Source organism: Pseudochaenichthys georgianus, unplaced genomic scaffold (assembly GCF_902827115.2).
Source record: "Pseudochaenichthys georgianus unplaced genomic scaffold, fPseGeo1.2 scaffold_735_arrow_ctg1, whole genome shotgun sequence".
NCBI lineage: Eukaryota > Metazoa > Chordata > Actinopteri > Perciformes > Channichthyidae > Pseudochaenichthys > Pseudochaenichthys georgianus.
The window spans coordinates 5,594-77,682 of record NW_027263288.1 but is presented as its reverse complement, the minus strand read 5'-3'; the positions used below and the strand labels follow the sequence as shown (position 1 = coordinate 77,682).

Sequence of the window (72,089 nt, the reverse complement as noted above, 5' to 3'; positions counted from 1 at the left end):
CTGGACTACCTATGTTGCAAATGTATTATCTTTTCAATTTACACACGGCATCTATTGCACGTCTGTCCGTCCTGGGAGAGGGATCCCTCCTCTGCTGCTCTCCCTGAGGTTTCTCCCATTTTTCCCTTTAAACTGGGTTTTCTTTGGAAGTTTTTCCTTGTACGATGTGAGGGTCTAAGGACAGAGGGTCTAAGGACAGAGGGTGTCGTATTGTCATACTGATATTCTGTACACACTGTGAAGACCACTGAGACAAATGTAACATTTGTGATATTGGGCTATATAAATAAACATTGATTGATTGATTGATTGAGGTGTGCCAACCGGATTGCCAGGGTTGTACGCCGGAGGAGGGAAGGATACCCAGTCGAGGAGAGGTCATTCAGGCCTGCAATGGAAGGACACAGAGATGTCTGGGGTTTACATGTCTTTTGGAAATAATGTATTTCTTTTCTTCACATTCATCTTCAACCTTAATATTTTATTTAATGCCCAAGGCCAACTGCCTTTTTTTTACTCCCCAGTATTATAAACACTTTCTGTGAGTGTCCAGTTTTCTATAAGTCTTTTACTTTAACTTTATTTTTATTTTTTTACCCTTCATTCCATCTTCATGTTCTTGTAATTTATTCTTTTAAGGTTCTTGATTTTTAATTTACTCAAAAAACCTCCCTTAGGAAATCCGAACATTTCCATCCATATATTTAATTTAGACAGACTGTCTTCACCATATTTTGCTCGCATGACATCCATAATCGGACCCTCAGGAGAATGTACAAATCCCCTATGCTTTGCTCCCATAACAAAGTCTTTAAGTGTTACCAAAACAACCTTGTTACCAAAACACTATTTTTTCATCCGTCGATGATACAGATATCCCAAATATCCTACTTTCGAGCAGTCCCTCTCATAAATGTCATGTCGAGTTTAATTACGTTTAACTTTAAACAATGTAGACTTTGCACATCTCACCCAGTATTGAAAGCCCTTTGAGTTCGTTGGATCTCGTGAAGTCAATCGGTTCCACCCCGGCGCTGGTCCTCTCGTTCCGTACGGTTTCTGTCGAGGTAGAGGAGGATCCGAGGATCCTGGAGCGACCACCAGCGTCCGGAGGTGTCTCCAATCTAACTTGCAGAGATCCTGCCGACAACGCCATTTGTTATGGAAATCTAGGACCCAATACAGCTGGAGAGTACAAGTCAAAGTGGTCAAAACAAATAAATGGTGAATCAGACAGAGCTTGTCTTTTGGGTTATTTATTTGAAGCTTCAAATACATGATACAGATATAATATAGACACAGATCTGACAGAGCATAGAATAGTCTGCCAGAGTGTGCGCCATACAATGAAAAAGCAGAGGTTATATAGGAAATGAGTGGGAATGTGAGAAATCTGTCTTCACACAGTCACATTGTTATTAGACACCTGGCCTTGAGCGGTAGATAGCATAACGGTTCTCAGAGTAGGGAAGTTCTTGTGTGACTGTGTGAGTCTCCCAGTAGCCAAAGCAGCTGTGTGGCCTTGGAGCGCCTGGGAATAAACCCAAAGTAGAGAAGAAGAAGAAGAAGAAGAAGAAGAAGAAGAAGAAGAAGAAGAAGAAAACAGCACATGACATTTACAAGAACCATTTGGTTTAAGCATATAAGGATATAATAAAAATGTCCACTACACCAGTCCCTCTTTACATACAGGGATACAAACCGGAGGAGCCAGGCATGGGGGGAGGTGGCAGAGACAGTGGGGGAAACTGATAGGTTTTCGCTTGTTTGGGGAGTTTATATCCAGTGAACTTCGTTTGAATGGACAGCTAGCAAGCATAGACAGTATATTTAGCCAGCATGGATGTAGCATGAATGCTTTGCTTTGTATGTCCGGGGCGGGACATTCATGTGATTGGTTGTTGGTCGTGTTGCTCGCGTTGACTCCCCAAGCTCAAGACACGCCCACCGCCAAGCGGCAACGCACGCCGCCGTGTGTAGGGGCCGTTACAGGAGCTACGGCTGGGGCGGCGAGTGGGGAATTTGTACAGACATCATGTGTAAGTGTAGCATTGTGGAAACAAAAGACATTTACACTTGGATACAGATCAACCCTTTCTTTATTTTTAAAAGTTCTCAAAGGAATCTGTGCATCAAATAGGGAGGAGGCGGAATCCGCCCTTGCGTCCGGGACAAAGAGCCCCTGAGGGGCGGCTGCCTGAGGGGTGATCAGGGAGACGCCCAACACGCCGAGATTATTCGCTGCAGCCGCCATCTGCGTACCGAGCTTGAACATCTTGTCCAGATATTCCAGAGTGTCTCGGTCCCGGGGCAGCAGGGGCAGGGGGCGTTTACCCTCCGCCCAACCAGCCGCCCGCGGAAGCAGATAGGCCGCCAGGCTCTCATCAAGGGGGGGCACACCCGAACACGTTGTGTCCGAGTGGCCCTCCACCTTGATGATGCCTGCCATAGCGGCTACTGGGGCCTTCGTTTTAAATGGCTGCTGCCATGTCGCCTCCATACACCGCCATATATCAGGCAGCTGGGGCGAAACGAAGGTCGGCTGCGCTGGATGCACCGGGCCGTAAAACCCCTGTTTCAGGCGGCTTACAGGCCTCGGTGGCAGCGGTGGGGGGAGCGGTAGGCCTACGCGTGGAGTCACTTCCGCTGCTGAAGAGAAAAGGATGATAGTCAGGAGGCGAGGCCTCCTTTTATACGGTGTGATGCACGCTCATTCAGGTAGGCCCGCCCAAGGCCGGCTACGTCTATAGAAGTCTCAGTGGGAGAATGCTCGCAGGGTAAGGTAGTACCCATAGAGTCCAGTAGAGGGCGGAGCCTGTGAGAGATATAACCAAGATGGTGACAGTCCAAAAATGATTTTGTTTAAATGGCTAGTTTGTATTATTCTTTATTGTCACCTCTATGTCAGATTCCCCTCAGGGGTTTGAGTGTTAGTAAGACTGAAGCGGGAAGACTGAAACATATGGAGGAGCATTTATTTTAATGAGGTCTTGATCATAGTGCTAACAGTTTGGGTAAAACATAACGGCAGAGGCAGAGGCATTAAAAACGCCTCGCCCTTTGGCTATGATTCAAATACACAGTGTTACATAATGTTTGACTGCCTTCCAGACTCCATTATGAGCTCATGAGCAGCATCTGCCTGGAAAATAATTTCATTTGTGCTGAAGACCTGGAAAAAATGACACGAAAAGACGACAAAGAGACATTAAAAAACCACGAATAAACAAATACATGAAAAATTAACTCTTAATCTCTATTAAGAGACACACACAGAGTACAAAGAGACACAAAGCAATCACAAATATATTTAAGCAATAGCTCACGGCCTGAAGTGAGCTATTGCTTTTATAAAACGGTTACCAAGTGTGGCAATATGAAAGAAAAATACACACTCTAATTTAAATAGTTTTTATTAGTAAATAATGATGTTCAAAATAAAATAGTCCCTTCGTTGCCTTCTACACGAAACATAGTGCGAGGTGGTTGCTATGCAACAACACTAACAGCTTGCGAACATATTACACAGAGAGCGTTGATCCATTATTTGGCTATTTATTTACATTCATGTGTATGTTGCCGTTTATTGTGCAGCCACTGAAAACCTGTCCAGCAGGCTTACGAGGTTACTTGTATAGGTTGAGGCAGAGCCATATAATAGAAGAGTTACGACATCTCCGTTCACTCCAATGGACCAGGGAGTTAAATATTAGATAAATATAACTTTGGTGCGTGTAAGAGTGAGTGTTTTTAGCAGAGCCATATTGTGTCCTTGTGATTATGTTGATTATTACCTGTCTGTATAATGTTGCAGCTCAGCTGATTTTGGATTGATGGCAAAGGGAGAGGGACTTAAGTGAGTGAAAACACAAGGTAAGTTTAATACTACTGTTTTATATAAGTAAACACCTTATCTCCCCAAGGCATTTCCCATCCAATAGGTGTGCTGTGTGTGTATAACCCTTTCTCCTGTCTGTTACTCCCTCTTTCAGCACAAGAACCAGAGGGGGGTTCAGTGGAGCCTGAATACCTGCACTGAGACCCTCACCCTGCACCTTGAGTCTCAACTCTCAGTGTTTTTCAAGCCTTTCCCGGTTTTTTGTATTAAACAAAACATGAAGCTTTCCCAATGGTGTGGTTTTCGTTTTGTGAAAAAGTGCAAATGCAGTATTTGTATATAATTACATCACATATTTTGTTGCTGTTGGTCGTGAAATTGCTCCTGCTGACTTGAGCCAGCCATTTTGTCCTCCGCTCTGTGTCAGTGGGGAAGCCGTACATTCGTACTCCTTTCTCGGAGCGATTGGAGCATCCCCAGGCAGCACAGCAAACCATGGTGGTGACTAGGAGGCAGCACAGCAAACCATGGTGGCGACTAGGAGGCAGCACAGCAAACCAGGACAACACGGAGGAAAAGGCACCGACAAACTGCATGATATGCTATTCAATGTTTATTGAATTCCATGTATTTGCAATGGATGTTCCTAAAACAACACATTTAACATCATCATCATCATCATCATCATCATCATCATCATCATCATCATCATCATCATCATCATGCTGCTGCTGCTAGTCCTTTGATAGTCACCTGTCGGTCTCCTGTCCTTTCTGAAAGCCATAAAGATGACATTAGTCATTTAGATAACTTGTGTCCTCTGTTACCATGGGGATTACTGAAACTACCATGAATTTAAGAAAATGGTAGAAATTAATCTAATCTGAATTTTAAAGCATTACTTTAGATCCCCTCCCTCTAAATATATCAATACACATTAGAAAGTGATGCTCCTGACTACCATACAAGTAGATAATATTGGTTTGAAAGAATTCAAAGCTATAAATAAACAGCAACAGGCTCTTTAACCAAGGCACTGTTAGTAACATGTAAACTAGCTGTTCACACTAATCCTAATATTATCACTTAATATTAGCAAATTCGATTTTATTTTTTAAAACATATTGATGTAAATACATACACATATCGATTTGTTGTATAAATATTGCAAATCAAAACCTTTATTCACTAATTATTAACAAAAATCGTAGTTCTATCTCCTGTTATCAATGCATTCACATTGCCCGCCATGAACTTCCGGGGAACGATCCTCGTCTACATGAACCACGTGACGATAACCGTTTTTGGACTTCCGTTGTCGTAACTCTTCTATCTATATGGCGCTGGGTTGAGGTTGTTCTCGGCTGTTGCTCGGCGTGGTGAGAATATTGCTCCACTTTCTCCGGTCCCCGAGACTCGGCTTCCCGCAGCTCTGGAGAGAGCTTTCGCACCTGTGGCCACTAACGGTCATAATTTCTCTGCTTTGTTTCAAGACCCGGGTCAGAAAGCTTTTGAATGGAGGTCCTTCTCCAGCTGGTCTGCCTGCTCTTCACGGAGCTCTGCATGTCGTCGTTTAGGTGCTTTCCCCCCCTGGAGATAGGCACTCAATCCACATAGTAAGACCCCCCCGGAGGTCGAAGTTAATCTTAAATGTTTCCATCTTATGCTTTGTAAGTTTGTTTCGTAACGGAAGAAATGTAAATATATTTATAAAACTGACAAGTCAAATCAAGCAATCTGATTGGTCGATAGCGTTTGTGCGGACCTTTTTGATTACAGATTTGAAAACATCGTTGCTTGCTTTAAAAGTAGCACAATTCATTATGTCAAACCTTGGAAAGTATCTAGATATCCTGCCCTAATGCCAAAGGAACTGCACACTGAATATGTTTTGCCGTTTGATGTCTATGTCTGGACCGCTGCGTAAAGAGGAGGGTCTGCCCCGTTACTTCTCCGCTGCTTTCTTGTTCAAGTATGGAGGCAGTTTGCTTTTCAGCCCAACGGTATACTGTTTTTCTCAGACGCGGAGGGATACTGACTTGTTGTGAAAAGTAACTTACAATTCTACTCGTGGTATACGCTCAGTATATCACGGCTAAGAACCAATCAGATTGCTTGATTTGACTTGTCCGTTTTATAAATATATATATATTTATTTAAAAAGGAATAATGGTGCGTTTACCCAAAAGTGGGACACAATAATGGATTTCCATTTCCTGATGATCACGTTCTGAGTGTAATGGCAGTATGTCCACTAGTGTTGCACGGTGTACCGATACTTGAAAGGTACCGCGATACCCTGCCGTTAAAAACTGTACGATTCCTCCGTTTCATTAGTATCGGTACTTTAAGAATGACGGGGGAAAGTACTCCGGTGAAAAAGCGCCGTTTTAATAAGAGCCGTGTGTGTTCAGCGCTCTGTTTCCACTCCCTGCACTGCAGCGTGCCTGCAGTCCCGCTGCTCTCAAGCACGTTCTAAGTCCCTCCCCTCTCTCGTGCACGCGGCCACGCGCTAGCTGCCAGAGCATGTGAGAAAACGAGAAGCATGGCTGCAAGTGGGAGTGCAACTGCCGCTGCGCCTCGGCTTGTTGACAAAAAAGACGCCAGAAGTCTGTGAACGGGCCGTTCAGGTGTTCAGAGCAGAGCTCCCTGTCGGAGCGGCAGAGCGTGATGTGCACTAAAAAGTGTTTCTGTCGCAATATTATCGTTGAGCTAACTTAACTAGCAAACTAGCATCACTATCTGCTAACGTTAGCTTTAGCCTTCGTTTTCTATTAGTTTTTTTCATAGGCTATAAACGGAGGTGGTATAAGTATATATCTTGTACTTGAGTAAAAGTAGAAGTACCCAGGTCTTGTACTTGAGTTAAAGTAGAAGTACCAGAATGTAGGAACAATCCTGCAATCAAAATGTTCCTCAAATAAAAGTACAAAAGTATTATCATCAAAATATAGTTAAAGTAGCGACAGTAAAAGTAGAAGTACTCAGGTCTTGTACTAGAAGCACCAGAGTGTAGAATACTCTGTTACAGTAAAAGTACTGCATTCAAAATGTTCCTCAAGTAAAAGTATTAAAGTAGCGACAGTAAAAGTAGTCCTTGTGCAGATTGGTCCATTTCAGAATAATATATATGATGTGTTTTATAATGATTGATCATGAAAGTGTTCTCAAAGCTGATGAAGGTGCAGCTAGTCTGAAGTACTTTGTAGACTGCAGGGTAGCTGGTGGATTCACTCCAGGTGGAACTAAAGTCTGATTTAACACTTGATTATATTTCACATCATTCATCCACATCTGTGAAGTAACTAAAGGGATTAATACATGTAGTGGAGTAAAAGTACACCATGTACCTCTGAACTGTAGTGGATTAGAAGAACAAAGTAGCAAAAGAAACATTGAAATACTTAAATAAAGTACAAGTATCTCAAAATTGTACCCAAGTAGTACTTGAGTTTATGAACTTAGTTACTTTACACCAGTGGCTATACAGATAGAAAGACTAAGCCTTGCACAGAGGCATGAAAATACATTTTCAAAATGCTCAACAGTGCTGCCAAAATGTTAAACTCACTGCTACACAATTAAAATAAATGCTTTTATATATATTTATATTAGATGTGACTCTTTGGTGTTTCTGTTCTTAGTAACACTGCTGCTTTAGTTGTTCTGACTGCTAAAATCATCTGTTATTCCTAATTTTAAAGCCGATATTCCGTGTTTCCCTTTTTTAAAGAAAAGTATCGAAAAAGAATCGGAATCGCAATTCTTGACTTGGTATCGGTATCGAAACCAAAATGTTGGTATCGTGACAACACTAATGTCCACTTGGTAAAGGGATTACATTCAACTCGCTGCAGCCGCACATCGGAGGCATTTCCATAACGGCTGTCATACAAATCCATTATTCCCCCGGAAACAAGCTCATAATTCACGAGCTCTTGTGCCTGCATGCCTTTGTGCAACTTCCTGATCAGGATTGGCCCAGTTTCTGAGAGTCGAGAACAGAAGTGTTTAATTCCTCAACCTTCTGCTGCTGGGGAGAGCTAAGCTTTTCCACAACCTGATCTCACCAGAATGCGTGACTCCACCATGACTCCTTAACACCGCAATGCGTGGTGGAGTCACGAACTTTGTTACATTTACGTGTCTGCACCACGCGAATAACCCCAATGTAAAGTGAATGAGGCTCCTTTGTCGTGGTGCACACACGCATTTCTACAACGTCCCGCAGTGAGCTTTTATTCTATACAACGTTTTTAAAATCGACTTTATAGCTTGTAGTAACTCACGGGAGGCTTCTTTTATTTTATTTGTATTCATAATTATTTGTATTTTTCGTCAGAATGTAAAAATTACATTAATTACGAATTTGTGTTCTCAAAAAACAGTGCATTGTGGGTAATGCAACTGTGATTTTTATTAAATTAGTTAGTTTGTAAGGAAGGCCAGAGCTTCAGCTGTGTCAAATAGATTGTTCCCTTTAGTTAACGTTATTTAAAAGATAATGATCATGTCCCCTGTATTGTATTACGAGCGTCCATTCCCATTGGATAACGGAGCATTTTACACCTGGAAGTAAGTAGCCTATTCTCCTTACTGTCGATTGATTTTACAGTGATATCTGCACTACTCATCGACTAAAAAACACCAGATTATCCTTGTTAATTACACAACATTGATTGGTTTGAATTGTGTACAATGCTTTTGTATTTCCCCCTTCGATTCGGAGAAACAAATATTTTTTCGGAGTTTTTGGATGGCAGAAGACACTACACTACCCTACAACTGTCCTCCTGCCTTGACCAACTTGCACCCATAAAAACCAAAACAGTTTCCTTCACCCGCTCTGCTCCCTGGTTCCCCCCGAACTCCGCCTGATGAAACCCGAGCCCGGCAACTTGAAAGACTCCGCAATAAAACAGGTCTCACAATTCATTCTCAAACCTACAAAGACCACCTACAGCCAGTGTTGGGAAAGTTCACTTTCTACATGAACTAGTTCAGTTCACAGTTCACACATTTTAAAATGAACTAGTTCAGTTCATAGTTCATAATTCAAAATGTTGAACTAAAGTTCATGGTTTCAAAAATGAACTAATTTATAGTTCATAGTTCTTTTTTCAATACGTTGCTGCGAGCTATTATTTGTCTCCTGTACGATGTTAATGGGCCATTTCAATTTTTACAATATCCTCAGAGGGCCGTACAAGTTATTGACCTCTGCTTAAAAAAACTAAAATCACAGCCCATTCATTTCATGCTGTGCAAAGAAAAAGCAGCCTCTTCATCCAGATATCTCACCATGACTCGCGTATGCATGCACGTGCAGGGTGTGGCGTGACCACCAACACAGAAAGATAATTTATGGACACAAGATGTGTGCAAATGTATTTAGTTTCCTATCCATGTGAACATGGTTTAAGTGGGGGGGACCTATCCTCCTCTAGAGGGGTCCGGGGGGCATGCTCCCCTGGGAAGATTTGTTGCACTTTGAGAGCAACATTAGGAGATCTATGGACACATCTCTCAACACCCAAACACAACTGTAAGCAGATTTTCTTTTAATTTATGGATATTTGACAAATCACTCCCCTTTCAAACTGTATTCTTCTTATTAATAACTGTCATATAGTATGTTATACCTGTTTACTTTATTCTCTTGTTTTTTTTATAACTATAATGATCATATAAAGATGTGCCTTTACCTCACTGGTTGTAGACAAAGCTTCTTATATTCGTTAGCATAGCTAGCTAACCAGATGCTAATGATAACAACACAGTTATTGACTGTATGACAGATGAGCAGATCGCCACTGGGCTTTCAACTAAAGACACAGACACGCAGAAACTGCAGCATGTGTATGGACTTATCGGTAATGCAATTTCTGAAGTGCTGGAGTGGCGTTCTGGTGCTCTCCGTCAGAACTGCACCCTGTCAGTCGAGACATATACCACGTGATGACACGTTAGGCTCGTGTTGTGTTCAAGGACCCTGACCTTGGCCAGGAAAAACAGGCACTCGCTTGTTTAATTTTTTTGCGGTCTAGATTTCTTTCATTTTTTTATTTTTTTGCGTGTGTTTATAAATTACCTCGAGGGCCGTACCAAATTGTCTCGCGGGCCGTATACGGCCGGAGGCCGGAGGTTCCCCACCCCTGCCGTAGAGTCTCACTCTGAGCGAGTGCTGCTGCAGCTGCTCTCGGCTTCGTCCATACTAATTAATTAATTAATTCAATGCTCGCCGGTTCCGCGGTTCCACATTGTTTGTTGTGAGGAGTCTGATATATTTAGTATATTTATATTTTAGTGCGACAGCCAGGGGGTGACAGGCGCGTACGCGTCACAGGCAGCTTGCTGTTGCCAGATTGGGTGGTTTTCCGCATTATTTTGAAGCCTGTTTACGGTGTGTTTTAACTGGGTTTTCGGCTGAAAGGCATATGAAATCTGGCACACTTTTGAACGCCGTTATAATACAGTGCTGAGAATGAACGCACTTTTGAACGCCGTTATACAGCGCTGAGAATGAACGCGTTCTCAATTACGTTCATCTAGCGGAAATACAGTACGTTCAGTTCACGTTCGCCCAAAATATGAACGCGTTCATGAACGATCGTTCATTGAACGCGTTCAGGTACATCACTGCCTACAGCAATATAAAGATGCCCGCTCCACCTACTACTCTCAGTTAATCCACTCTGGCTCCGGAAACCCCAAAACACTCTTCTCCACAATAAACAAACTCCTCAGCCCCCTGGACACGCCCACTCAGTCATTCACAGTCGACGAATGCAGCTCTTTTCTCCACATTTTTCAAGGCAAAAAAACAACATTTACAGCAGCTTAACCACCGCCACACCAGCTCTCCCTCAAGCCACCTGCCCCCCCTTATCCTGCCAACCCCTGTCCCAGTTCTCCCCTGTCTCCCCTACTGACCTCTCTGATCTCCTCACAGAGATGAAAACTAAACTGCCACCTGCCCCCTGGACCCCATTCCCTCCAGCTTTAAGGCCTGCCTTCCTACTCTCTCTTCACTCATCACTAAAACAATCAACTCCTCCCTGTCTTCTGGCACCGTCCCACCGTCCCTCAAAATAGCTGGCTATCACCCCTATTCTGAAAAACCCGGACTAAACCCTAACAACCCTAATAACTTCAGACCAATCTCGAATCTACCCTTTCGTCAAAAGTTCTGGAACGCGCTGTAGCGTCACAACTCAAGCATCATCTTTCTGCTAATAACCTCTTTGAAACTTTTCAATCCGGATTCCGCTCAAACCACGGTACCGAAACCGCACTCCTCAAAATTACAAATGACCTTCTCCTCTCCTCCGACGCCGGTAACCTCAACATCCTCATCCTCCTTGACCTCAGCGCTGCCCTTCGACACCAATCCAGTCACTCTCCATCCTCCTCACGCCGTCTTGAAACCACCTTCAACATCACCGGCACTTGCCCTGTCTTGGTTCACTTCATACCTCTCTGACAGAAACCAGTTCATCTTACATCAATAATACTGCAAATCCCCACCGCTCCCTCTCCCCCAAGTGTCCCCTCAAGGTTCAGTTCTCGGCCCCCTCCTCTTCATCCTGTTACCTGCTTCCCCTTGGTCACATAATCCGCCGTCATGGACTTCAATTCCACTGCTTTGCCGACGACATCCAGCTTCTCATCTCCAACAAGTCCATCTCCACTGCTACCCACTCCATCCTGACAAAACTGCATCACTGAAATAAAAATCACTGGCTCCAACTTAACTACCTGAAACTCAACTGCGATAAATCTGAAATAATAATCATTGGACAAAACAAAGCTCACCACACCTATCACTACCTTCACCCTCAAACATAGACGGCTTCCCAGTTAAAACCTCCCCTCACAATCCGGAACCTAGGCATCCTATTTGACCAAACGCTCTCCTACAACAAATACATCAAACAGATCACAAAAACAGCCTTCTTCCACCTCAAAAACATCGCCGTCTACGTCCATCCCTCTCCCACGGCTGCCGAAACCCTCATCAGCGCCTCAGAACCTCCCGTCTGGACTATTGCAACAGCCTCCTCTACGGTTCACCTGCAAAAATTCTCAAAAACTTCAATATATCCAGAACTCTCCGCCGCCCGTCTACTCACCCACACCCGAATCCGTGAACCACATTACCCCCGTCCTCATCAAGCTCCACTTGCTCCCCATCCCCCAGAGAATTCAGTACAGAATCCTCCGTATGACGTACAAAGCCCTCCATAACCTGGCCCCATCCTACCTGACTGACCTCCTCCACAGACACACTCCCACTCGCTCCCTCCGCTCTGCTCCTGCCAACCTCCTGTCCCTCCCCACCCAGACCAACCTCGAGTCCTGGGGCGGCAGAGCCTTCCTCCGTTGCTCCACCCCACCCTCTGGAACTCACTACCTACCACCCCAATCCATCAGAGACTCTTCCTCCCTCACAGCATTCAAAACCCACCTGTTCAACACTGCATTCAACCACTGACCCCCCCCCCCTCCCCCCTATTTCCTGTTCTGTTTATCTCTTTTTTGTATTCTTTGTTATCTATTTTTTTTCTTCTCTCGTCTCTTTTTCTCCTCTTAATTCTCTGTCAAGCGTCTTTGAGTTTCATGAAAAGCGCTATAAAAGTCCCATGTATTATTATTATTATTATTATTACTCAGATCTTGTTCTTGAGTAAAAGTAGAAGTACTAGGATTAGGAGGGAACGTAACAAATGGGGGGCTCGTCCGATCTTTGAGACAAAGAGTGAGTATTTGTTTGTTGTGTGGTGTTGATATTGTGTGTGGTGGTGAGCAGTGGTGTATAATAAGTGTAGCATTGGCTGTGAAGTCTCTTCCTGTTGAACAGCTTCCTCAGTTAGACAGGGGAGTGTCTAGCTGGGCTGAATCAGTCCTTCCTTCAGGCACTCATTTATTATTTTGCGGTTTTTATGTTGGGGGTAATCCTGGGTGGGGATTTGTTCCCTGTTGGGGGCAGGCGATTCAGGGTTTCGGGCCGCTGATGTTGCCTTTAAAGTCGGCCCTCGAGCCCGGCACGCTTCAGAAGATAGGAGGTAAGTTGTGGTAGGCAGGATCTGGGGAAGTTCGTTATTTGGAAGACTGACGTCAATGTTTGTGAGGCATTAGTGGTAGGATTTTTTTAAATCTTGTAATTAGCTGTGGGTTCAGGGATGGCTTTTGTTTTGGAGCAGTTTTGTGGCCAATCCTACTGTTGTATCAGCTAGACTGCTGTAGGAAAGGTTGATTTTGCGGTTCATTGCTGATCACTATAATGTTTTTGTCTCCACTGCTCTCACTAAAAGTGATCTCAAGGCTACTTTGGTATATGGGCTAGTTGAGCAGGGGGGTTTGAGTCTGCCTGATTCGTGGAATCTCCTGGCACGGTGGCCGGGGCTGTTGCATCAGTAACCTCCTAGTGAAGGCCACGTTGATGCTCCTGCTTTCGGAGTGCTAGTGCACAGGAAAAGCCCTTTACCATGCCTCACTTTGACCCGCTTTCTGCCCAGTCCCTCTCTTACAGGCTCTAGGTTAGATGCCAGAGATGAAAGTACGTGTTGGCCCGTCTCCAGTGGAGAAGGAGGAGCGTGAGGCTCAAGTTGGGAAGGCTAAACTACTAAATTAAATGGTTTCGTTTATTAACGCGACAACATAGCGTATTGTGAGGCGGTTTGTCCGTGGTTACAACGTGTACAATGTGGGCCATTGATAATGACAATAGATCTGACCCTTAATGTCTACCCCTCCCTGTGCCGTATAAGCTTTTTATTTGATTGTTTCTCAGTAGAGGTTTGCTGCTTTATTCCTTGTATCTGTCCAACACTTGTTTAAACATAAACAGTGTCAATATCAATACTTGGCAGCTCATAACATTGTCCTACCTTAATGCAGAAATATGCGATGCTTCGCCGTGGCATCATAGGCGTCAATAATGTCCTCGCTTTGATTTTCTCTGTGAGGTTGCTCTCAATGTGAAGCAGACTCAGTGTTGCCAACCTCCTCCTGATGCATCCGTTTGTCTGAGCCAGTTTGGCTGCGAACGATCTCTCACACGTTTGCTGTGCCAACGGGTAACGAGAGAGGGCCAGCAAAACAGCTTTTTGAAGTTAGGATAATGTCCAGCGGCCAAGTTCCTTTTTATGTTTGCAAATAATCAGACTCACGCAGTGATCTGCCTTCTCACAGCATTTAACAAACCAGACGCCTCAGGGCTTGATAGTGTATTTTACAACAGACACGTTTTTCCCCCTATAGTCCACCTTGTGTCGCTCAGTGCTGTAAACTCCGCTTTAACACCAAGCTCATTTTGACGCCGTTTGTATGCATGATGAGTTCCCGGTTGGGCGAAGAAGGGGTACAGACTCTCAAGGGTGAGAAAAAACCCCATTGCTGTACGATTAGAGAAAAAGATGGTTGCGATTAGAAAAAGATGAGAGGCCTGTAATCTTGCCTCCTAGGTAGCACTTCAACTATGCTCTCATAGTTGACGGGGGGAAAGAATCCATGAAATCACATTGTAGGATTTTTTATGAATTAATTGGTACATTCCTCGGTAAAAATAAGTATTTGGTCACCGACAAACAAACAAGATGTCTGGCTCTCAGCAGCCTGTAGCTTCTTCTCTCAGAGCCTTCCTCTGTCCTCCACTCGTTAACTGTATTATGGCACCTGTTTGAAACTCGTTATCAGTATAAAGACACCTGTCCACAACCTCAAACAGTCCACTCCAAACTCCACTATGGCCAAGACCAAAGAGCTGTCAAAGGACACCAGAAAACACAATGGTAGACCTGCACCTAGGCTGGGAAGACTGCATCTGCATAGGTAGCAGTCTTGGTGTGAAGAAATCCACTGTGGGAGCAATTATTAGAAAAATGGAAGACATACAAGACCACTGATATCTCCCTCGATCTGGGGCTCCACGCAAGACCTCACCACCCGTGGGTTCAAAATGATCACAAAGAACGGTGAGCAAAGATCCAGAACCACGCGGGGGACCGAGTCAATGACCTGCAGAGAGCTGGGGACCAAAGTAACAAAGCTTCCATCATACACCTACGCCGCCAGGGACTCAAATCCTGCAGTGGCCAGACGTGTCCCCCTGCTTAAGCCAGGTACATGTCCAGGCCCGTCTGAAGTCTGCTAGAGAGCATTTAGATGATCCAGAAGAGGATTGGGAGAATGTCATATGGTCAGATGAAAACGCAAAATAGAACTGTTTGGTAAAAACTCAACTAGACGTGTTTGGAGGAGAAGAATGCTGAGTTGCATCCAAAGAACACCTACTGTGAACCATGGGGGTGGAAACATCAATGCTTTGGGGGCTGTGTTTCTGCAAAGGGACCAGGACAACTGATCCATGTAAAGGAAAGAATGGGGCCATGTATCGTGAGATTTTGAGTGACAAACCTCCTTCCATTAGCAAGGGCATTGAAGATGAAACGTGGCTGGGTCTTTCAGCATGACAATGATCCCAAACACACCGCCCGGGCACGAAGGAGTGGTATTTCAAGGTCCTGGAGTGGCCTAGCCAGTCTCCAGATCTCAACCCCATAGAAAATCTTTGGAGGGAGTTGAAAGTCTGTGGTTGCCCAGCGACAGCCCCAAACATCACTGCTCTGGAGGAGATCTGCATGGAGGAATGGGCCAAATACCAGCAACAGTGTGTGATTTTCTGGATTCTTTTCTCATTTTGTCTCTCATAGTTGAAGTGTACCTAGGATGAAAATTACAGGCCTCTCTCATCTTTTAAGTGGGAGAACATGGCACAATTGGTGGCTGACTAAATACTTTTTTGCCCCACTGTATATATATTGCACAATAGTTGGTATTTAACAATAAGGGGTGTTATTGTTAAATTACTAGCCATATCTCACACCTTGCTGTTTTGAATCATTAATATGTGGATGACAGTTGAAACTGGATGATGTAACATGTATGCCATCTGCTGGGAAAGAAGAGGTATCACTCTGTTGGGCGTTGTTAGACAACAAAGACAGAGTGAAAGCCCTCTCATTTCATAAACAATCTTTGAGTACAGACACCGTCCTGCAGAGAGGCAACACAACCCAACAGCACGTTGTTGGTCCCAGTAACACTTTATAAAAACGTTGCATTAAGACACACTAAGACTAGCTGGGTCCCTTGCAAAGGTGAGTCCACCTTAAATGAGCAGTGGGTAAGTAAGTAAAACTTTATTTATATAGCACCCTTCTCAACACGGACGTACAAAGTGCTTTACAGTACAGTACACAGGACACAATTCACAGTACAACTATAAAATGTAGAATAAAGGCATAAAAACGGCAGCAGGTAAACACATAGGATAAAACATACGACAAAACACCCAATAATAAAAAAAGAAAAAAAGAAGACAGCCACTAACTCACCTCCTCCGACGAACCAAAGGCCTGTCGGAAGAGGTGGGTCTTTAAACCGCTCCTTAAAAATCTCTATTGAGGCCGAGGTTTTCATTATTTGGGGGAGTTTGTTCCAAAGCCTTGGGGCCAACCGCCTCAAAGGCACGGTCACCCTTAGTCTTTAGCCTGGTTCGGGGCACCCTTAGGAGGCTTTGCTCAGAGGACCTCAGGGCCCGGGTTGTGATGTGCGGGTGGATCTAGGGTGACCAGATCCCAACAAACCAAATGTGGGACAAGGAGTATGGTTGTGTGGGACAATGTGGGACAATGTGGGACACCCTCTCAACAGCACCCGAACAGAAGGTGAGACAATTGATAAACCAAGGATTAAATGTGTCTCAGGTGCGACGGTCTGAGTTCTCCCAAGTGCACGGGTGGTTGCAGACATGGGATCGGCTGGAACTTTGTGACGGAATCTTGGGGCGCTGCATTCAGGAACCCCCGTAAAAAAAAACGTAACAAATATATAACAGAGCAGAAAGTGAAGTCAAAATGCAATTTTTTAATAAAGAAAAGTAAACTAAGGCAGCAGGCATTATTCACTTCAAGTGTTTAGAAATGCATCTTCTTAATTCAACAATTAATAGATAAAATGAAACCAACACTGGCCAGGAGGGAACAGAAACATAATAATACATACAAATAAAATAGCTTTCAGTTTTGTCCATCACAGCAACAGAAGGTGGGCCACCACATATTTTGTCACCTAGAACCACTGGTGTCTTTGACTCTGTCAAACAACTCTCCACAGAGGCAGGGGCAAGCACATCTGTTATTATGGACGCTGCTTTTGTACGACCACATGACATTTTCTTTACTACCTCAGAGTCTGGAAAAATGGTCGGCGCTAGCTAGCTGTGTTACCACAGTCATTTGACCGGTATGAATAGGAGTGTTGCACTGTATGGTAAACACTGGTTATGTCTGCTGCTGTTTCCTTGTCTGAGTGGCCATCATTTTTTGGTTTAAGTAGGAATGTCTCCATAGAGTGGGATGTCTCTTTTTGAGCGACACGTTTCTTGTGAGAATCGCATTCTCTGTGTCTTTTGACGTCGTATTCACTGCCATGTGAAATTTAAAAATTACTCTTGCAAAGATTGCAAAAAACTCTCTGAGAGTCGCCCTGCACTGGCTGCACCCACGGGTAAGTGTCTTCCCAGTCTTTGTTGTATGTGTATCTTCTTTTCTTCTTAGCTGTAGTTTCAATTTCCTCCATTTTCCATAACCTGCTGCGTCGCCTGCGTTCGTTGTTGTTGTTTGGCGCGGGGGGGGGGGTGAAATCAGGCTTAGGGAGTAACGTATTACATGTAACGGCATTAGGTCATCAGGACACAAAATAGACAAATGTATTCCCTTACAGTTACAGAAGCAGCTGACGACCAACACACTTGTGTCTTTTGAAACGATTATGCCATTTTAATCTTTTGTCACAAACATTGCAGCTCTATTTTTCCTCTCCTGTGTGGACTCTCATGTGTTTCTTTAAACTTCCCCTCAATGTAAAAGCTTTCTTACAGACTGAGCAGCTGAATGGTTTATCTCCTGTGTGGACTCTCATGTGTGACTTTAAACTTCCACTCTGTGCAAAAGCTTTCTTACAGACTGAGCAGCTGAATGGTTTCTCTCCTGTGTGGAGTTTCATGTGTGACTTTAAACTTCCACTCTCTGTAAAAGCTTTCTTACAGACTGAGCAGCTGAATGGTTTCTCTCCTGTGTGGCCTCTCATGTGTTTCTTTAAACTTCCACTATGTGCAAAAGCTTTCTTACAGACTGAGCAGCTGAATGGTTTCTCTCCGGTGTGGAGTCTCATGTGTGACTTTAAACTTCCACTCAATGTAAAAGCTTTCTTACAGACTGAGCAGCTGAATGGTTTCTCTCCTGTGTGGAGTTTCATGTGTGACTTTAAACTTCCACTCATTGTAAAAACTTTCTTACAGACTGAGCAGCTGAATGGTTTCTCTCCTGTGTGGAGTTTCATGTGTAACTTTAAACTTCCACTCATTGTAAAAACTTTCTTACAGACTGAGCAGCTGAATGGTTTCTCTCCTGTGTGGAGTCTCATGTGTGACTTTAAACTTCCACTCTGTGCAAAAGCTTTCTTACAGACTGAGCAGCTGAATGGTTTCTCTCCTGTGTGGAGTCTCATGTGTGACTTTATACTTCCACTAAATGTAAAAGCTTTCTTACAGACTGAGCAGCTGAATGGTTTCTCTCCTGTGTGGACTCTCATGTGTTTCTTTATACTTTCACTATGTGAAAAAGCTTTCTTACAGACTGAGCAGCTGAATGGTTTCTCTCCTGTGTGGACTCTCATGTGTTGCTTTAAACTACGAGTCTGTGAAAAAGCTTTCTTACACACTGAGCAGCTGTGTGGTTTCTCTCCTGTGTGGCGTTTCATGTGTGACTTTAAACTTCCACTCATTGAAAAAGCTTTCTTACAGACTGAGCAGCTGAATGGTTTCTCTCCTGTGTGGCTTCTCATGTGTTTCTTTAAACTTCCACTATGTGCAAAAGCTTTCTTACAGACTGAGCAGCTGAATGGTTTCTCTCCGGTGTGGAGTCTCATGTGTGCCTTTAAACTTCCACTCAATGTAAAAGCTTTCTTACAGACTGAGCAGCTGAATGGTTTCTCTCCTGTGTGGAGTTTCATGTGTGACTTTAAACTTCCATTCATTGTAAAAGCTTTCTTACAGACTGAGCAGCTGAATGGTTTCTCTCCTGTGTGGAGTCTCATGTGTGACTTTAAACTTTCACTCTGTGCAAAAGCTTTCTTACAGACTGAGCAGCTGAATGGTTTCTCTCCTGTGTGGACACTCATGTGTTTCTTTAAACTACCACTATGTGAAAAAGCTTTCTTACAGACTGAGCAGCTGAATGGTTTCTCTCCTGTGTGGACTCTCATGTGTGTCTTTAAACTTCCACTATGTGCAAAAGCTTTCTTACAGACTGAGCAGCTGAATGGTTTATTTCCAGCACTACGTCGTGGATCACTGAGAGATTCATGTCTATTTTTCAATGAGTTTGAGCCTGATGCAGGTTCTCTGGTCTCCTTCCAATCGGCACTGTCTTCAGTGTCAGGTTCAGAAGAGTTTTCAGTGTCAGGTTCAGAAGAGTCTCCAGTGTGGTCCTCAGTCTTTGGTTGTAAACTGCTCTCTGGATCTGAGTTCCTCGCTGGTTCTGGTCCTCCACAGTCATCTCCATCAGCTTCTGTTTCCAGGTGTTCAGTTTGTCTTTGATGAGGCTGAGAGGACAGAGGTTTCTCTTCATCATCTTCACTCTTCACAGGGTCAGGAGTGAAGATGAACTCAATGATATCAGCCTCCTCCAGCCCTTGAAGCTGCTCTCCCTCCTCCTGTTCCTGCTTAATGTGTGGGGGGGGCTCTGGGTCCTCCTGGTCCAGACTGGAGCTCCACTCCTGCTGGTCCGGGAGAAGCTCTTCTTTAACCACCACCAGCTGCTGGACGTCTGCAGGAAACAGGAAACACACAGTCAGAACAAACTGCTAGCATTTAAAAAATCTCATCACCATTACAATGGGAGACATTTTGCAGCCCTAATTAATGCCTTTGTTTTTATAAGTTCAAATTATCTTTCTTAGTCACACCTATTGTGTATTTCTGTTGGCTCAAGTCACCTCATGTAGCCCAGCCCCTTTCCACTTCCAGTTAAAAATGAAAAAGGTTTTTTTCTTCTGGCGTAGCTGCAATGTAAACAAGGAATTGTATTTGGGTTCGTTCACAGATACACTAAGCCTACAGTATAGAATTACAAAACTCCGTTACAAATTAAAATCCTGCATTCAAACCTCATTTAAGTAAAAGTATGCAAGTATCATCAGAACATTGTACGGCACCTTCTTATGTAAAAGTAATGGCGGTGCAGTAAAATGTTCCCTGTCAGTGTTCGATTTGAGGTTTCTTGATTATTTCGTATGTTGCATTTTACTGCTGTACATGTTCAAAGTTGCGCTTGTATAAATGATTATAGATGAGGGAACCTGCTAAATATTAAAATGTGTGTTTTTTATATACAGTACCAGTCAAAAGTTTGGACACCTTCTCATTCAATGTTTTTTGTTTATTTTAATTTGTTTCTACTTTGTAGATTAATACTGAAGACATCAAAACTATGAAAGAACACATATGGAATTATCTAGTTAAAGGTGGGGTAGGTACGTTTGAGAAACCGGCTCGAGATAAACTGGTTATATTCCATGGAATGCTCTTAACATCCCGATATCAATGAATATCTGAAGTGCTTTGACAACAGATCCATAAAAAAAACGTCATCTGTGGAAGCCGTAGTACTGTAAAAAGCACGACCAATTATTTTAGGTTGGCCTACCTGCCTGTCAGCTTTCCATCTGTGCACAAACTTATCTCGTGCCCTCATTGGTCATGTGCACGTTTGTGTGTTGGGGGAGGGGCTCTGTAAGGAAGTGGCAGATTTGTTCCGGTTGTGTATTTTCAAATTCCAGCGCACTCGAGCTGGTTTCTCCAAATGACCTAGCTCAAGGAGCAGACAATCTCAACATGCACTGTTCAGAGGAGACCGCGTGAATCAGGCCTTCATGGTCCAATCGCTGCAAAGATCCACTACAGAGGATGGACAACAAGGAGAAGAGAATAGTTTGGGCCCAGAAACACAAGGACTGGACATTAGACCAGTGCAAATATGTACAGGGGTGCACATAACTGGTACGCAGGTACGCATGCGCGGCAAAAATCTGAATAGTATGTCGCTTGTGTCACTACGCGCCTTTGCGTACCTCAACAAAAACACATATTTCGTCTACACGTGTTTCTTGTCAACACTCAATGGAGTAAACTACGAGACATGTCAAAAAACCCAAAGACATTAAGCCGCTACGTTGCCGTTTCGCTCTCTGCAAAAACTCTTGGGACTTTCTGTGACAGACAGAACTGGAGCCGGCCGAGCCGCGCAGGACATAACCGACGGACCTGTGAAGCTTACAGGAGGCAGAGGCTTAGATCACCGGACGACAGAGTTGGTGCTCTGTGCACAGACAGGGTTAACGTCGGTATGAACAACAGAATTGTGCCAAAACTCCACCAACTGGCTGCAGAGGGAGACTCCCCTGAGCACCCTCTGTGCCCGAGCACACACTGGAGCACTGCGCAAAATCAGCTGATCACAACGTTCACGCTCTGTGGTCAAGCTGCTGCAGTTTGATTTACAACAAAGTGCAGTGAAACACACAGCTGCAAACTTCCTCAGGGTGGAAGAGTTTGAAATCAGACAGAGGTGGAAGAAGTACTCAGATCTTGTACTTGAGTAAAAGTAGAAGTGACAGAGTGTTACTCTGTTACAATAAAAGTCCTGCATTCAAAATGTTCCTCAAGTAAAAGTAGAAAAGTATTATCATCAAAATATAGTGAAAGTAGCGACAGTAAAAGTAGTCGTTGTGTAGATTGGTCCATTTCAGAATAATATATATGATATGTTTTATAATGATTGATCATGAAGGTGTTCTCAAAGCTGGTAAAGGTGCAGCTAATTTTACAAATTAGATCAAAGTCAAGTAAAGTACAAATATCATATAAGTAGAGTACTTGAAGTAAGTAAAACTTTATTTATATAGCACCCTTCTCAACACGGATGTACAAAGTGCTTTACAGTACAGTACACAGGACACAATTCACAGTACAACTATAAAATGTAGAATAAAAAGGCATAAAACGGCAGCAGGTAACACATAGGATAAAACACCCATAAGAAAAAAAGAAAAAAAGACAGCCACTAACTCACCTCCTCCTCCGACGACCCAAAGGCCTGTCGGAAGAGGTGGGTCTTTAACCGCCCCTTAAAAATCTCTATTGAGGCCGAGGTTTTCATTATTTGGGGGAGTTTGTTCCAAAGCCTTGGGGCCACCGCCTCAAAGGCACGGTCACCCTTAGTCTTTAGCCTGGTTCGGGGCACCCTTAGGAGGCCTTGCTCAGAGGACCTCAGGGCCCGGGTTGTGAAGAAGTGTGCTTCGTAACTTCCCACATCTGAAATCAGATATAACTTCAAGTTATGTGATCATTTCTTAGTATTTGATCCTTCAACTTGGCCTCAGGAAATCAAGGACTTCACAGTTTTGGCAACAAGTGTTGGAGAAAGCAAATCGGAGGCTTAAAAAGAGACAGGGAGGTGCACCTTCATCATCTTCATCATCTAGCATGCAAGAAGTGTGAATAGAGGACAGTGAAGGAGACACTGAGGAGGACCACGCTTCGTGTGGGGAGAGTACCAAACTCTGTCTCCTGGTACTCATCTGAGTAACTCACTCAAAAAGTTATGTGCACCCCTGAATCTGGACTTTGGTCTGATGGGTCCAAATGAGAGATTTCTGGTTCCAACCTCCGTGACTTTGTGAGACGCAGAGAAGGTGAGCGGGTGGTTTCTGCATGAGTGGTTCCCACCGTGAAGCATGGAGGAGGAGGTGTGAGAGGGGGGTGGGGCTTTGCTGGTGTCACTTCAGAATGCGATACGTTTTCGGTACAGCAGAACAAATTATCACAAAACATAAATTTGTTGGGGGTTTTTAATTATTATTAAACTGTGAATAATCACTCAAATAAATACAAAGTATTATTATAGTATATATATATATATATACATATATATACATATATATACATATATATACACATATATATACATATATATATACATATATATACACATATATATACATACATATATATGTATGTATATATATATATGTATGTATATATATATATGTATGTATGTATATATATGTATGTATATATATGTATATATATATATATATATATATATATATATATATATATATATATACACACACATACATATACATATACATATATATATATATGTATATATATATATATATGTATATATATATGTATGTGTATATATATATATACATATACATACATATACATACATATATATATATATATATATATATATATATATATATATACATATATATATATATACACATATACACACTCGCTCGGATCTGTCATTAGCCCGCATGGTTTTTCATACCACTGCTACGCTGACGACACCCAATTAATTCTGTCCTTCCCCCGCTCAGAGACCCAGGTCGTCGCACGCATCTCTGCTTGTCTAGCTGACATCTCTCAGTGGATGTCTGCTCACCACCTCAAGCTCAACCTGGACAAAACTGAACTGCTTTTCCTTCCGGGAAAAGATTGTCCCACTCTTGACCTGACAATCAACATCGGCACCTCTGTTGTTTCCCCGACTCAGACTGCAAGGACTCTGGGTGTGATCCTAGATAACAACCTGTCCTTCACCGCAAACATCGCTGCTACAACCCGTTGCTGCAGATACACGCTCTACAGCATCAGGAGGATACGTCCCCAGCTGACCCAGAAAGCCACGCAGGTTCTGGTCCAGGCTCTCGTCACCTCATGCCTAGACTACTGCAACTCCCTCCTGGCTGGTCTACCTGCATGTGCCATCCGACCTCTGCAGCTCATCCAGAATGCAGCGGCTCGTCTGGTCTTCAACCTTCCTGAATGTTCCCACACCACGCCGCTCCTCCGCTCCCTCCACTGGCTTCCGGTAACTGCTAGAATCCACTTCAAGACCCTGGTACTTGCGTACCACGCCTTGAAACACGGTTTTCTCATAGCTTCAGTGAAAATACTCCAAACAGCCCAGAACTTCACAGATTTGATAACGATGCAGCCATCAACGCATCTAAGCGTAGTATGGGGTGTCATGAAATGCCGTTGCCATGGCCACAGACCACTCGCCATGAAACACGATGAGGCTGCAAGTCCAATCGACACGGTCCGATCGCCCCCCAATCTTCACTTGTATATCACCGGTCCATGCCTCAACAGCTCTATACCAAACCTGAGATCTCACCATATGCCGTTTCCATGGAACCGTGTCCCTCGCCATAAAACATGTTGTCACTATAAGTCCAATGGACACGGTCCAATCGTCGTCCAATCTTCACTTGTATATCACCGGTCCATGCCTCAACAGCTCTATACCAAATCTGAGATCTCACCATATGCCGTTTCCATGGAAACGCATCCCTCACCATAAAACATGATGTCGCTATAACGCCTATGTAAATGTGAAAAAAGTGCACACACTTCACAAGTGTGCCAACAGTCCAGCCTTGAAGACATCTTCGGGACAGTTTTGAGATTTCTTCAATTGCCGTTACTAACAAAATGCTCGCCTGGAAACACGGTTTTCACATAACTTCAGTGAAAATACTCCAAACAGCCCAAGACTTCACAGGTTTGGTAACGATTAGGGGTGTAACGGTTCACAGAAGTCACGGTTCGGTTCGTACCTCGGTTTGGAGGTCACGGTTCGGTACAACAAGAAAAAGCAAAAAAAAGTCCCAAATGCGTAATTCCAGGTTTGTTGTTATTTATGTTTGAACAGTAGTGCAAGTTTCAGTTTCAAAATAAGGAACTCTGACATTTTGAATAATTAACTGTATTAAACAGTTAAAAACAAACCATACACAGTACACTCAGGTGGCCAGATTATCTATAATGGCTGATGTCAAACAAAAAGCTTTCATCAAGCTGTAAAACTAAAAAGAAAGTCTTGAAAATATGACATCATAAACAATTAAAACTGCGGTCACAGACGTGCACGCAGTTGTGGGCGGGCCTTCGCGTCCGAGCGCCTGTAGGGGAGGGTCGCTGGTCGTCCCGGCGTCAAGCAGATGCGCGCGTGTCCTCCGAAATGAGCCGTTCGTAATTTCGCAAACGTTCGTGTCCCGGACTGCATCTTCCCCATAATACTCGGGCATGCATGTGAGTGGTGGAGGAGGGGGTGGTGGAGATGCAGGGCCTTCAGCAGGGCCTTCAGCAAACTCCAACAATTCTGCAGCAAGCTGCTCCCTGACAGTCTTCTGGGTGTGTGGCTTTGTCCTGCTGCATCTAACAAATGTGGAAAAACAAAGAGATTAGATTAATTCACTGGCTTATACTTATAGGATAATATTGGACTATAAATGAAATATTACACCAAATAAATAAGTAAACACATGTATATTCATTCACTGGCCATTCATTTAGAAAATGTAACTCAAAAAAGACAAGTAACACTATTTAGCATTTTGGCTAATCATTCCTGTTGGCTAAGCTAACACTGTGATGCAGTTCCAAACACAAAAGTAATATATAAAAAGGATAATATTGGACTATAAATAAATAATATTACACCAAATAAATAAGTAAACGCATGTATATATTCATTCACTGGCCATTCATTTAGAAAATGTAACTCCAAAAAGACAAGTAAAACTATTTAGCATTTTGCCTAATCATTCCTGTAGCTTCGTGGCTAAGCTAGCACTGTGACGCAGTTCCACCAAACACATAAGTAATATATATAAAAACAGAGAGATTACATACCTTTCCCGTGGTGGAAGTTCAACATCCGAGTCACTACTGCCCGGATCCAGGTCTGGCTGGAGGAGATCTTCATCATCCGACGAAGAGTCATTTGGTATGATCAAAGCCCCGCTATCGTCAGCTAGCATCTCTAGCACCTGCTCGCCTCGGTGGTGAAGCTCTCCCTTCTGGCTGCGTAATGCGTAATGGAGCGGGCGTAGTTTATACTACGCCGGATCATATCTTTGGAACCCATTGGTCGATTTGGGTGATTGACACCTTTTCTGAACCGTTGGAGCCAATAAAATCGAGTGACAGTTAGTAAGTCCCGCTAAACACTTACGTCAAGTAGAGAGAGGTTTGCGTAAACAGCACGTGAGACAGTATTAACTCGGGACTGCAAAACTTTATACCTACTCTGCTGCCATGAATGTAATGATAGATTATCAGGAACAATTCTAAAGTGACTAAGAGACATTGGATTAACCTTAAGCAGCGTTTTTATTCCCTTGAACAAGAGCTTTGATCACAAAACAGCAACGGTAAGACATACTTATTGTTATGGTTTTGAAAACTGTTGTTTTTTTTCTTCTCTGTTCTGGCTGATAGCTCAGTGAGTTTGTGTCCTACAGTGATGATACTTATAACAAAAATAATCTGTGGAGTATCAGCTTTCAGATGATATGTAGTTTGTGCAGAAAACATTAAGTTTTAAAGGTCGTTTTTGCTAGTTAGCACCGGAAGTAGCATCTGCCCGTTTTAGCTAAGGGCTAATGCTAACGCTTCTTGTGAGACTTTTGTTTTGTTTCGGTAAAAATAATTCTTATCGTCAGTTAGCTGAGATTCTTCTCTTTAATCTGGTATAACACATTAATAGGTTTTTAAATATTAAGATGCTCTGAGACACAGTGTCGTGGAAAAAAAAAAACAGGGTCCCCGCCGGCTTAACAGGTTAACCGTGGCGTGCGGTGCAGTGGGTTGTGCAGACGTTCTGCCCTTGACTGTTTGTTTACTCAATAAACGCATCTCCTCTTGATATTAGGCCATGTATGTTCCATACCAGTGGAGTTTGCTTTTTGTTGTTGTGTTTATTGATCAAAAAGCAAACCTTCAATACAGCTGTTATGTGGTCAAGGTAAGTAAAGTAATAATTGAAGCTGTGTATTGGTTAATATTAGCGTATGACTTAAAATGAAAACACAACAGCATTTCACAAAACGCTACAGCATTTCACAAAACGCAGCAGCATTTCACAAAACACCACAGCATTTCACATTGGACGGAAAGGGTATTCCGTAGGGAGAACACTTCTTGTTTATGATTGGACAGAGCCAGCCAGACAGCACTGCTGTGATTGGTTGTTTTTGCTGCCAGTGAAGAAATGACACTTCGTGATTGGTCAACGTCCGACAGCGCAATATGTCCCAACCGGTCCCTCCCAACACATCAGCCGTTAGCACACACTCAGAGCTCACAGCTCCTCATATCTGTTCAGAAACTGGACAAAAGTTAAACATGTACAAACCACAGACTGTCTATGTCATGGCGAATACAGTCGCTGCTTTATTTATGTCTGTATGACGTTGTTGTGAGTGTGGACGGAGCAGCTACAGGTTAGTTTAGCCTGATGGATCCGATTCCATTCTGAAAACACGCATTTTAAAAGCTTTTCGCCTGCCGTCTTGTCTGCAGACTTGTCAAAGCATTAATTCCTGGTTTTTACTAACCGTTATCAGTATTAGTTACTTCGGCATCACTTTGAAACGTGTATTACAATTAAATCACTGTCAAATATGTTCATTTTGTTGTAGTTGGTATCTCCCATAGGATTTACATGGAGATACTTCCTGCCCCCTCTCCAGCGCGTCTTGTTTGAATGACAGGAGCAAACACAGCTGACAGCCGCGGTGAAACTCAAGCGATTAGAGCGATGCGAATATTGGGTAAGGCAAGGCAAGGCAAGTTTATTTATAGAGCACTTTTCAACTCAAGGCAATTCAAAGTGCTTTACAAAAAAAAAATGAAAGACATTAAGCATTAAAAAAGAAAAGCTAATCAAATAAACATTAAGGAAAAATACATGGATAAAAGTTACAGTGCAGTCTAAAATATAAATAGTTCAATTAAACATTACAAGAAAAAGTACATGGATAAAAGTTACAGTGCAGTTTAAGATATGAATAGTTCAATTAAAAGCAGCGACAAAAAGAAAAGTCTTCAGCCTGGCAATTCAAAGTGCTTTACAAAAAAAAAATGAAAGACATTAAGCATTAAAAAAGAAAAGCTAATCAAATAAACATTAAGGAAAAATACATGGATAAAAGTTACAGTGCAGTCTAAAATATAAATAGTTCAATTAAACATTACAAGAAAAAGTACATGGATAAAAGTTACAGTGCAGTTTAAGATATGAATAGTTCAATTAAAAGCAGCGACAAAAAGAAAAGTCTTCAGCCTGGATTTAAAAGTAGTCAGAGTTGCAGCGGACCTGCAGGTTTCTGGGAGTTTGTTACAGATATTTGGAGCATAATAACTGAACGCTGCTTCTCCAGGTTTAGTTCTGACTCTGGGGACAGAAAGCTGACCAGTCCCTGAAGACCTGAGAGATCTGGATGGTTCATAGTTTAGCAGGAGGTCAGTAATGTATTTTGGGCCTAAACCATTCAGTGCTTTATAAACCAGCAGCAGTATTTTGAAATCTATTCTTTGACACACAGGAAGCCAGTGTAAAGACTTCAGAACAGGAGTGATGTGATCCACTTTCTTAGTGTTAGTGAGGACTCGAGCAGCGGCGTTCTGAATCAGCTGTAGCTTTCTAATAGATTTTTTAGTGAGACCTGTGAAGACACCATTGCAGTAGTCGAGTCTACTGAAGATAAAGGCATGGACAAGTTTTTCCAAATCCTGCTGTGATATTAGTCTTTTAATCCTAGATATGTTCTTTAGGTGATAGTAGGCTGATTTAGTAACTGGGTAGTCTACCATAGTATTTACATGGAGATAAGCCCCTTAAAAACCATGAATTAATAAAGCATTAATTCTGTGTTTACTCCTGTGATTCAAAAAAGACGCTGGAGAGGGGGCGGGCCGGATCTCCATGTAAATCGGAATCGGATCGATCAGGCTAAACTAACCTGTAGCTGCTCCGTCCACACTCACAACAACATCATACAGACATAAATAAAGCAGCGACTGTATTCACCATGACATAGACAGTCTGTGTTTTGCATATCTTTAACTTTTGTCCAGTTTCTGAACAGATATGAGGAGCTGTGAGCTCTGAGTGTGTGCTAACAGCTAACGGCTGATGTGTTGGTCCAATCACGAAGTCATTTCTTGATTGGCAGCGAAAACAACCAATCACCGCAGTGCTTCTCTGGCTGGCTCTGTCCACAAACAATATCACAAACAATAAGTGTTCTCCCTAAGGAATACCCTTTCCATCCAATGTGAAATGCTGCAGTGTTTTGTGAAATGCTGTGGTGTTTTGTGAAATGCTGCGGCGTTTTGTGAAATGCTGTTGTGTTTTCTGAAATGCTGTGGCGATTTGTGAAATGCTGTGGCGTTTTGTGAAATGCTGTTGTGTTTTGTGAAATGCTGTTGTGTTTTGTGAAATTCTGTTGTGTTTTGTGAAATGCTGTGGTTTCTTGCACTTCAGGGCCACCGTACCATAGAGATGTTTTTATTTTAAAGTAAATTGAGATGGAACATAGTAAAAACATGTAAATTCTAATGTACGCCTAAAAAAAAAAACATTACTTATAGTGAAAACCACCCTCGAATGATGAGTTTAGTAGACTAAAAGCTTTAGGAATCCAAACTATAACATATAATAAGTACCCTGTATCAAGATTGATGCAAAACAAGTGAATTTGACCTTTTTAGAGAGGTTTAGAAAAATAAAGTCCACCTCACCTCTGGGTAATTTGGGAACCATCAGTTCCATTTGAACGTTTTCACTGTAAAAATCATTTTATTACTTTGTATTATCACTATAGGTATTCATTCCATCCAAATACAACTGTTGTGAAAAAATAAATAAAATAAAAATAAAACATACTCTGTTATCGTCTTAGGCCCCACAGACCCGTAATCGCGTCATTTTCAGGAAACAACGTCTAAGGAAGCTTAATATTTAATAAACTATGAATATTTTATATCCATAGAACGGGAAAAAAACTAATTTAACTGATCTTTTTCATTTATTTTTTCACAAAAAACACACAATGCTAACAGTGAGCCTCTGAATTAGCCCCGAGCGAAAAATGCTAACCTATTACTGCACCGAAAATCACTCCTAGCTCCCTTATTACTTATCCTAGCTCCACATCAAACACATTGTTTATGACCGCAAGGAGACACAGAATCTAACGGTGCCCACCTCAACACTAAAAGATACAAACTAGCGAGGTTACCAACAAAAACGTACATCAAAACAAGTGGCGCTAGGTATTAGCATTAGCACTGCACACACCCCACCGCGTGTTCCAATGAAAAGCATACATATATATAAATAAAGTATAAAGTATAGGTCAACACATTTCAGTATAACACACCAATTGCGATATTACTCACGTTTGACCGTGGAGCAGGGTTTCTATGTACCGAGAAGTGGGTAGTTTAATGAGTCTGTTGACGACAAAACCTCCGCGCACACAGACAGCCAAGGCAAGCTACCTGAATTAAGTCTCTCCCTAAACCGGAAATACCGGAAATGTGACATCCGGTTTGTCATTCACAATAAAGTTTTTCAAAATAAAGGTACATTTAATATTGACGTATCAAATTGATTCAAATGTCTTACACAACACATGTATCGAGACAATAAATGAACTGTTTATATAGTCGATCAACACTGTGTATGTTACTCATTACAGGATAATCACATGGCACTAAATCAGACCGGCTGTTCTCCTCTGTTTACATCCTGCTGGTTTAAATTATGTGTTCTATAGGCTCTGTGCACAAGATTGAGTTGAGTAGTGAGCCATTCGGTTTTTTTTTCGTGGTGAGATGTCTGCTGAGAGGTCCTTGTATACCTCGCTGACTTTGAGGACATCTGGGTCTGGCAGCTCCCCCCGCACGGCCTTGTAACGTGTACTCCTTTGAACACAGCTACATACAATTACAATATATATTACCTTACACCGTCAGCAACTGTAAACTGCTTTGGCATAGTGGAAATGAACACCATGTCACTCACTCTGCCTGGTTTCACACACTATTAATTACACAAAAGAATTGTCAATTTAATTGAAAAGGTCGTTGATGCAATATACTAAATCAGCTCTTGGCACAAAGGAAATACTCATTAAATCATGGATTGGCTGTGAACACATACTGTTCTATTGTATTGCATAGAAAGATGTGTTACTGTTGTGCTTGTAGTGGAAATACTGTTTGTAGTCGTAGATAGAAAAACAAAGATGGAAAACATTTCACCATACATTGTTTAGGAGTTTTATATGTATTGGGTGTTTATGGTTAATGTGGGAAATTAATAAGCAGAGCTGTTGCTGGTAAATTTGTGTGCCATCCTAATAGTAATGTGTATACAGCGTTTCGTGAATATCTGGAAAACTATATGCGAGTAGTTTGGAGTCATTGTAGAGGAGTCACATGTAAATCGTCAAAAATGGTACATTCTCTGTTAGCTTACGTTCGCCCCGATTGAGCTAGCAACTATTTTATTCGCAATTTAACATGATATTGGATATGGGCTTAACTTGTCCTGGACTGGAATTTTCCCGATCTTTTCCCGAGGAGGTGTTTGCGAAAAAGCGCTTAAAATGCATGAACAACACAGATTTTTCAAAATGGCCGACTTTCTGGGGGGCGGGGCTAATGGAAGCTATTTTGAAATATGTCCGCAATTCCATCAGTAATGTCTGTGGCAAGATTGGGGTAGTTTGGAGAAACTATATGTGACTATCGCACAATAGGGGGCGCTACTGAGCTGGTGTACAAAAATGTACATTTTTTTGTACAGTCTGGAAAAAGACGTGGGTTGTGACGTGTGTTCCAAGTTTTGCGTCCGAAAGTCATTTTAGCGATTTTGTGGCATTTAAATCGTCAAAATTGGTACATGTTCCGTTAGCTTACGAGCTCCCCGTTTGAGCAGTCGACTATTCATTCGCAATTTAGCATCACATTGGATATGGGCTGATCTTGTCCTGGTTTGAAATTTTTCCGATCATTTTCCTAGGACAAGTATGCGAAAATGCGCTTAAAATGGACATATTTCAAAATGGCCGACTTCATGGGGGGCGGAGATAATGGAAGCCATTTTGAAATATGTCCGCATTTCCATGAGGAATCTCTGTGCCAAGTTTCGGGTAGTTCGAAGAAACTATATTTGACTACCGCACAATAGGGGGTGCTACTGAGACATATTTGCTAAAACGTCCGATTTTTTTCTACAGTCTGGAAAAGGTTGTGGGCTGTGACATGCGTTCCGAATTTAAAGGCCGTAACTCATTTTCTCCCCGACTTATGGCTCGTACATTTTTAACCCTTCGATTTCGGGAAAAAACTGAATAGGACACGCCCACATTTTTCATTGGTTGCGACCCTTTAAATCTCAGTTTATACTCACCCTGCCAGTATGTCTATGACAATATATATTTTTTTAGTCCATCGGTTCTTGAGATATAAATTAGTTGTGTTTTTGGCGCCTCCTATTGTTCGAAATGAACATTGTTTGTTGTGCCTATTCCCCAAGACACACTGAACCTATCCACCGAAATCTGTGATATTTGGATACATTTTGGATGAATTGTGAGCATTTATGTGTAGGCCACACCCTTTTGCTAATACGTTTTGATTGATGTCGGCCACATTTTTCCACACCTCGTGCTCATTTTGTACGGTAATGTGTCTGCCCCTCCATTGATGCTGTGCACTAAGTTTGGTTTGGAAAATCAAGAAATTGGAATTTAACTTAATATTTCAATGTTTTTCACATTATGCTAATTAAAAAAAAATCAAAGTAGGCGGAGCTTCGGGATATGAGAGGATAATATGTAGAGCTGCTCCACCGGATAAGTGTGCAAAATGTCAGGTCCGTCAGACTTACGCTGCGACTTTGTACATTTTTCGAAACACTGAATTTACACAGGTGGCGCTAGAGAGCAAGTTGAAAAATGTTCTCCCATCGAATCCAGAATGTTAACATTTTCACCGGTCCTGGCGGCGTTGCCAAATGTCGCTACATGAATAGTGTCGTAAGCCCCTCAAAAACAGGTCGAAAGTGCAGAACCGGTAACAGAAGAATAATAATACTGACGATTTCAATAGGTCTTTGCACTACGTGCTCAGGCCCTAATAAGAAAGTGTTTCAAGAGCGCAAAGTCGTTGAAAAACATATGCCAAAAGCTTCCGTTATTTATTTTGGTCTCTCGGCTCTCATGTCTCTTGGCTTCTTAAAAGCAGCGGGGATCAGCTGTTGAACTGCTGTTGTCTTTTGCCGGGCTCCGGTGATTGGCAAATCTGGGTGATGCCTTCTGATATGATTTAGCATGTTTGGCGTGTGTTACCATTAGCATACCGCACCACTGTAGAACAACGGCGATACACCGTCCTCGTCTGATCCACCACTCGCACACTTAATCGGTATTGTAGTCCTATAGGGAACCCGAAATGTTCCCACACAGCTGATTTAAAAGAAGCAGGTGGGTTCTATCTCCTGTGTGTTATCTGAAATCCTCATACTAACTTTTCTTCTTCTTGTATTTTGTTCGTTTTGTTGTTGTGTTTCTTCTTGTTCTTCATTTGTTGTTTAAGGGTGGCTGGCAAACAGCTTTGAGGCGCAATACCGCCCCCTGGATTATAAATATTGTAGTGGATACTGCCCTGAATGACAGACTTTTTTCCCACTCGTAAAAAAAAGGCGTATTCGTCGTGTGCCAAACCGTGACGTCCGAACCGTGGCGGTACGGGACGAATACGTTACACCCCTAGTAATTATGGGGTGTCATCAAATGCCGTTGCCATGGTGACAGATCATTCACCATCAACTTAGTTCAGAAGTTTGCGGTTCAAATATTCTGCTGCTTTTCCAAGCCTTTTTACTTTCTTTTCTTCTCTCATCACACATTCAAGCCCCCAGTGTCCATGTATCATTTCAATCTAAATTCTTCACTTTCTTCTTACACATTTAATTTCAATCTAAATTCTTCACTTCTTACATATTTCATCGGAGCCGATCACGTGATTTTCAAAAGACCGGAATCGGGAGAAAAAAATCGTGGATTGGGAATTTTTTATTTATTTTTTTCATAAAATATTTGTATTATTTTATTTAATGTTACAAAACAAAATGACCATGTTCACGTCTTAAGGTCATCCTGAGGACTTAGTTTTGGTTTAAAATTACACAACATCATGTATGTGTTGCTTTCTTTGGGCTTGTTTTCAGACCTGGTTGCTTATTTCTCTCAAAGCTGGCAACAGAGTGGGCGCAGTGTCCAATGGTAGCAGTAAGCTAACGAGAGGCTACGTTCAGCTGGTGACTCGGGAGTCGGGACAGAGAACATGTCAGGAGTTTGGAAGTATTATAAAATTGAAAACGAAGGCAGTGTAAGAGCCAGATGCAATGTTTGCAAGGCAGAGGTTCCGCGTGGTGGAAAGTACAGAGCTACGTTCAACACGACCAATCTAATACACTACCTGAGAAACAAACACCAACAACAACACGACGAGTACACAGCGGCCACTCAGCTAACGGCACTGAAACAACCGACACTTTCAGAGACTTTCAAAAGGAAAGAGAAACTGCCCCAGAACAGAGAAAAGGCCAAAAAAATAACAGCCAGATAGCTGAATTCATCGCGTTGGATGACCAGCCGTTATCTGTTCCCTTTTCTTTCTCTTAATGCATTGCATAAAGATCGGATCGGGAAAAATCGGTATCGGCAGATTGTCAAAATCAAATGATCGGAATCGGATCGGGAGCAAAAAAAGGTGATCGGGACATCCCTAATCGTGATATCAATTATTGACCCAAATAATCGTGATTATGATTGTCGCCATAGTCGCACAGCCCTAATACAAAATATAACATGGTCAACTCTAAATGTAAGCATGTGAACTAGCAACCACACCTACAAATTCATTCCTTGTATACAATCCCACCCCCAAGGTTAGTCAAAATTGCACATACCCCAACTATCTGATCTGCACTTGATTTGTCTACCTGATCTGCCTCGTCCTTCAGAGATTTAATATGTCGAATCGGCAAAGTGCCTTGCAAAATAACAAAACGGTTTCTCATTAGGCCAATCACACACTCAATATGAATTCTAACCGATGACAATTTCCTAGAGGATTCAGGGTCTTTGGCTGGTAATTGACTCTGCCCTTTAGTGAATGCTGGTGTGAGCAGCTCTACACCAGCAATACCCGCAAACTCTTCCTTCATCATAAACCCCTATCCGCTAGAACTTGGTCACCCGGGTGATGGTCACATTTAGTCAAGAATCCGGTTTGATGTACTATTTCCACATCGCTCACCCTCCCACCCCAGGCATCAGACAGAAAACAAATGGCACCAAGTGGGTTACATCCAATAAGAAACGTCATAGTGGTGTGACGCTTATAATTTGACCAGACTTGGGCACGAGCTTTAAGGTTCTCTGGAGATTCAATGAACACTTCAAAACAATCTATGATACGAGTCAGTCTAGATACAGAGCCTTGAATGCAGGTGGCATATTAGAAAAGATGCGCTCCCTCTCTGGCCAACTAACAACACGCTTCAGTTTCACAAAGGCTACATCCATCCACTTCCAAAAATGATTTATGAGCGTGCTCTGAGGGATGCCTACCTGGTCTGCCAAATACTCAAACTTCATGCCATGTTTCAACTTAACTATCATATAAAAAAACTGATCAATTAGGGGATGGATGGGGTAGCTTTGCATGTCATCGAAACTAGCAAGAATTGAAAAGTGGATAGAAAAATGGGCCAAGTTAGTAATACTGACACTTCTCATTGCTGTCAGCAACAGTGTTCGAAGACAGCCGGAGAGAGTTGAGGGTGGCCCTAGCATGGTCCCTCTCAGCAAGAGCAGCATCTCTTTCCGCCCTGAGTGCAGAGATCTCATCAAAGAGCATCTGTTGAGGCACGGAAGGTGGAGACACGGAACTGGTCGACGGTGGAGGCGAATCAGGAGTAGGTTGATGCTGTGGAGGTTCGGAGGCCACTCTGCACTTCTTTGTTGAGGGCCCATTTTCTTTGCCAAGCATCTTCTTGCCATGACGAGACATAGCATTCCAGAACCTAATACACACAAACATTACATATACCAGGGGTTAGGGCTAGGGATGTAACGATATACCGAATATCGCGGTAAATAAACGTCCCAATATTTTTTTTTTAACATTTTGTTTCGTTTTAAACGTTTATTGAACCAGACGGTCCCATTGAGATCATCGATCTCTTTCTCAATAGAGACCTGTCCAACATGGCAGCAAGTAGGTTACAACATGAACATAAAACAACAGAACACAAAAGGACATGGTATTTACAGGGCTACATGTACACACCTAGAGACATTGACAAGTACCAACAGTATATTTATATCTCTGTCAATAAGCCTCACCTTCTTGGCAAAAACTGTATTGTTCTTGAAGAGGTGGAGAGACAATGCACAGTTTGACCCACTGCTGTCACCCATGGCCAAAGCATATCTCTCCGTCCCACTGAGGTGGCATTAGACTTTTTCGCTGTCCGTCATTTTGACAGACAGGATCGTAAAATATCCGTCATAATCCCTTATTACCCGTCGGGTCTGAACAGAGAGAGAGAGCACGCTCGTGAACTGTCAATGGGGGGGGGGGGGTGTTATGCCGTGTGTGCATGCACCTCGCGGGAGCGCGCACAGATGATTTTTTTTATTGCAGGATCTGATTATTAAATGTCCTTGTTTATTTGTGAGATGCAGTGGCACAAAGAAAATACCTACTTTGTTTGGTAGTACTATAGGTACAAAAACACTGGTTTTTCTTGTTCCAGTCTGTTACTGTCACTTTGTTTTTGACACTTTAAATACTGCTATCCTACTAACATGCTGTACAAATCAGATTTATTATGTATAAAGAAACATTTTCGAGTGAAAAAATAAATTATTATTCAATATCGCGATAAATACCGTACCGTGTTTGTTATCGCGATATTATCGTACCGTGAGTTTTTGGTATCGTTACATCCCTAGTTAGGGCTGTGCGATTATGGCAAAAATCATAATCACGATTATTTGGGTCAATAATTATATCACGGTTATTAAAAACGATTATTCATTGACTTTGAAAAAAATCCATTTATTGAACTTTAAAACAAATACAAATAATAACTTGAACAGTATATTTTTAACTGTTGTTTACCCCTGAACGTATAATTCAACTGAAAAACCAATACAAACATAAATTAAATAAATGATACATTGATATATATACTAGTGCTGTCAAAATTATCGCGTTAACGGCGGTAATTAATTTTTTGAATTAATTGCGTTAAAATATTTAACGCATGTGCAGAATGGCCCGCCCCATAAGTGCCACCAGTGGCAGCGCCAGGGTATGGCTGGGGTAGGCTACACCCATACCAAGAAATGGCTTAGCCCCACCATGAGACATGATGTTAAAGTAAGCAAAATAAGTCTGCCAACTCGCGGAGTAAATTGCACAGACAGCAGTTAGTAAGATTGATTTCAGTAGCCACGGTTTGAAAACTTTTGTCACGTAGTGATCGACTTCTCAATAGAACATCTTTGATAACGGCGTGGTGTTGTTGCAGGAAGTCCCGACGCAGAGTACTTTTGCTGTAGTACAGGGGTGCACATAACTGGTACGCAGGTTATGTGCGTAATCTGAATGCGTACCGTCACTTGTGTCACAAAGCGCATTTGCGTACCGACGTACTTGTGAAGCTTTTCCAGAAGGCGGTTCGATCACCGGACGACAGAGTCGGTCTCCGTGTGCACAGACAGGCTGCTGTTAACGTCCGTCTGAACAACGGAATTGTGCCAAAACTACGCCAACCGGCTGCGGAGGGAGACTCCCCCCCCCTTCACTGGAGAACTGCGCTAAAACAGCTGATCACAACGTTCACACTCTGTGGTCAGGAAGTACTCCACTAGCCCCCCCCCCCCCCCCCCCGTCGACTTTCCTGAAGTACTCCCCCATTGACAGAGATCAACACGTAATGAATTACGACCCCACGGTTTGATGATTGATAGGTGTGTGGGTTGTCTTTCATTTTGACATGCAGAAAAATGTATTAAAACGTAGATACTGTATGTTAAATGGATATATCCGCCTTCTTTCATTTATCTTTCCATTCCCAAAAAATATACATAAATAAATGGCATATTTTGGACATAGTTCGAATGGTGATTCATCATGATTAATTAATTTTAAAGCTGTGATTAATCTGATTAAAAATTGTAATCGTTTGACAGCCCTAATTTATATATATCATTTATATTAAAATACGATTAATTGCACAGCCCTACCAGGGGTGATAACTAACACCTACCCACAGCTGGTATGTTATTGTAAAATTGTACTTCACATCCATCACAACAGTATTACAGTGTTCGATTTAGGCCAGGCATATCATCAGTATATACATGAATTTTCACAAACCTTCTCAGTTTCTGGCACTTGTAGGCTGTTGGCAGTTTCCCAGGCGTAGCAAATTTGGTCGGGATGTAATCTGGATGGCCGGGCTCCTTGGAAGGCTGCCCTGAAAAACAGATCAGAGAACTTGGAGTCATGCATGTCAGCGTGCCTCCTCCAGTCTAAAGTAAGATCAGTGTCATCAGGGAGGTGCTATATACAGATATATCACCTCCCTGATGTCATCAATGAGGTGCTACACATTCTCTGATCCTAGTATCCCCGACAGCTAACTCAAGTATTATAATTTATTGATACATTTATTTCGAACAAGTAAAATAAATAATTTACAAAACAGAACAAATGTTGTAGTGCATAGTCATGCAAGAGAAATTAAAACAATACAACAAATTACATTTACAACAACAGCATTTGCAACATCAACAGTGCCATGTCTCGTGTTCGAAAAGGAGTGAGAAGAAGTATAACTTATTTAATCTCACCCCCTTATCCCTAAATGATTTATTTATAATCTATGATCTGCAATAATTATCATTATTATTCTTGTCATTATCATTATTGATCTGCTTTACCTGTTGATTGACACACACACACACACACACACACACACACACACACACACTTTACCTCTCTCTCACGCACACACACACACACACACACACTTTACCTGTTGATTGATATATACACACACACACACACACACACACATACTGACATATTGATCTGCTTTACCTGTTGATTGATATATATATATATATATACACATACACGCATATACACACACATATATGTGTACACATACAAATGCACACCTACATACTCACACATAAACACATAGTCAAACACCTTCCCTATCCCTGTACCTCGAGAAAATAATTTCTCTGTATTTCCTCTTGAACTGGTTAATGTCCGGACATCGCTTTAGCTCCACATTCACACATTAATGACTTGTCATAGCTGATGTGTGGCTCAGTTTACTCTGTGAAAGATGGACAAGTAGCAGAGAGTATGTACAGTGTCATTGGTAGATAGGAACTACAATGTTGGGGCTGACTAGACCAACCATGATGCTATGCTACCATGCTATGATTCTGCTACTGCGGTCAAGCCAGCCTCCACTTGGGAAAACACAGTCAAGCCAGCCCGCACGTGATATTGGGGTGCGCGAATATTAGAAGCATTACGGTAAAATCCCAGCTCTTACTCGGTCAATAACAAAAGCACCGAAATATGTACTATATAATGTGATCAATAATTTTTTTAAAACAAACTACGTATAACTACCACGAGTAAATGTAAAATGTAAGGAGTTTCAAAATAAAAGTCCTTTGAAATCTCATATATGAGCTATCAGCCCTGTGTTTAGATAAGAATAAAACGAAATATCTCCCTGATGCAAGACTCATCTCACTGCAGGGTGATAGGACACCCCATCTACTCACCCAGAAAGAATCAGGACATTCTGATGTGGAGTTTCAAAATAAAAGACCTTTGAAATCCCATATATGAGCTATCAGCCCTGTGTTTAGATAAGAATAAAACGAAATCTCTCCCTGATGCAAGACTCATCTCACTGCAGGGTGATAGAAGGACAGCCCATCTACTCACCCAGAAAGAATCAGGACATTCTGATGTGGAGTTTCAAAATAAAAGACCTTTGAAATCCCATATATGAGCTATCAGCCCTGTGATTAGATAAGAATAAAACGAAATCTCTCCCTGATGCAAGACTCATCTCACTGCAGGGTGATAGAAGGACAGCCCATCTACTCACCCAGAGAAAATCAGGACATTCTGATGTGGAGTTTCAAAATAAAAGACCTTTGAAATCCCATATATGAGCTATCAGCCCTGTGTTTAGATAAGAATACAACGAAATCTCTCCCTGATCCAAGACTCATCTCACTGCAGGGTGATAGAAGGACAGCCCATCTACTCACCCAGAAAGAATCAGGACATTCTGATGTGGAGTTTCAAAGTAAAATGGTAAGGTAGGAACCAAACACAGTGTTAAAACAAGGGAGGCAGATATTGAGGACAAAAAAACAAAAAACAAAAAGGAGCAGGCGAGGTAAAAGTGAAATCAAATTTTAGACAGAAATGCACTATTATAGTCCTTATAGTTTACTTGTGGTATTTGCTAAAGTGTATATTCTGATTTATTAGTTTTGAATATTATTATTTTGTAATGGATGGTTTTCAAGGTGTACAATTTATGTTACATTTTTCTCGATTGCTAACACACATCTTTTTTTAAATTGCTCACTTTCTCAGAACACTAAACACAATTCACAAAACCACACACCTAAAGTGCAAAACACCTAATTTCTCCTGTGAAGAACTGCACTCAAAACTACTTAAACACTTACCAAATGCAAACTTTAGCACCACATATTCATTCACACTTCATTCATAATACTAGATTGTTTGACCACATATTTTATGGGCTATGCTCTGTACATAGAGGAATGTCCTGATTTTTTCTGGGTGAGTAGATGGGCTGTCCTTCTATCACCCTGCAGTGAGATGAGTCTTGCATCAGGGAGAGATTTCGTTTTATTCTTATCTAAACACAGGGCTGATAGCTCATATATGGGATTTCAAAGGTCTTTTATTTTGAAACTCCACATCAGAATGTCCTGATATTTTCTGGGTGAGTAGATGGAGTGTCCTTCTATCACCCTGCAGTGAGATGAGTCTTGCATCAGGGAGAGATTTCGTTTTATTCTTATCTAAACACAGGGCTGATAGCTCATATATGAGATTTCAATATGAGATTTCAAAGGACTTTTATTTTGAAACTCCTTACATTTTACATTTACTCGTGGTAGTTATACGTAGTTTATTTTTAAATAATTATTGATCACATTATATAGTACATATTTCTTAATTTAATATGTTTGGTTTGTTTTTATAGGTGCTTTTGTTATTGACCGAATAAGCGCTGGGATTTTACCGTAATGCTTCTAATATTCGCGCACCCCAATATCACGTGCGGGCTGGCTTGACTGTGTTTTCCCAAGTGGAGGCTGGCTTGACCGCAGTGATTCTGCTGTAGAGGAAGGTAAACAGTAGTTTGGTCCAGTCCGGGCTAGGGGCGGACATCAGATTAATCATAAACATAGTAGTTGTTCTGAAATACAAGTTCAACTTACCAGAAATGAAGTGTGCCGAGCAGATGTACACATATTGCACGGTGTCCTTGGGTTTCCACGGCTTGTGAGTGATGGCATCGACGCGAGCGCAAGCTCTCGCCCACTGGGCCCTCCGTCCTGGCTGATTTTCGTGACTGGGGAACTTGAAGAAAGAAAACTTGGATTTTCCATCACTATCTATCATCAAATTATGATTTCTACAAGTCCCAGCACTACACCACTTCACCATCTTCAAAGTATTGTCTCTAACAAGTAAGTAACACGGCTAAACCCTCTGCCTGCTTAGACCTCGCGTAAAATGGCGGATACCGGATGTACGGTGTCGCCTTCTTCTTCTTCTTCAGTGTTTATTGGCGGTTGGCAAACCAACTTTTAGGTGCATTACCGCCACCAACTGGACTGGAGTGTGAACAAGAGACTATGCAGAAAACAATAAACAAAAGAAACAAAACAAAGAACCAAAACTCTAGATTATTTTAAATGTATCAATTTCTCTTAGAAACGTAATAATCTCTCAATATATATTGCCTGATGTTTTCCCTAACAGCCCTGATAGTGACAAGTCATGGAATGTTGCTTTCTTGAGTGTCTGGAAAAGCACATTTCTCTGAGTACTATATTTCCTGCAGAGCAGTAAAACATGCTCAACAGCTTCTGGCTGGCTGCAGTGTACACACTTTCCGGTTGGATGCTTTCCTATTATACTTAATGTATGATTGAGACCTGTATGACCTATTATCATCCCAGAAATTACATTTTCCTCCCTTCTTTCAAACCCCACCTTCCTTCCATCCCCCACATACCTTTGCATTTTATAAAGATGTCTTCCTGTATCACTAAGGTCCCAATGATCTTGCCATGTTGTTTGTGCATATTTCTGAATGAATGTTTGAACCTCCGCTTTGCTGAGTGGAACTTCTATGTCTATGTTCATACTTCTGAGTGTTTGTTTGGCCAGAATCTCCACCTGTTCATTACCCTCCACACCAACATGAGCAGGAACCCAGAGGAAACGAGTTGCTATCCCTTTGTTTTGCATTTGATATAAAATTAGAAATATTTCATTTATTATGTCCATTCTAGATGAAGATCTGCCTGATCGTATACTCGATAATGCTGAAAAGCTGTCAGATGCAATTATACTGTTATGTATTTCTTTCTCCTCTATCCATTTCAATGCCAACACCTCTGTGGTGTATACTGACACATGGGCTACGGTGTCGCCCTCGGCCCAATACCCGTATGTGTGTGTGAAAGAATCTGCACACTGCCGTCGTATTTTACGTTTCTAAGGTAAGCGGATATGAAACTATTCAGCAAACCTATAAATAATAATCTAAGTTATTGAGTTTTTAGCATAATACTTCAGAATCTTAAAATCCCTTAACGTTTGTATGCAATTGTGTTAAATTCAACACTGGAATCAAGCAAATATTAATATGTTTGCATGACATTAGTTATTTATATTTTGATATCACTTAACTATACGTTTAATACATTTAAATCAAGCTAAGGTACATGTGATGCAGGCCCGGCTCCAGGATGAAATGACTGAGGGGGCTGTTGAAAAATCCGAGGGGGCGATTTCTTTTTCATAACAACGAAAAATACTGGCAATGTAATGAATTGACACACCAAGCTTTTTTCCTTCTCACTGCTCTACAGTCTCTTTGCTTCTTTATTTTTATTCCGGATTGACCCCTCTCATTCTGTTCTTTTCCCCTGATCTTTAATAATAGATAGTACATGAAGTGCTCTTGGTTTAAAAAGTTCATACAAATTGATAAGTAATAAGCTAGTGAACGTTAGCTATCTGTATATCTATATATATAGATCAACCTGATCTCACCAGAATGCGTGACTCCACCACGACTCCTTAACACCGCATTGTGTGGTGGACTCACGAACTTTGTTACATTTACGTGTCTGCACCACGCAAACAACCCCAATGTAAAGTGAATGAGGCTCTTTTGCCGTGGTGCACACATGCATTTCTACAACGTCCTGCAGTGAGCTTTTATTCTATAAAACGTTTTTAAAATCTACTTTATAGCTTGTAGTAACTCGCAGGAGGCTTCTTTTATTTTATTTGTATTCATAATAATTTTAATTTTTCGTCAGAATGTATTATGGTGCATTAGTTACGAATTGTTGTTCTCAAAAAACAGTGCATTGTGGGTAATACAACTGTGATTTTTATTAAATTAGTTAGTTTTTAAGGAAGGCCAGAGCTTCAGCTGTGTCCAATAGATTGTTCCCTTTAGTTAACGTTTTTTAAAAGAACATTATATTCCGATTTGATCATGTCCCCTTTATTGTATTACGGAGAGCAATGTGAGCGTCCATTCCCATTGGATAACGCAGGATTTTACACCCGGAAGTAAGTATTCCCCTTACTGTCGATTGATTTTTCAGTGATATCTGCACTACTCATCGACTCAAACACACCAGATTATCCTTGTTGATTACACAACATTGATTGGTTTAAATTGTGTGCAATGCTCTTGTAATTTTCCCCTTTGATTCGGAGAAACAAATATGTGTTCAGTTTAGGATGGCCGAAGACACTACCCTACCCAGAACATCAGCAGGAGAGGACTCTTTAAAGTAGAGACACTACATACTGATATACACCTGAACATCAGCAGGAGAGGACTCTTTAAAGTAGAGACACTACATACTGATATACACCTGAACATCAGCAGCAGAGGACTCTTTAAAGTAGAGACACTGCATACTGATATACACCTGAACATCAGCAGCAGAGGACTCTTTAAAGTAGAGACACTACATACTGATATACACCTGAACATCAGCAGCAGAGGACTCTTTAAAGTAGAGACACTACATACTGATATACACCTGAACATCAGCAGCAGAAGACTATGTAATCTATAGGTAAAGAACAAAGTCTAAATGTTTAAGATAAAGCTGTGGAACAATCTCAATATTTGGCAGCAAAAATGTAAGTTTTTTTTAATTGGCATAAAAGCATACATGTTGAGATAGGAAGTTCTAATATCTAAAGAGAAGAGCTTGAACTTTTTTGGCTCCTTCCTGTCTTGCTACTGGGCCTCTCTTGGCTTTGTGCTGGCTATCTTCGAGCTCTATTCAGTGTTTGAGGTTTTTTCTAGCTCTATCCCTGATCATTTTCAGAACCTGAAGACGATACGGACTATCTTCTGGTCATAGGCGGCGCGTGAGGCTCAAGTTTGGGAAGGCTAAACTACTAAATTAAATGGTTTCGTTGCTTGGATTTCAATCCAGATATCCTCCCACTTTTGACTTGTTGCCCTCATGTTTTCAAAGCATTTCATCATGGACTCAATGACACTTGCAGCCTTAGACAGGGTTGTCTCTTTCCCTTGAAGTGCCTTGTGTGCGACATGCACCACGCTGAGTAACTGATGGCAAATAATCAGACTCACGCAGTGATCTGCACTTCTCACAGCATTTAACAAACCAGACGCCTCAACAAATCTGCGATGAGGTGGCTCCGACAGTTCGGAGAAGGTGGAGATCAGGGCCTTGATAGTGTATTTTACAGCAGACACGTTTTTCCCCCTATAAGTCCACCTTGTGTCGCTCAGTGCTGTAAACTCACCCAGCTCATTTTGACGCCGTTTGTATGCATGATGAGTTCCCGGTTGGGCGAAGAAGGTGTACAGACTCTCAAGGGTGAGAAAAAAACCCATTGCTGTACGATTAGAAAAAGATGAGGCCTGTAATCTTCCTCCTCAACTATGAGAGACAGAATGGGGGGAAAGAATCCAGGAAATCACATTGTAGGATTTTTTATGAATTAATTGGTAAATTCCTCTGTAAAATAAGTATTTGGTCTCCTACAAACAAACAAGATGTCTGGCTCTCACAGACCTGTAGCTTCTTCTCTCAGAGCCTCCTCTGTCCTCCACTCGTTAACTGTATTAATGGCACCTGTTTGAACTCGTTATCAGTATAAAAGACACCTGTCCACAACCTCAAACAGTCACACTCCAAACTCCACTATGGCCAAGACCAAAGAGCTGTCAAAGGACACCAGAAACAAAATGGTAGACCTGCACCAGGCTGGGAAGACTGCATCTGCAATAGGTAAGCAGCTTGGTGTGAAGAAATCAACTGTGGGTGCAATTATTAGAAAATGGAAGACATGCAAGACCACTGATAATCTCCCTCGATCTGGGGCTCCACGCAAGATCTCACCCCGTGGGGTCAAAGTGATAACAAGAACGGTGAGCAGAAATCCCAGAACCACACGGGGGGACCGAGTCCATGACCTGCAGAGAGCTGGGACCAAAGTAACAAAGGCTACCATCAGTAACACACTACGCCGCCAGGGACTCAAATCCTGCAGTGCCAGGCGTGTCCCCCTGCTTAAGCCAGTACATGTCCAGGCCCGTCTGAAGTCTGCTAGAGAGCATTTAAATGATTCAGAAGAGGATTGGGAGAATGTCATATGGTCAGATTAAACCAAAATAGAACTGTTTGGTAAAAACTCAACTAGACGTGTTTGGAGGAGAAAGAATGCTGAGTTGCATCCAAAGAACGCCTACTGTGAAACATGGGGGTGGAAACATCATGCTTTGGGGCTTTCTGCAAAGGGACCAGGACGACTGATCCGTGTAAAGGAAAGAATGAATGGGGCCATGTATCGTGAGATTTTGAGTGACAACCTCCTTCCTTCAGCAAGGGCATTGAAGATGAAACGTGGCTGGGTCTTTCAGCATCACAATGATCCCAAACACACCGCCCGGGCAACGAAGGAGTGGCTTCATAAGAAGCATTTCAAGGAATGGCCTAGCCAGTCTCCAGATCTCAACCCCATAGAAAATCTTTGGAGGGAGTTGAAAGTCCGTGTTGCCCAGCGACAGCCCCAAAACATCACTGCTCTGGAGGAGATCTGCATGGAGGAATGGGCCAAATACCAGCAACAGTGTGTGAAAACCTTTTTGAAGACTTACAGAACACGTTTGACCTCTGTCATTGCCAACAAACGGTATATAACAAAGTATTGATATGGACTCTTGTTATTGACCAAATACTTATTTTCCACCATAATTTGGAAATAAATTCTTTAAAAATCAGAATGTGATTTTCTGGATTTCTTTTCTCATTTTGTCTCTCATAGTTGAAGTGTACCTAGGATGAAAATTACAGGCCTCTCATCTTTTTAAGTGTGAGAACATGCACAATTGGTGGCTGACTAAATACTTTTTTGCCCCACTGTATATATATTGCACATAGTTGGTATTTAACAATAAGGGGTGTTATTGTTAAATTACTAGCCATATCTCACACCTTGCTGTTTTGAATCATTAATATGTGGATGACAGTTGAACTGGTTGATGTAACATGTATGCCATCGGCTGGAAAGAAGAGGTATCACTCTGTTGGCGTTGTTTAGACAAGACAGAGTGAAGCCCTCATTTCATAAACAATCTTTGAGTACAGACACCGTCCTGCAGAGAGCACACAACCCAACAGCACGTTGTTGGTCCAGTAACACTTTATAAAACGTTTGCATTAAGACTAGCTGGTCCCTTGCAAAGGTGAGTCCACCTTAAATGAGCAGTGGTTGATCAGCAGGTGAAAGGCAGGACACGGGAACTTGGTCCTGAGGAGATGCAACGATTATTAAACGAGAAATAGCCTAATCAAGGGGTCAAAGAAATGAACATTTGTGATTATTAGTGAATCGCTTGCAGGTGGGTGAAATCAGGCTTAGGGAATAACGTATTACATGTAACGGCATTAGGTCATCAGGACACAACAGAGACAAAAGTATTCCCTTACAGTTACAGAATCAGCTGAAGAACAACACACTTGTGTCTTTTGAAATGATTATGCCATTTTAATCTTTTGTCACAAACATTGCAGCTCTATTTTTCCTCTCCTGTGTGGACTCTCATGTGTGACTTTAAACTCCGTCTCCGTGTAAAAGCTTTCGTACAGACTGAGCAGCTGAATGGTTTCTCTCCTGTGTGGACTCTCATGTGTGACTTTAAACCTCCACTCTGTGAAAAAGCTTTCTTACAGACTGAGCAGCTGTGTGGTTTCTCTCCTGTGTGGATTATCATGTGTTCCTTTAAATGTCCACTATGTGAAAAAGCTTTCTTACAGACTGAGCAGCTGAATGGTTTCTCTCCTGTGTGGACTCTCATGTGTTTCTTTAAATTTCCACTCCGTGAAAAAGCTTTCTTACAGACCGTACAGCTAAATGGTTTCTCTCCTTTGTGGACACTCATGTGTTTCTTTAAACTTCCACTCCGTGCAAAAGCTCTCTTACAGACTGTACAGGTGAATGGTTTCTCTCCTGTGTGGACTCTCATGTGTTCCTTTAAACTTCCACTCTGTGAAAAAGCTTTCTTACAGACTGAGCAGCTGAATGGTTTCACTCCTGTGTGGACTCTCATGTGTTCCTTTAAATGTCCACTCTGTGAAAAAGCTTTCTCACAAACTGAGCAGCTGAATGGTTTATTTTCAGCACTACGTCGTGGATCACTGACAGATTCATGTCTATTTTTCAATGAGTTTGAGCCTGAGGCAGGTTCTCTGGTCTCCTTCCAATCGGCACTGTCTTCAGTGTCAGGTTCAGAAGAGTCTCCAGTGTGGTCCTCAGTCTCAGGTTGTAAACTGCTCTCTGGATCTGAGTTCCTGGCTGGTTCTGGTCCTCCACAGTCATCTCCATCAGCTTCCGTTTCCAGGTGTTCAGTTTGTCTTTGATGAGGCTGAGAGGACAGAGGTTTCTCTTCATCATCTTCACTCTTCACAGGGTCAGGAGTAAAGATGAACTCAATGATATCAGCCTCCTCCAGCCCTTGAAGCTGCTCTCCCTCCGGACTGATCCTGAGTTCCTCCTGTTCCTGCTTAATGTGTGGGGGGGGCTCTGGGTCCTCCTGGTCCAGACTGGAGCTCCACTCCTGCTGGTCAGGGAGAAGCTCTTCTTTAACCACCACCAGCTGCTGGACATCTGCAGGAAACACACAGTCAGAACAAATTGCTAGCATTTAAAAATCTCATCACCATTACAATGGGAGACATTTTGCAGCCCTAATTAATGCCTTTGTTTTTATATGTTCACATTATCTTTCTTAGTCCCATCTATTGTGTATTTCTGTTGGCTCAAGTCACCTCATGTAGCCCAGCCCCTTTCCACTTCCAGTTAAAAATGAAAAAGGTTTTTTTCTTCTGGTGTAGCTGCAATGTAAACAAGGAATTGTATTTGGGATCGTTCACAGATACACTACGCCTACAGTATAGAATTACAATACTCTGTTACAAATTAAAATCCTGCATTCAAACCTCATTTAAGTAAAAGTATGCAAGTATCATCAGAACATTGTACGGCACCTTCTTATGTAAAAGTAATGGCGGTGCAGTAAAATGTTCCCTGTCAGTGTTCGATTTGAGGTTTCTTTATAATTCCGTATGTTGCATTTTACTGCTGTACATGTTCAAAGTTGCGCTTGTATAAATGATTATAGATGAGGGAACCTGCTAAATATTAAAATGTGTGTTTTTTTATATACAGTACCAGTCAAAAGTTTGGACACCTTCTCATTCAATGTTTTTGGTTTATTTTAATTTCTTTCTACTTTGTAGATTAATACTGAATACATCAAAACTATGAAAGAACACATATGGAATTATCTAGTTAAAGGAATGGTATGCTCATGACACTCATTTTTAAATAATTATCATTCGATAAAACAGACCAGTCTCTGCCAGTCTTTTTTTTTTTTTTTAATCCGATGACATTATCAGTGATTTTAAACTGATTATATACCGAAATAACATCAACACTGTGGGCGCCGCCATTTCCCGGACGTGACGTAAACCATGCGTTTGGTTTTCGAAGACACGTTGATCTCCATGTTATTTACTGTAGTTTCTCTCTTCAAATATGCCTCACTGTATCGCGAAATATTGCCACAATTCTGATACGAACAATCCACGGAATGCTTAGTTCCATCTGTTGCCAAAAGGTAAGTGTAAGAAGTACATTCGGAGGCAGTGGCTAGCGAAATGTGGCCGGCCCGAACCGAAAGATTCACAGGCTCATGTATGCAGCGAACATTTCAAATTTCCGGACGACTACTCTGAGAGTATGAGAACACATAACATGGGATTTATGGAACAACCATTACTTAATGGAGATGCAGTACCATCGGTCTTTCTGGTGTCATCACCGACCAGGACACCAGTTCGGCCAGTTGAGAAATCGCCCTCCGCAAGTGTGAAGCGACGGAGGAGCAGAAGTAGTGCTCGGAGTAAGAATAAGGTATGTTATAGCGCATTTCCATTGCAGCGGCTAGCCCCGTTTTAACGTCCTTTAGCGTCCAGGCCAGGACAGTTGTTGGTGGCCTTTCCATATAGCGTAGTACCGGCTAGTGTGTATTTCCCCCCAGTTTTTTCCGGCACCATAAAATCGTGATTCTATGGCCAGGGACAACGAAGCTGAGTATGCTAAACTAGAGAGGGAATCGCTAGCAAGGGTGGTACTACATGCATACATATAGTATCTTATATCATCTTCCTATTATACACACATGCATTTCCAAACATTTGGACTACCTATGTTGCAAATGTATTATCTTTTCAATTTACACACGGCATCTATTGCACGTCTGTCCGTCCTGGGAGAGGGATCCCTCCTCTGTTGCTCTCCCTGAGGTTTCTCCCATGTTCCCTTTAAACTGTGGGTTTTCTTCGGAAGTTTTTCCTTGTACGATGTGAGGGTCTACGGACAGAGGGTGTCGTATTGTCATACTGATAAAACATCAAAACTTCTTCCTCTGCTGACGAGTCCGAACTCAAATATTCAGCCATGTTTCCGTGTGTTGACAAAGTGAACGCATGGATAACGTCACGACCATCACGTGACTACTGAAAATGGCAGCGGCCAGACGGAATATAAAGGTTTTGATAAAAAAGAGCTATAAAATCGTTATTTACCGGGGGAATATCACTGATTTCTTCAGGGTATGGTTTAAACATAATGTTTCACTAAATACTGAAGTTTTGATTAATTATCTAATGAGTGGACCATTCCTTTAAAGGTGGGGTAGGTAAGTTTGAGAAACTGGCTCGAGATATACTTGTTATATTCCATGGAATGTTCTTAACATCCCGATATCAATGAATATCTGAAGTGCTTTGACAACAAATCCATTAAAAAAAAATGTCATCTGTGGAAGCCGTAGTACTGTAAAAAGCACGACCAATCATTTTAGGTTGGCCTACCTGCCTGTCACTTTTCCATCTGTGCACAAACTTATCTCGTGCCCTCATTGGTCATGTGCACGTTCGTGTGTTGGGGGAGGGGCTCTGTAAGGAAGAGGCAGATTTGTTCCGGTTGTGTATTTTCAAATTCCAGCGCACTCGAGCTGGTTTCTCCAAATGACCTAGCTCAAGGAGCAGACAATCTCAACATGCACTGTTCAGAGGAGACCGCGTGAATCAGGCCTTCATGGTCCAATCGCTGCAAAGATCCACTACTGAGGATGGACAACAAGGAGAAGAGAATAGTTTGGGCCCAGAAACACAAGGACTGGACATTAGACCAGTGCAAATATGTACAGGGGTGCACGTAACTGGTACGTAGGTACGCATGCGCGGCAAAAATCTGAATTGCGTCACACGTCGCTTGTGTCACTATGCGCCTTTGCGTACCTCAAAACAAAAACACATATTTCGTCTACACGTGTTTCTTGTCAACACTCAATGGAGTAAACTACGAGACATGTCAAAAACCCCAAAGACATTAAGCAGCTACGTTGCCGTTTCGCTCCCTGCAAAAACTCTTGGGACTTTCTGTGACAGACAGAACTGGAGCCGGCCGAGCCGCGCAGGACATAACCGACGGACCTGTGAAGCTTACAGGAGGCAGAGGCTTAGATCACCGGACGACAGAGTTGGTGCCGTGTGCACAGACAGGGTTAACGTCGGTATGAACAACAGAATTGGGCCAAAACTCCGCCAACTGGCTGCAGAGGGAGACTCCCCTGAGCACCCTCTGTGCCCCGCGCACACACACTGGAGCACTGCGCAAAATCAGCTGATGTTATGTGCACCCCTGAATCTGGAATTTGGTCTGATGGGTCCAAATGATGGGTCCAAATGAGAGATTTCTGGTTCCAACCTCCGTGACTTTGTGAGACGCAGAGAAGGTGAGCGGGTGGTTTCTGCATGAATATTCACTCAAATAAATACAAAGTTTAATAAAATAAACATTAAGGTTCAGCATTTCGATGAACTGAAATAATCTGTATTTGAACTGTACTGCACCTAAGCAGCCAGTTTGACATTAGGACTTGCTTGTCATTGTATTTTCATGTTGTTTTAAAGAAAGATGAACTTGTCCACATTGCTTGCTGAAAGAGCAGATCTGCTGGCACTAACAATGTCTCCTGCTGTGGAGAACACCCTCTCGCTAGGGACAGAGGTAGCGCTTTGCTAACATGGCAACATAAGGATACTTGGCGTTTGTAATAGCTTTGGTTCGGTCTGAACTCTCTGTGAGTGGTGGAGGCTAAATGCTAGTGGGAGTTGGGTTTGCACTTCAGTCTCTTCTTTTGGTACCGGTGATATTCACGTTCGGGTGATGCCTTTTCAAATGAGTGAAAGTTCGATGTATTGCCAGCCGCATAACCAATGTTAGTTGAACAATGCCGACAATCAGATTTGGTTCGGTCCACCTGTCTTTTTTTTGTCCGTCATCCTTGTAGGTAACTTGAAACCAAAATGTTCCCAAACCGGAGACTTCAATGATGCTGGAGGATTTCCGAGCTCAACTTTATCTGCGTTCGCCATTTCGCCAGTTCCTCAAATTACTGACTAAATATGAACGCATCCCTGTGACCAGCTCTCATGGTATGCCTCTTGTCCAATGAAATTACTTGACCGCTCTATGACGCGTTGAACCCATAGACTGTATATATAAATGGACGAGAAGCCCTTAGTAGGCGGAGTCGGCCACTAACGGCTCGACAGTGACGTCAGAGTTCAACTCCCGCCTGCTCCAAATAAGGGCAAAGAGGCGGAGCCGAGGCGGGACCTGCTGCCTCCGAGCTGGAAGATCCAAAGCTAGCTGAAGCTACCAAGCTAAGCTAACATGCTCCCCATTCTTTCACACAGTGACGTCACGATCCACCCACAATGCAACGCGCAAAATACGCCATTTTCCTGGAGGTGCAAATATCCTGGAGGTGCAAATATAAACAGCTAGCTAACGTAGCCAGGCAGAGCGCACTCGTTTTTTTTTCTGAATTAACGACTGAAGAAATCGCTGCATGTCTTCGGATTACATCTCTGGACTTGAGGGTGTGCTCTAGGTCGTTACCAGCGTAAACTAGAGCTGTGTGGGTTGTCGGATTGCCCTTACAGACTGCCTGCAGATGTATGGAAAAACGACCCTCGAAAGTGGCCTTTGGTCGATTTTGGCAGCATCTACGTCTATCTTCTGGAAACACCAGGTGAATACCCCACTTGTCACAATAATATTATCATGCCATTGCATATATGTGGTATTTTAGAGTTGACTAGATATTGATTAAGGCAAAAGACTATGATATTCAGTACAGGAAGCTTAGCAACACCAAGACTGTTACAGGATTTTTATTTTGGAAAGTATTTTTTTTTCTTACTTTTCACGTTTTTTATTATATTTTATTTAGTGCTGTCAAAATTATCGCGTTAACTTTTTGAATTAATTGCGTTAAAATATTTAACGCATTTAACGCATGTGCAGAATGGCCCGCCCCATACGTGCCACCAGTGGCAGCGCCAGGGTATGGCTGGGATAGGCTACACCCATACCAAGAAATGGCTTTTGCTGTAGTACAGGGGTGCACATAACTGGTACGCAGGTTATGTGCGTAATCTGAAATGCGTACCGTCACTTGTGTCACAAAGCGCATTTGCGTACCGACGTACTTGTGAAGCTTTTCCAGAAGGCGGTTAGATCACCGGACGACAGAGTCGGTCTCCGTGTGCACAGACAGGCTGCTGTTAACGTCGGTCTGTACAACGGAACTGAGCCAAAACTACGCCAACCGGCTGCGGAGGGAGACCCCCCCCTTCACTGGAGAACTGCGCTAAAACAGCTGATCACAACGTTCACACTGTGGTCACGAAGTACTCCACTAGCCCCCCCCCCCCTATCGACTTTCCTGAAGTACTCCCCATTGATAGAAATCAACACGTAATGAATTAAGACCCCACGGTTTGATGATTGATAGGTGTGTGGGTTGTCTTTCATTTTGACACGCAGAAAAATGTTATAATAAACATAGATACTGTGTGTTAAATGGATATATCCGCCTTCTTTCATTTATCTTTCCATTCCCAACAATATACATAAAGAAGTGGCATATTTTGGACATAGTTCGAATGGTGATTCATCTGATTAAAAATTGTAATCGTTTGACAGCCCTAATTTCATTATATCATAACTTTTTTTCTTAACATAGGTAACATTAAGCGGTCTGTGGCTCTTTCCTGCTGTAACGATGCAAATGTCCCCTCTGTGGGACTAATAAAGGTATTCTGATTCTGACTAGTCCAGGGCCTGTAATACAGGCCCTGGACTGTAAACATAACCTCATCATTGGCCATTGATATAATTTGGTACCACCAGTATTGTAGCTATTGTCACTGTGTTACATTGATGCTTACCAGCTGTGAAATCAAAAGGTAGTATATCCTACTATGTTTGATGTTTAATTATAAGGTGACAGTGTATGTTTTACCTTTGCGTTTCAACAAGGTGTCCACACTAGAGAAGCTATGAAGAACTATAAAGCACTAGATTCCTACAAGCTGCTGGAATCTGGTTGGGACATACGGAGCTGTTGGTTCCACAACAAGCTGGAGGAGAGCTCTCCTCTCAGACTGAGAGGCTCAGGTGAGCTAAAGGACTCTCTGAGTGTTTAGATAGTTCACTTTAGTCTAAGTTATCTCAGTGGGTCTCAAACGGTTTGGTCACAAATTATTCAAAAGATTATTTCCGCGGCACACCTTCATATGATCATTATAGTTATAAAAAAAATAAGAGAATAAAGGAAAAACAGGTATGAAATACTATATGGCAGCAAAACAAGAATACAGTTTGAAAGGGGAGTGATTTGTAAAATATCCATAAAGAAAAAGAACATCTGCTGACAGTTGTGTTTCATCTGGGTGTTGAGAGAGGTATAGATCTCTCATGTTGCTCTCAAAGTGCACCAGATTGATGCTTTTAACTTCAATATCTTAAAAAAAATCTTCCCGGGGAGCCTCCCCCCGGACCCCCCCTAGAGGAGGTGAGGTCCCCCCTAGAGGAGGTGAGGTCCGTTCCCCACTCGTAAAAAATAGCACTTTACCCCTGCCTATATGTCGTGAGCTGATTATCGAGCCTTCATTGTAACAGTCGCAAGTGTACTGTGTGTTTGCGTGTGGGGAGTGCTTTTGTGCGTGCTCTATAGTGCCCGTAATAGTGTTCACTGGAGTCCAGCACCTCAGCACCCCCACTCAAAATACCTTCCCGCGCCTCTGGATTCAATGAACACTTCAAAACAATCTATGATACAAGTCAGTCTAGGTACAGAGCCTTGAATGCAGGTGGCATATTAGAAAAGATGCGCTCCCTCTCTGGCCAACTAACAACACGCTTCAGTTTCACAAAGGCTACATCCATCCACTTCCAAAAATGATCTATGAGCGTGCTCTGAGGGATGCCTACCTGGTCTGCCAAATACTCAAACTTCATGCCATGTTTCAACTTAACTATCATGTAAAAAAACTGATCAATGTAGGGGATGGATGGGGTAGCTTTGCATGTCATCAAAACTAGCAAGAGTTGAAAAGTGGATAGAAAAATGGGCCAAGTTAGTAATACTGACACTTCTCATTGTTGTCAGCAACAGTGTTCGAAGACAGCCGGACAGAGTTGAGGGTGGCCCTAGCATGGTCCCTCTCAGCAAGAGCAGCATCTCTTTCCGCCCTGAGTGCAGAGATCTCATCAAAGAGCATCTGTTGAGACACGGAAGGTGGAGACACTGAACTGGTCGACGGTGGAGGTGAATCAGGAGTAGGTTGATGCTGTGGAGGTTCGGAGGCCACTCTGCACTTCTTTGTTGAGGGCCCATTTTCTTTGCCAAGCATCTTCTTGCCATGACGAGACATAGCATTCCAGAACCTAATACACACAAACATTACATATACCAGGGGTTAGGGCTAGGGATGTAACGATATACCGAATATCGCGGTAAATAAATGTCCCAATACCGTCGTGAGACTGAAAGAATCTACCGCGATTTTTTTATTTATAAATATTATTTTTTTTAAACACTTTTTTTTTTGTTTAAACGTTTATTGAACCAGACGGTCCCATTGAGATCATCGATCTCTTTCTCAAGAGAGACCTGTCCAACATGGCAGCAAGTAGGTTACAACATGAACATAAAACAGAACACAAAAGGACATGGTATTTACAGGGCTACATGTACACACCTAGAGACATTGACAAGTACCAACAGTATATTTATATCTCTGTCAATAAGCCTCACCTTCTTGGCAAACACTGTGTTGTGTTTGAAGTGGTGGAGAGACAATGCACAGTTTGACCCACTGCTGTCACCCATGGCCAAAGCATATCTCTCCGTCCTACTGAGGTGGCGTTAGACTTTTTCGCTGTCCGTCATTTTGACAGACAGGATCGTAAAATATCCGTCATAATCCCTTATTACCCGTCGGGTCTGAACAGAGAGAGAGAGCACGCTCGTGAACTGTCAACGTGGGGGGGGGGGGTGTTATGCCGTGTGTGCATGCACCTCGCGGGAGCGCGCACAGCGTAAAGCAAAACCTCCCAGACATGTATTGATCTGTACACAAAGTACGGTTTGGAAACTATATCGTTTCCTTTTGGAGGGCATGCATACCACGGCATAACACCAGAGCCTCGCTGCGGGGAAACGTTGGCGCTGTTCCGAGTTTGTTCTAATCTGACAAAATGACAGACTGCTTTCAGATTTTTCCGTCATTGTTCAATAAAATATTCGGTTAACGCGACCACTGCTGTCCCAGCAACATCAGTACCGAGCGAGAGAGTTCTTTCCAGAGCAGGGGATTTTGTAAATGCCCAAACATCCCAGCTTATAAATACCTGGAAATGTGGACATTCTCATATTCCTAAAAACTGATGATGCCTAGTGAGTGACTTAGTGAGTTTGAGTTACTTGAAAAACTAAAGTGCAACTTGATTTATTTTATTGCAGGGTCTGATTATTAAAGGTCCTTGTTTATTTGTGAGATGCAGTGGCACAAAGAAAATGCCTACTTTGTTTGGTAGTACTATAGGTACAAAAACACTGGTTTTCTTGTTCCAGTCTGTTACTGTCACTTTGTTTTTGACACTTTTAAAATACTGCTATCCTACTAACATGCTGTACAAATCAGATTTATTATGTAATAAAGACACATTTTCCAAGTAAGCATTTTTTCCCCCTTTATTATTCAATATCGCGATAAATACCGTACCGTGTTTGTTATCGCGATATTATCTTACCATGAGTTTTTTGGTATCGTTACACCGCTAGTTAGGGCTGTGCGATTATGGCGAATCATAATCACGATTATTTGGGTCAATAATTGATGTCACGATTATTAAATACGATTATTCATTGACTTGAAAAAATCCATTTATTGAACTTTAAAACAAATACAAATAATAATTTGAACAGTATCTTTTTACTGTTGTTTACCCTGAACGTATAATTCAACTGAAAAACCAATACAAACATAAATTAAGATACATTTATATTTATATTACATTACATTGCATTTAGCTGACGCTTTTATCCAAAGCGACTTACAATAAGTGCGTTCGACCAACAAAATACAAACTTGAAAACAGAATAATAAAGTACATCAGGTTTCATAGAGCCAAACATTTCAAGTGCTACTCAACTGGCTATAGATAAGCCAGCCCTTTATTAGTATCTAAGTGCTTTGTTAATTATATATATCATTTATATTAAAATACGATTAATTGCACAGCCCTACCAGGGGTGATAACTAACACTGTTACGGTGTGTGAAGCAGGCAGGACCCGAATGCAGAATAAAGTGAACATTCCTTTATTTTAAGGCTAGGTGATAAACAGAGACAAACCAGAACACTCACCGCCGAACTAGTCCTGACACAAGACGAACCGACAAAGACAGACAGGAAAACCAGAACTTAAATACACACAAGACTAATCACACAAACAAGACACAGGTGAGGAGGGAGGAGAAAACACAGGGGCCACAGGTGAACACAATCGGGTAATCAGACACACCAGGGAAACTAACGACAGGGAACCACAGACAGATCTAAACAAGACAAAACACAACGCAGACAGAAAACCAAAAACAGATATAGACAAGACACCATAAAGACAGATCGTGACAAACACCTACCCACAGCTGGTATGTTATTGTAAAATTGTACTTCCCATCCATCACAACAGTATTACAGTGTTCGATTTAGGCCAGGCATATCATCAGTATATTCATGAATTTTCACAAACCTTCTCAGTTTCTGGCACTCGTCAGCTGTTGGTACTTTCCCAGGCGTAGCAAATTTGGTCGGGATGTAATCTGGATGGCCGGGCTCCTTGGAAGGCTGCCCTGAAAAACAGATCAGAGAACTTGGAGTCATGCATATCAGTGTGCCTCCTCCAGTCTAAAGTAAGATCAGTGTCATCAGGGAGGTGCTATATACAGATATATCACCTCCCTGATGTCATCAATGAGGTGCTACACATTCCCTGATCCTAGTATCCCCGACAGCTAACTCAAGTATTATAATTTATTTATTGATTTATTTCGAACAATTAAAATAAATAATTTACAAAACAGAACAAATGTTGTAGTGCATAGTCATGCAAGAGAAATTAAAACAAAACAAACAATTACATTTACAACAACAGCATTTGCAACATAAACAGTGCCATGTCTCGTGTTCGAAAAGGAGTGAGAAGAAGTATAACTTATTTAATCTCACCCCCTTGTCCCTAAATGATTTATTTATAATCTATGATCTGCAATAATTATCATTATTATTCTTGTCGTTATCATTATTGATCTGCTTTATTTGTTGATTGATATATACATATATATACATATACATATACACATACACGCACATACACACACATATATATGTGTACACATAAATATGCACACCTACATACTCACACATAAACATATAGTCAAACACCTTCCCTATCCCTGTACCTCGAGAAAATAATTTCTCTGTATTTCCTCTTGAACTGGTTAATGTCGTCACCGCACCAGAGAGTGACGTCACACCACCAGAGAGTCAATGGAAGCGTGTCTAAACCGAACCGTGTGTACGAGACGTAAAGCAGGTTTAAACAAAGTGGAGAGCAGCGGTTCCCAACCTGTGACAAGGCAAGTTTATTTATATAGCACCTTTCAACACAAGGCAATTCAAGGTGCTTTACAAAAATGAAAGACATCCAGACAAAGGCATTTAAAAACAGTCATTAAAAAAAAGATAATAAAAGAAACAGTAAAAGAAAGAATACATGAATAAAAAGGACATGAATAAAAATCACATGAATAAAAAGTTACAGTGCAGATATGAATAGTTCACACAGGAGTTCCACTTTACTGATGAACACAACGGCTCAGTTTCAATTAAAAGCAGTGACAAAAAGAAAAGTCTTCCTGCTGGATTTAAAAGTAGTCAGAGTTGCAGCGGACCTGCAGGTTTCTGGGAGTTTGTTCCAGATATTTGGAGCATAATAACTGGTGGTGTGCATTGCCGGGTCGCTACCGGAGGACCGAGGAGGCGAGGAGGGGAAATGAGAGAAAAAAGAAAGGCCCACTATAGAGGTGATACAGAACAGAGAGGAGCATATTATGGGATGTTTTCATTTCTAATATGAATCAGGGTTGCTGTATTTGTCCCGCAGTGTGGGCAGGTATTACACAGCAAGAGAGCAGATAACCATGTTGTTAACAATATAAACACAGTAAGTAAACAACAACAACAACAACAACAACAACAACAACAACAAGAGATCAGGGGGGTATACTACGAAGCAGGATTTTCGCTTAGCAGGCTAGATCTCCATGGTAACTTATGCTTAGCGGCTAACCTGGTCGGGACCGGGGCCCTTTCTCATTTCTCTAACTCCCCTCCTCGACTCCTATCCTCGATACTTAGTCCCGCCCACAGGAGATGCGAGTGGAGGAGCCGAGGAGGGGAACCGAGGAGAGAGGAGGGGAAGCAGCAGGCGGTTAGAGAAATGAGAACTCCTCTCCTCTGAGCGGTCATTTTAAAGAGACGTCCATTAATGATGACAGGAGGCAGCAGCCTCTGTGTGAGGGACAGATGTGTTCATGACCACTTCTATATTTACTTTGATTCATTCACAGGGCGGTGTCATGAGACAATAATAGGCTACAGATGCGGACACACACGCATATATATATATATATATATGTATATATTTATATAAATATATACGATTTCAGAATCAAACAGAGCACTCTCATAATAACGTAACACTATCAGAGACTGGATATATCCCCCCCCCCCTCTCTGGTCGCTACAATGTGGAAAATAAATTACGGGCCAAAAGTTTTATTTACAAGAATTACAAGTAAGCAGAGGACACCAAACCAACTGAGACCTGTCTGTCCGCTGCATCTGCACACACTGTACCACACACACCTACACACTGTACCACACACACGCACATACAGCTCCTAAAACAGGCTACAGCCGTGGTGTATTTTATTGTGAAGCACTAAATGGTTTTAGAAAAATATCGACTCTTTGTTTGTAGATATCTACTAAACTAAAGCAAATAAAGAGAGTAGGCCTGTTATACTGAGTGATATATATTTTACACACTGCTCTGCTTTCTGCACGGACCTCACAGCTGTTCTCACTGTAAACATTATGGCTAATGGCTAATTAGGCTGGATTATTGTAACTCTTTATTATCAGGGAGTACCAAGAAGTCAGTCAAGTCGCTTCAGCTGATTCAAAATGCTGCGGCTCGTGTACTAACCAGAGTTAGGAGAAGGGACCACATTACTCCTGTTCTGGCTGCCTTACACTGGCTCCCTATAGAACACAGGATAGAATTTAAAATTCTTCTTCTCGCCTACAAAGCCCTTAATGGGCAGGCGCCATCTTACCTTAAATAACTCATTACACCCTACTGTCCTACTCGGGCATTGCGTTCCAAGAATGCAGGGTTGTTGGTTGTTCCTAGAGTCTCTAAAAGTACAATGGGAGCCAGAGCCTTTTCTTATCAAGCTCCACATTTGTGGAATCAGCTTCCAGTTTGTGTTCGGGCGGCAGACACCCTATCCGTTTTTAAGAGTGCGCTTAAGACCTTCCTTTTTGATAAAGCTTATAGTTAGGGCTGATTAGATTCAGCCCCTAGTTTTGCTGATATAGGCTTAGTTTGTCGGGGGACATCTTACTTCTTCCTTCTCTCTGTCTGTACCTGTGTCCTCTCATGTTCCGATTAACCCAGCTTCCCCACATGTCTTTCTTTTTGGTGTCTATATACGCTGGGATCCGGAGTCATGGATGATCCTGCGGTCCTGTGTCCTGGATCGCGAGCGCTGGATCTTGAGTCGTGGCTGTGGTCCTGGATCATAGGTCCTGGATGGATATCCTCGTGGATTCATCTTCCTATTATACACACATGCATTTCCAAACATTTGGACTACCTATGTTGCAAATGTATTATCTTTTCAATTTACACACGGCATCTATTGCACGCCTGTCCGTCCTGGGAGAGGGATCCCTCCTCTGTTGCTCTCCCTGAGGTTTCTCCCATTTTTCCCTTTAAACTGGGTTTTCTTTGGAAGTTTTTCCTTGTACGATGTGAGGGTCTAAGGACAGAGGGTCTGAGGACAGAGGGTCTAAGGACAGAGGATGTCGTATTGTCATACTGATATTCTGTATAAACTGTGAAGACCACTGAGACAAATGTAACATTTGTGATATTGGGCTATAAATAAACATTGATTGATTGATTGATAAACATTGTGTCGCGATGAAAGCAGTTAATAAAATAATATCCAGGGGATGCATGCAGAGCTGTGGCTGAGATAAGTCCGGCCGTGTGTCACGATTCTTTGAAACATCTCTGTTGCCGGAAATGCCTCCACGAAGCAGCCGTGGAGGACCCATCAGTGTATCCTCGGTTATAGCTCCTCCAGAGAGCCTCCTCGACGCTCGATCCTCGGTCCTCGAAGTGCATTTAGAGAAATGAGATGTCCTTCAACATCCGGTATCACGGTGAGACGTGAACATGTGACGCTTTACCATTGCTGGGAGACGTGAAGATGTCACGGTTTCCTGTTTTCAAAACGTGAAAGGCGTGACAGCTACACGGTATTGTTAACCCATGTTAACCAGTGGAGAAATACCCGGAAGTGCCAAGCAAATGGTCTACCGCGCCTATTGGTCGGTTTTTATTGTCAAAATTAGATGTTTTTAATTTATTTTGTAATCCTCACACTCGATTTCGCCGATTTTCTTGTGGCTCTAGCTGGTCGAGACCTCTTTCAGCAGAAACAAAGGCTACGATGTTAATCCATGTGTGTTGTTGTGGAAATAACGGACGTGACGTTGTGTGATCTCTCAGCAACTGAAGTCCGTGAAATATAAACACCACCAAGGGTCAAGGGTTTTTGTTATCAGATGCTAGCTACAGTGTAATTTTGGCATTTCAAATCTTAGATCCCGAGCTCCTCCAACAGTGCAACATAATATAAATAGGACATAATAAGAAAAATACATAAAGATAAATAAAAAATAGTGCAAAATGCACCACTTTTGGTTCAAATTATGAAACCAGTAGATTCATTCATTTATTTATTTATTTGTGTTACTCCAGCTAAATCGATGTTAATCCATTTATGTGGTTGTGGATTTACTGTACGTTACGTTGTGCGGTCGCGTAGTAAGTGAACACCATGCTACCGATTACTGTCCGGTGACCATGAACGCACCGGACATCGTCTACAACCTCCTCTCTGTCTGACTTCGCCAAGCAGGTAATGTGCTGCACCGCATGCCTCCAATATTTGTAATGTTTATTGCAAGTAAATCAGTTGTAGTTACATATCTTTTTAAAGCACGAGCTAGCTAAACACATATTAGCTTTACTTGACCGGAGATATAGTGCAGTGATGAGTCCTATAACCCGGAAGTGAGTTCGCATTTTACAACTATTAGTTCCCTCGTCTCAGAGTCAATGGGATTTCTCCATAGCATTTTGGAAAATAGCTCGAAATAAGATCTGTGGAAAACGAACCTGCTTTATAAATGCACGTTTTGTTCAGCCGGATAATCTCCACATATCTACCCTACTTTTATACTTTTCGAATCATAAATCTAATGGCCAGAAGCAAAATGCTAACGTTATGCTATAAACTAACTACAGACCATGGATGTATAATAAGAACCTTTAGAATAATTACCTTTTAGAAGTACACAAAAACATAACTGCTAACAATGTAAATGCTGTGTTGGAAAAAAAAGTGAATGTAAGAAAATGTTGAGTTAAATACTTTTGGCACTGTATACAAATCTTGGAAAAATGCCTTTGTGGCTGTCATACTTGCATACAGTGGCAACTAATAGTATTGTGAAGAAATGTCATGACAACCATCTTCAGACTGTTACTGCACGCTGATTGTTGTGGTCCTATTTAGGACAAAACGTTCAGAGCAGTCCTTGTTCCAGTCCGCCCCTGATTGATTAGTGCTTTAACTCGTAAATTACCCCCAATGTTAAAGCTTGTTGATGATATGTGAGATTGTAAATTGTCATGCATTCTAAAGTGTTCACTGTATTTTTTTCCTTCAACAGATAGCCTACCAAAGAAATATCAAACAGCACTTTTAAGAGCCTTTTTCAATTTCTTCTCTTCTCCCTCCTCATAGCTATATTCCCTACATTTCTTCCTGTCTTCTCCCAATTTTTACCATCTTCATCTCTGTCTCTTTACCACTTTCTCTTTTGTATTTATATGCACACACACACACACACACACACACACACACACACACACACACACACACACACACACACACACACACACACACACACACACACACACACACACACACACACACACACACACACACACACACACACACACACACACACACACACACACACACACACACACACACACACACACAGGTAGTGTGCCCACAGGTAAGAACTTACACTTTTCACGATTTATATATAGCATTACAATCGACTAACAGTGTCATATATTTATGTTATGTTACATAATATTTTACCGCTGAATTTTAGCTTTGCTTTGAAATTGTACTAAAACTAAGTAAGGGGCCATTATTGCATTGATACTAAATTAATTTACTCAAATTAAATAAAAATGCAAGTGTTTTTATTCTATTCTAAACAGGATGCAGTTTTTGTTGTAGCTTGGGGAGGGACTTACAGTCACGGACTAGACAAAGGAAAATTAGTCAATATTTGTATTTGATTGCATTCTGAATTTGAAACCCAGTTTTAAATGACCTTGTCTTTTATTTGTCTTTATCTCCAAAAGAATGCCAGGACCAGGTTCGACTTCGAGGCAATGTTCAAGCTGCTGCATGTCACTCAATGTGGCATGCAGCAGCTTGCAAGTTCTGCAAGGCGGTGCAGCCCCGCAAACTGCGCCTTAACAAAAAGATGGAGAGGTTTGATACAAAGGCAGACACCTGGGTCCAGGCCCAAAAAAGAAAAGAAACTTCATCCCACCTGAGGGATCAAGCTGCATTGGTGGTATGTGATGGACTTTTTTTTGTTGTTGGCATAATTAATAACAGCCCTGTACTTGTTCATTCTGGATTTTGAAAACATATTTACATTTGATACAGAAATGTAATATCTGACCATATCTGATCATAATTACGTAATACAAATCTGCTGCTCAAAGCCCTAGGTAGAAACGGGCTTTGAGCAGGTGCACATTATGCAAATGTCATGACCTGCATGAACTGTGTGCCCCAAAAGAACGTTGACTATATGTGCATTCAAGTTTTAAAGCACTGACAGAACACAGCTAAATACATTTGCACTATTTAATCATTTATCCAATTCAACTTACATTCGAAGTAGACATTTTCATCAGTGTGTCTGCTCCCTGTCAATACAACTACTGTAGACACAGGGATAAGTTATGTTTATTTAATTTTGGAGAATCATCGCTGAATTTGATTCAATGTAATTGAAAGGTACGCTGTGTAATAGTGAGGTTTCGAAATTGCAACCAACTGAGGACCTCTCCCTTTATAAGCATGTACAAAAACCTACAGTGGCCATCCATTGCCATAACAACATGAAAGGCCTTCTCTAGAGCCAGTGTTTTTTTTCTTCCGATTGAAGTACTGTCGTAACATGGCAAATAGAAGAGAGTGAAATAGACCGGCTCGCTATGTATATATGAAGGGCTTATTCTAATTCTAAAAAATAGTTAGAGGTGATTATACACATTAATGGAAACCTAATTATGAATACCATAATCAATTATATCTTATAGAACCCCTATAAATACTCCACAGTGTACTTTAGAGATAGAGATATTATCTCAACATTGTGATTGAGCCTCTGCGCAAATGCAGAACATCTAGTATACTTGTAAGGCATCCAAGTGAATACTCACCTTCTCGTAGTACAATTACCCCAAGCACAAGACTAAAATAAAATACTGCAGGTGATACAAAAATTGCGACGTTTATGTTGTAGAATGGCTCTAAACTTAATCCCACGTAGAATCTATGGCACTGTTCATAAACCACAGTGCTGCTCCACAAACCTAGATGATACACAGTGTACATTCCGCCAAGAGAAATGCAATGCAGAATAATGTTCAAAGATTCTACTTGCTGATCGCAACAATCTTAAGGCTGTTAATGCATGCATAAAAGAAATGTCTTTGTTATTGCATAGGGGTTGAATATTTGTGCAAGCAGTATATGTGATTTATGTTTAACAACTGGTTTTGCCTTTGTAAATAACCAGGGCATAATTGTTCTGAAATAATGTATATTTTGGTTTGTTGGAAGCTGGAAAAATGTCAGGCCCTTGGAGCCAGAGGCGTCTTGTTCCTAGCCCGGCCTGGAATCAAGAAGGAATGGACCTGCGAAATTATGATGCCAAGGTGCAATGTCAGCACCGATGCCTCCACCTGCCTCCGAAAGATGGAGGTCTTATTTGAATTTGTTGCGAAAGGTATTGTTGTCTGTTAAAGTGAATAAAGAAATTAAGTAGGTAGTACTGTAACTTACATTTTTGTAGAATTAACCAATAATGTCATTGGAAATGAAATTAGACACTTAGATTTCGTTTTCTTAATAAAGTTTAGGAGGAGCCCATAGGGGTAATTGACAGCAATGAACTTACACCTCTTCCTTAGATCAAGCATACAAATGGGAGAACTAGTGAAGGACATGATGATGTTGATGCTATCCAAAGCTTATTTTCTTTAATCTAGGTTGGAGTCATACAGAGCCTGCAGCAGCCTCCGAAACCCCACAGCCTCCTGCGGAAAACTCGCCAGCCACATCAAGTAATTGCAGAAGTCTATTGTACCACTCTTTTTTATTTTTTTCTGACTATATTCGTTATATGAGGATTTTATAAACAGCCAGGAGCTGACCATTCAAAATGACATGTGTTGAACTGCCTAATGAGACAAATAACGCCTAAGAACTTAATGTCATTACTTTGATTAGCACTTATGAGGACATTCCTATTGGTGGGGTGAGAGACCAATGTGCATTGAGTGGTTGTACTTGATGCAATATAAACTTGTGTTCTTTTTGTAAGCTTCAAAGTCATTGTCACTTTTAACAGTAACTTGTATGTTTTACAAATTGTAACCTTTTCTTTTTCAGAAGTTCACATTGCCACGGCAGACACCCCACCGAGTCCTCTGGTAGGTAGCACAGCATAGTTCATCGCGGGTTCCAGTGAAATAGGAGGTTCTGTACATTGAAGAAGGTGGCATGCATCCATTCTACTCTTTCTACTTCTATGTAGGAAACCTATCCGAGGAGATGTACACCCTGACACTCATCCCTGTCCCAGCTGCAAGCACCCATTCACTCCCTTCACCATCGGCCAGGGAGGAGGAAGAAGGGTTAGTGTTTTGTTTGTGTGATTCATTACATTTTAAATAATGAGTGTTGAGTATTATTTGCCCTCTGGCGTCATGGTTTATAATAATAACACTTTTCAAGGAACCCAAGGTCATTTTACATATACAACAGAAGTACAACACAATTAGGGAAACCGTCTTTCCATAAATAGGGTGTGATTTGTGATGAAGTCATAGCTGGACGCTAACAAAGAATATTATGAAAGTTATTTAAGTTACATAATACATTTTGACATATTTGAAGTCAGTATATCAGGAACTTAAAGGGAAAAAATCATCTATAGCCCACAGAGGTTGTGATGCTATCTATGCCCCAGTCTCTACCGTCACTTACATTTCACTTTCTTACATTTGTCACAGGTTTGCCCACAGAGCGCTCCTCCACTCCAAGAGTTGCTACCTCTGTAGCAAATGGGTGTAGCAGTGCCACAGGTGAGGGGATGAAGAGGAGGAATAAGGGTATGTTTTGTTTTTGTGGTACATCCTACTGAACAAATAAATGGCTGTATTCTCCTTTTGCACACCACAAGTTACGCACATTTCAGACAAGATATCAGATCCAGGTTTCCATAATCCCTCTCTTTTTAATAACCATAAAGGTTTGCTCAATGACTTGCCTTTATTTATAAGATGTTTCATGGAATAAAAGAAAACGGAAGTTGGACACAAATAGGCCACATTGCAGATGACCTAATGTTCTCTTCCTATATGAAAGTCATTAATCAAATATTGGTCTGGAGGATGTTAATAACTTCTTATTTGCACCATTTCAGGCTGCAGAAAATGCTCAAGGCAGCAGATATTCCACTACAATGGAGTTAAAGACAGAAGGGTAGAGAAGGTAAGATGTTGAAACTGACAGAGCATGAAGCAGCAATGCATTTACCCGTGGTCGCTGGCTAACACCTGTCTGCGTGTGTGTGCCTGTGTGTAGGGAAGAGAAGAGGTACTGGTCTGCTGGCGGCCTTGCGCATCATGGTGAGAACACAGCTCTTTGGTTAGCTTTTTTTAGACTGCGTTATAAATAAATGTATTACTTCATAACTAGTTTACTATCAGGCTTCTACAAAACTGACCCTAAGTAATTTGTTGTTTTATGATAACCCATGCATATGAAATGATCTTGTGGCACATGCAATGATCTTATGGTTGTTTTTATTCATTGTGTTCTTCAGTGGGAGAAAATGGGAAGACACCTGGGGCCTGCACTGCGAAGCTGGTTCAACCTCACCTGGATGTGTTTGAGTTAGCCGGTCGGCCTAATCCAGAACATACGCGCTCTCGCTGAGCGGTCCTACGACGCGGGTCATCAAGTGGATCGCTCAGCCAGCCGTGTCCTATCTAGTTAGGTGTTCACATGAGAGGGGTGGTATCTGGAGCATTCGACCAATCACAAACATGGAGAAGCGCACTGACAGCGCAGCGTCATACTTCCTGAATGAAAAGTGCACTTTAATACTAGTCAAAAATGAAGAAGTTAAACTTTAAACATCCATGACTTAAACACTTGATCAGGATCAGAGCCTCAGAGCTGCACCTGCAAGGTGAACACAGCTGGAACAGAACACGTGTTTGAATGCGTACATTAACAGGTTTATGATATCACTGCCCGTCTAAAACACGTTCTGACTTTAATTACATTTGACTCGAGTGTTTCCTCAACTTATGTGTTGCTTAAAATAAGTTACCATGGAGATCTAGCCGCTAAAAAGAGAACCAGCTTCGTAGGACCGGAAAGCCGGAGTTTTCCCTGAATTTAGCCGCTAAGCGAAAATCCTGCTTCGCAGTATACCCCCCTGGGAGCCTGCCAGTCAATTCAGTCAAGTCAGTGACACAAAAGGACTTTGATCTGCACGTCCGTCAACCAGCAGCTCAATGGGGATCATATGTTTCAAACCACTTTCTCCTCTCGTTCTCTCGTTTACGTTCATACATGTCATCCTTCAGGAGATTGCACTTCGTTTTGATCTAAGAAGTTGATTATGTTAAGGTTTTGGTGTGTGTGTGTGTGTGTGTGTGTGTGTGTGTGTGTGTGTGTGTGTGTGTGTGTGTGTGTGTGTGTGTGTGTGTGTGTGAGAAAAAAAAAAAAAAAAAAAAAAATCTATTTGTTTTATTAAAACATTTCCCTTTTTGCAACATGGAGTCAAATGCTTCAATATTGTGTCATGAGACACTACTACACCACATTTCAAATAGATATAACCCATGAAATAATATTATAAATATTTAGGGATTGAGATTGTGAAATCTAACAAGTACCTTTGTGTTAATCTGAACAATAAACTGGACTGGTCGGATCACTGCTGCTATCTACAAGAAGAGACAGAGCAGACTATCTGCTGAGGAGACAGGGGGGCACTACTTCAGACCTTCCATGACTCTGTGATGGTCTGGTCAGCCGGGGCTGCAACATCTCGGCTGCTGTCAGGACAGTTACATGTAGTTTGGTAACAGCACCAGAATGGACAGGGTGTGCAGACACAGGAGAGCCGAGTCAAGGGTAAAGGAGCTTTGCATTCATTGTATTTATATTGACCCGAATGGTCTACAGATTGAACGGGACTTTAGTGGCACTAGATCTAGGAGTAGGCAATGTCATTTGTTCACCTAGTTGTATCCCATAGGTGTGCATCTTACTGAGATTAAGGAGGTAAAACGATATTCCTTAGTCCTTGATAAACCAATCGGACAACATGAGAATTTCTGTTCCAGTTTGTTCTTAATGGCAACATGACCGCAACACATGCTCTTTGTACCAAAAGGACAACAATGTAGATCTGAAATACACACCTACATATAACAACAAAACAGTTCGACTTCCTAGCTGACAAAACTCCAACAAAGCAAACCCAAGATGTGGTCATTGACCCTCCCGTTGTCTTCGGGTCAAACCTGACCGATTTACTACTTTCATCAATCAAAACTTTTCTGTTTTACATCGATTGCATTCAGGCTTATGATCTCCTTCACAGGAGACATTTGAACATATACAAGTGCTGATCAGCACTTTCATTGAATTGTTGATGATTTAGTCAACTTTTTAACACCAATGACCGCTATAAATAAATGAAATTAGTAACCATCTGGATCAGATACAACACACACACACACACTGTATGTGTTTCCCTCCCTTATGTGCCCCATCCCCCCATGTGAATCACACCTGGCACACCACCACACACACACACACACACACACACACACACACACACACACACACACACACACACACACACACACACACACACACACACACACACACACACCACACACACTGTATGTGTTTCCCTCCCTTATGTGCCCATCCCCCCATGTGAATCACACCTGGCACACACACACACACACACACACACAACACACACACACACACACACACACACACACACACACACACACACACACACCACCACACACACACACACACACACACACACACACACACACACACACACACACACTGTATGTGTTTACCTCCCTTATGTGCCCATCCCCCCATGTGAATCACACCTGGCACACACACACACATACACACAGAAGTATTCGCTCCGCTATGTTTGACAAACCCCGTGACGAGTCCTCAAGCTCTGTGATTGTGGCAGTGTGCCGTGGGTTACGCCGAGCATCGAACAGCACTTTTAAATGGGATGGAACCATGGCAGACTATTCAAAACTGGATTAGGATGAGTCCACCCCCCCTCCCCCTCCCCCTCCCCAGAACTACACATGCTGGCTATTGTGTGTTTCACAACATGCTCTATGGCAGGTCTCTACTGGGAATTGTAGTTTTAAAAGACGTTTTAAGAACCTAATAGGAAGTTGCCAGTATTAAAACTGTGTACATCCCTGGAGGTTTAAGGGATAGGAAACACTCAAATGTAAAATATATAATTAACAAATTGGTGAAAATTGCTTGTGTCCATAATGGGCAGCATTAATATATATCCACATGCCAGCTAAGGTCAGAAGAGCTTTATGTAACAGCTGGTCTTATGTCTGTGACCCCTCCTGTTCATTGATAAGCCTGAAACATGCACTTGTCAAGGTTCAGAGGCACATTGTGCAAATATGGCAGTAGCCATCGATCATCTTAAGATAAGATATACTTTATTGATCCCAAGTTGGAACATTTGCGTTACATCAGCATGTGTATACAGAGTTGGAAATATGCAGTGGTGTTTATTTGTAAATCATTTAGTATAATCACACAAATTCTGTGTTTTATATTAAATAATTCTTTGTTCTTTATTTATTGATTGTTCAATACCTGACAAGGCCGGAGATGAAAAACTTTGGTCGCAGGTTCCTCAACAGTGCATCACAAGACATCTTTCAATATGTGTGTATACCTCCACCATTAAACTGTCCTATTCTGCACATTTATTATACTATCTACATACATATTATAAGAGTATAATACATATGTATAATATCAGTTAAAATAAGTGCTTACACATACAGTAGTTAACATTGCAGGAAAGCAATATTAGTACTTAGTCAGGCTTAATATTTATCTATATAGCCTACCCCCAAAGCTTTTTTCTTATTCAAAAGAAGACCTTAACCTAAAGTGTTCTTTAATGTTTAAATAAAGCTTTATTAGTGTGTCTGTCTGTGTCTCCTATTAATATTTAATAATACAAATAATAAAATGCAATAACGTGGTTTAACCACTAGGTGTCCCTTTCTATCAGCTGTGCACCTTTATGGTGTAAATACAGCCCATCTACCAATTCGATCAAATATAAAAGTGAGCCGAATTAGTGTTGATACTGCAAGGAGACTTATATTGTGAAGAGAAATTTAAGATGTTTAATTTCTGACATATTTATGATCCACGTAACATTCAGTTTCGGCGGCAGTTATTCATGTTTGTCTAGAAGTCTTCTCATCAGGGCTCTATAAATATAGAATTACGGCAGATATGTAATATTTAATGCAGCCGAACCGTGTATTACAATGACGTTATGTGATGACCTCCAAAGACAAAAGCAAGCACACTCGGAATAAAGTATTATTTTATTTTCTTTAAATGTTTTCGGATTTCACATCAACAGGAAGTCCGGTTAACTAAAATGTCCGTGCGGAACAATACATCCGTGGGTGAATAATGTCAATCACCCATAGCAATCACCACATTACACACATTCCTTCACATTTTAATTTACATTAAAGTATTTCGTGAGACCTTCTAAAATGTTTTTAAATATAATTATATATAATATAATTAATATGTTAGCTTATTCTGTGGTATGCATCCGTTTTTGTTTAGATGCTATGCCACTTTAGCTGTAACAAGTGGCAATGTCCCCGCTGTGGGACTAATAAAGGCTTTCTGATTCTGATATGAGCCAGTTGAGGTGTTGCACAGGGTGTCAGAACTTGGACAAACTTGTATGTGTTCTTATATGTAGCTGAATGCTGTTGTAATGGTACATT

At 41.8% G+C, this 72,089-nt stretch overlaps 2 protein-coding genes across 2 annotated transcripts; both read right to left on the bottom strand.

Annotated features, from left to right (window-relative positions):
- Window positions 1–16,396: 16,396 nt before the first annotated feature.
- LOC139433620 (zinc finger protein 271-like) lies at window positions 16,397–41,728 on the bottom strand. The gene is made up of 4 exons (XM_071202700.1): window positions 41,453–41,728; window positions 38,304–38,403; window positions 35,642–35,937; window positions 16,397–19,731 (listed from the first exon to the last, which is right to left on the bottom strand). Exons 1-4 carry the CDS (start codon window positions 41,679–41,681, stop codon window positions 17,711–17,713), a joined length of 2,646 nt encoding a protein of 881 aa, XP_071058801.1. The 5' UTR covers window positions 41,682–41,728; the 3' UTR covers window positions 16,397–17,710.
- Window positions 41,729–47,044: 5,316 nt separating this feature from the next.
- Window positions 47,045–57,632, bottom strand: LOC139433621 (zinc finger protein 79-like). Its single transcript, XM_071202701.1, has 3 exons — window positions 57,614–57,632; window positions 55,333–55,628; window positions 47,045–48,422 (listed from the first exon to the last, which is right to left on the bottom strand). Exons 2-3 carry the CDS (start codon window positions 55,613–55,615, stop codon window positions 47,332–47,334), a joined length of 1,374 nt encoding a protein of 457 aa, XP_071058802.1. The 5' UTR covers window positions 55,616–55,628; window positions 57,614–57,632; the 3' UTR covers window positions 47,045–47,331.
- Window positions 57,633–72,089: the final 14,457 nt, after the last annotated feature.

Coding starts and splice junctions, on each gene's coding strand:
- LOC139433620 (XM_071202700.1), bottom strand. CDS start 41,681: ATGGTGAAGTGGTGTAGTGCTGGGACTTGTAGAAATCATAATTTGATG. Junction 35,938..38,303: donor AAGTGCCAGAAACTGAGAAG/GTTTGTGAAAAT, acceptor TGTGTGTATTAG/GTTCTGGAATGCTATGTCTC. Junction 19,732..35,641: donor TGCTGACAGCAATGAGAAGT/GTCAGTATTACT, acceptor TGTTTCCTGCAG/ACGTCCAGCAGCTGGTGGTG.
- LOC139433621 (XM_071202701.1), bottom strand. CDS start 55,615: ATGTCTCGTCATGGCAAGAAGATGCTTGGCAAAGAAAATGGGCCCTCA. Junction 48,423..55,332: donor TGCTGACAACAATGAGAAGT/GTCAGTATTACT, acceptor TGTTTCCTGCAG/ATGTCCAGCAGCTGGTGGTG.